This window comes from Camellia sinensis, unplaced genomic scaffold (genome assembly GCF_055761805.1).
Source record: "Camellia sinensis isolate YWXY unplaced genomic scaffold, ASM5576180v1 Unanchor4, whole genome shotgun sequence".
In the NCBI taxonomy this organism is placed as follows: domain Eukaryota; kingdom Viridiplantae; phylum Streptophyta; class Magnoliopsida; order Ericales; family Theaceae; genus Camellia; species Camellia sinensis.
In genome coordinates, this window is record NW_028129277.1 from 15354551 (window position 1) to 15426639 (window position 72089).

A 72089-nucleotide genomic window follows, 5' to 3' on the forward strand; every position below is an offset into this window, starting at 1 on the left:
ATGAGTTGTACTAGGCCAGATATAGCTTACTCGGTTAGCAGGCTTAGTAGATACACAAGTAATCCTGATGCTTCTCATTGGAAGGGCATTGTGTGGGTGTTAAGGTATTTACGCTACACTCGGGATTATGGGCTGCATTATACTCGATATCCAGTGGTGCTTGAAGGATATAGTGACGCGAATTGGATATCAGATATAAAGGACTCAAAGTCCACTAGTGGATATGTGTTCACTCTTGGTGGGGCAGCGGTGTCTTGGAAATCTTCCAAGCAAACGTGTATATCTAGATCAATGATGGAATCAGAGTTAACAGAAGAAGCAGAATGGCTTCGCCATTTCATTGAAGATATTCTACGTTGGTCTAAACTTGTGCCAGCTATTTGCATTCATTGTGATTGTCAATCTGCAATTGGTAGGGCACAGAGTAATATGTATAATGGAAAGTCTAGACATATCCGTCGTAGACATAATTCCATACGACAACTACTCTCGAATGGAGTTGTCTCTTTAGACTATGTAAAGTCTAAGGACAACATTGCGGATCTGCTAACCAAAGGGTTAAGTCGAGTGTTAGTCGAAACGTCGTCAAAAGGAATGGGGTTAAGGCCTTTGGAAGTTACCGGAATGGAAACCCAACCTAGTTGACTAGAGATCCCAAGATCTAGGTTCAATGGGACAACCTAATTGCGTGTAACGGTGGTATGTCACTAAGGAGGTTAAACCTCCAGCCATTCCTTCTATTAGTGATACCTGCAAGTGTGGAGGATAAGTTGAGCTTTTAATGACTCTTATGTGTTAAGTTGTTGAGCTAAGTATTGCAGGATACTTTAGTAGAGTCACCTATGTGAGTTTGAAGTGGGGCTGCTTCTAGAAGAATTGGGCAGGCCAAGATTCTTTGAAACCACTCGCTGAACCAGGCTAGTGTCTAGGGCCACACAAGGCACACCAGTGAGAACATAATGGTGGTAGGAGTAATTCCCGTGTGAGATCTATTGTCTCAGTTTACATAAACGGTAGAGCAGTTCAAGATGTCTTATTCACTGATCTGCCAGTAAACTCGATAGGTTTTCACTGGGAGAGGTTCAAAGCCAAAAGCTACCTTCTCTGATGTCGGGGTTAGTCCGTTGTACTCTCTCTCAGAGTCTTTATTGTTGAACGATGTCCGTTTGTTGAGTCATTCGGTCAATTTTTATTCATGTGGGGGATTGTTGGAAAAAATGATTTTTGGGGACTTTAATTTAATATTAAAGTGTGGTGACTTTAATTAAATATTAAAGTGGGTCCAAACCATTTTTTGTGTTGGGTCCAAGTGAGCCAAAAACCATTGGGTTTTGAATAAGAAATTGCTAAGAAATTGCTTCATGATGTTAGATTCATGAATAGGATTTTAAAGAGTATTTAAATCTTTTTTCTTGGCTAAAGGGTGTGAATCCTTTGGGCATCCATACTTTTCATTTTGTGGAAAGGGGCTATGGATGCTTGGTGTTTTAATGACTAGCCTTAAAGGCTGGAGGCTTTTCCTCTCTCCCCTATACATGTATAAATTGAGACCCTCCTGTCAAGTTTCAATATAGAAATTTTTGCTTCCATTTTACAAGTCAGTTTGCTTGATAGTTCCTATTGTGAGAGAGTGCTGCCATTGTTTTGTTCGCTAAGCTAGACAGATAGTGCTTCTGTCGTAGCTGATTTTGACCATCGTATCCTGGGAGATAGACGCCGAGTTTCCCCAAGCACTCGACCCGTGAGGCGGCGAAATCTGTTTTAAGAAAACTGCTTCCGTACAGGCTTCGGTTTTGTCTCTTTACCCTTTATTGTTTTTTGTGTATTTTTGTTGAAATTTAGTTGTAATTATCAGCATATGTTCTTGGTATATAATTTGTTTTCTTCATAAATCTATTTATTTAATTTCACAATTTTGAACAACAGAAATCACTGCCTTTAATGACGAACTCTTGCATGCAACTTTTACGCTTGGTTTCCCCTTCTATAGAACTGAAAGAAAAATCATCATGGATTTGAAATTACTTTTTAATCAATTGGGTGATTTCAATGAGACTCGTTCTATTACCACCTTTTGGAATAATTGGTATATAATCTGCTGATTCTTTTTTTGCATTTGATAAGTATCCCTTCTCCTATTGTATATGTCATTTCTAGGTGTTATAATTTATAATTGTGCATTAGATTGGGCTATTGGCCGACCCCATTTGATGGGACTTAGGGCTTGGTTTGGTTTGGTTTGGTTTATCAGATTGGGCTATTGCATTTGCAGCTTGTTCTCTTCTTTACTAAGAAAATTCCTTGCTTTTTGTGCAATAGCAGGGACAGACATTATTTGAATATTGAATTTATTAAGAAGTATATGTTACAAATATTGGTTGTTTTGTACTTTCTGGTACCAAGAGAATTAGTATACTATTTTTTTTTTTTGCCGAAGATGACACAATAATGAGTGGAAAGATCAATTCAAATTTTGCGAGATATACGGTTACTCTTTGGTGAAAATGCAATTGATATCTATGATCGTGCATGTACTGAAGGAAACAACTCCAGCTGATACCATATGGAGCATGGCCTAGAAGTAGCCCCTGTTGTCCCTTTAAATATAGTTGAAAATAGTGAGTCTTAATTTGCTGCATGCTCGTCTATTGCAATTTGAAGAAATGAGACTAAATTCTGCGGGGTAATTATAAATATTCAATGTTTTTTTGGGGGGTGGGAATCTGTCTTATTGATCTTGTTTGTTTCATGTCATCTTCAGTTTGTGAGAATTACGGTTGCAAATGAACTGAGCGGTTCATGAACAGGCTCGGCTCGGCTCGTTTAGTAAACGAGACAAGCCGAGCTCAAGGTCGAATAAGCTCGGTACGTTTGTCTTTATTTAAATTAAATAATAAATATATTATTTATATATTAAATAATATAAATAATATTTTTTATTTAAATAATATAAGTAATATTAAAAAAATCTCATTGAGCTGAGCTCGAATTTCATTAATATTATCGAGTCGAGTCGATTTGAGCTCAAGTCTAGTTACCTATCAAGGCGAGCTCGAGCTCAATAAACAAGCTCGATAAGCAAACGAGCCAAGCTAGAGCTCAATAAAGCTCGGCTCGGCTCGGCTTGTTTGCAGCCTTAGTGAGAATTCCCTTAACACTAACTCGACCTATTTATAAAAGTGTTAACCTGATTATGACTTGCATGCCATGATTAATGTGCACATCCTATTTGTTACGTACTAAGAAGCATGGACACTTCTAAAAATGTGACGTATCCGTGTCGTGTCCGTGTCGGATACTGACACTCTTTGGACACTCTTAGGACACATGTCCAACACTCTTCAAAATGTGTTCTATTTTTAAAGACCCGGACACTCTTTGGACACTTGGAGAACACACGTGTCTGTTGCTTAAACACACGTGTCTATCAATTAGACACATGTGAAACTAATAATAAGTTTGAACAAAATAACTTAAGACACAATAATAAAACAAAAATCATATAAATTTATAGGAATTAGTGTTGCATTACATTTTTTTATTATCTTTAAATGATATATTCATATATATAACATATAATAAATATATAAAATTATATATTTCATGCGTGTCCCCTGCGTGTCGTGTTCTACATTTTTTGAAAAATAACGTGTCGGCGTGTCCGTGTCGTGTCACGTGTCTGTATCCATGCTTCTTAGGTTATGTATACATGTTTAATCCATTAACAAGAATAAACACATATATTCATCAACATCTACAATGACTATATGATATCCATAAAAACAACTCAAAAATTCATGAGTAATCCACAAAAGTAGAAGTAAAATCTCACAAATAGTCAAATAGATAAAAGTCTCAATCAACACAATTAGCTAAATTAGTATCCAAAACCAGTATGACTTCCAATAATAAAAAGTAAAAACCCAAAAAAAACTAACACAAAAAATTAACTCATAATTGACTCCAAGAACTTGTACACTAGCACCTTCAAACGGGTTAGACATCAAATTCAAGTTATGTAGGTTTGACACTAACCCAATTTGTTTTTTTTTTTTTTTTTTTTTTTTTTTTTTTTTTTTTTTTTTTTTGGGTGTGCACGCTATTGTATTGTGTCACTTTTGAGGTTCATGTTTCATGAGTAACCCACAAAAGTAGAAGTTGAAATAATCTCACAAATAGTCAAATAGATAAAAAGTCTCAATCATCACAATCTATAAAGCATGGACACGGCATATTTCATGTCGTGGCAGTGTCTGACACGGGGACACGTCGGGTGGCGTGTCCCTTTAATTTAATTATTTTTTTGCAGGGGACACGATGGAGACACGGCGGAGACACGCGTGTCCACCAAATCTGGACACGCGTGTCCAAATCTGGACACAGAGAGCAAAAAAGAAGAGTAAAGGAGAAGAGTAAAGGTCTTGAAACAAACCTGGACTTCGATCCAGTCCAGTCGACTCGCCAGCGACCTCCATCCCCTTCGACTTTGACGATCCAGTCGCCCTTCGACTTCGACGAGCTCTCTCTCTCACCTTCTCTCCCTCGCGATTGCGATCGCGATCGATCGCTTCTTCCTCTCTCTCTCTCAGTTGCGTCTTTATCTTCTTTAATCTGCTGGATTCATATATGTATATATTATATAGCTATTATTATAATCTGCTGGATTCATATATATATATATATATATAATATAACTATTATTATTATAATATAATAATAACTGAAAGTATTATTATTATAATAGTTATAAAGGATGCCACCAGTTATTATTATATAACTATTATATTATATATACTTATACATATTAATAAAAATAAATAAACATGTATATAAAATAAAATAAAAAAATTAATTAGAACATATTACTTAAAAAATATAATAAATGAATAAAATAATTAATATGTATTAAAATAAAAATATTTATAAAAAAATTAAAAAATCTGCCGTGTCCCCTGCTGTGTCCGTGTCCCCATTTTTTAAAAATTGATGTGTCCCATGTCCGTGCCCGTGTCTGTGTGCGTGTCCGTGTCCGTGCTTCATAGATCACAATTAGCCAAATCAGTATTCCAAACCAGTATGACTTTCAATAATAAAAAGTAAAATCATAAAAAAAAACTAACACAAAAAATTAACGCATAACTGACTTCAAGAACTGCTACAATAGCACCTTCAAACGGGTTAGACATGTCAAATTCGAGTTATGTAGGTTTGACACTAACCCAATTTGCTTTTATTTTTTGGGTGTGTGCTCTATCGTATTGTGTCACTTTTGAGGTTCATGCTGTTAGCTAGTCAACCCTAACTGGCCAAATTTGTATCTGGTTCATGTAGTGTCAAAAATTCCAACCTGAGTTTTTTTCATGTCCAACATAAATTCTGTGCAAAGTGAAAGCATATGTCCAAGTAAGTTCATTTGTTGCAAACCAACAAATCAGAGGTGCCCTATTTGCTTGTATTTGATGGAATTTAAGTTCTTTCCAATATTGTTAATTGATGGTTTCTACTCTCAGGCCTCATTTGAGAACATACTATTTTAGTAACTTTTTGGTTTTTTTTTTGTTAAAATATGAGGTAAAAAAAATTAGTATGTTTGGAATGACTTTTTAATTTTTTACGAAAAGATGTGCAAAAAGTAGAGAGACAGTAGAATTTTTGACTTTTTAGTATAATTCATTGACTTTTTAATTTTTTTAGTGACTTTTTGACTTCTAAGTAAAACAGTGAGTTACCAAATGAGGCCAGTAAACAATGAAGGTTTCTTTTAGTTTTTTGATTTCGTTTATGGTTGATTTTTTTATGCTAATTGATTTGTGTTGTCTTCTTCTTAACTTCAGGGATGGTTGAGAATGAAGCTCAGTACAAACCAGATAAAGAAATTTCCAAAAATGCTTGCCGTTGATTGTGAGATGGTTCTCTTTGAAAATGGCACTGAAGCTCTGGTGAGGGTTTGTGCTGTTGGGCGCAATCTACAGGTACTGTTTGAGTTTGTTTTCAAATTTTTGTGCAGCATGACTTCGTAATACCTCCCTCTCACCTCACGCATAGAAACACAGGTGCAAAAGAATTACCTATGTTGCAACTAGTTTGACAATTTTAGACATCTCAGAGGTCTCAATTGAACAATTTTCTTTTCACTTCCCAAGTTGATGTTGTGTTTTGGAATTTGGAGTTTTTCAGGTCAAACTTAACGAACTTGTAAATCCGAATAAAGCAGTTGCAGACTATAGGAGTGAAAGTACTGGGCTCAGTGCAGAAGATTTGGATGGAGTTACTTGTTCATTGGCTAATGTACAGGCAATATGTGGTTAGTTTTGAAGTAAATTGCAAACAGCACAGCCAAAAATATAATTAGGTAAAAGTTTAATATATAAATAACTAAAAATCATCTGAAATATAAAATAACTAAATGAATAAAAGTTAGTTGGCATTTGAATGTCTTTCTCTCTGGTGAATTTATAGGAATCAATGAAGAAGCTTTTACGGGATGGAAAAACAATATTAATTGGCCACAGTTTGAACAATGATCTAAAAGGTAAGCTAAGTTGTATGATTAAATATTAATTTTCCTTATAAATATTTCTATTTGCATGACAGTTGAAATAAGTATTATTCTTCGTTAATATAGTTATCCCATGTATTTGTTTGCCATTGGCTACTAGCTGTCAGCTGATTTTAATTTCTTACATCTGTTTTTGGAATTGCACATTTGTGATTTGAATCGTATGATTCAATACAATTTAGGAGGTGATCGATAAAAACAGGTTGCATGAATTGTAAATCTCGATGAATCGTAACTAAATCACTGAATAGATCAATTCATTGAATTCGATTTTTGGCCCCTTTTTGTTTTGTTTTTTTTGCTGGAAAAGGGTTCGAAACAATCTTTTTAAGGTCTTTAGGGTTATTATATTCCATCCTTTGTCTCTCTCTCCCTCCCTCTCTCAAAGACTCAAATCCTGGGGAAGAAAAACTCTTTTTCCTTTCTCTACTATAATCTACGCTTAGTTAACTTTATTCAATTTTTTGCACTTACGAAAGGAATATTTTGAAGGCGTTAATTGAGTATTTTTACAAAGTTTGAAGATTTGGAAAATTGAGTTATTGTTGCTGCGAAATTTAGAGTTTGGGTTTGTTTGCTTTCTTTATTTAAAATAATTGATGAAAAATATATAAAAGGGAAAAGAAAAGGTTGTGATCTTACATGGGACCATTGTACCAATGATCCCACTTACCGTCATAGAAGCATCTTACCTATTAGAGCCTTTTTCATTGATTTATGTCTAAATTTTTCATATATATAATATATTTTTAATATCTAATGCAACAGATATATTTTTCTATGTAAATTAGAAATTATGACCAAATATTTATGATTCACTTCTTGATTTGACTCACAATTCTGAAAAAGACAATTTCGATTTACTATTTGACAACTATTCTTACACCAAGTTTGTGCTATTTACTACCGATAGCTTTGAATATTATTTTCTCGATTTTTTACTTACAGCTCTAAAGTTGGATTATGGAAGAGTGATTGACACCTCTTTGATCTTCAAACACGGGGATGAGGCTAATTTCAGAAGACCTTCTTTGAATGACCTGTGCAAGGCAAGTTGTTAATCATGCACACATGTATGTCTCTTTGTGCATGTGGTATTGCTGTCATATTTGTTTTTATTTTACAAACTTGTCAAACCTATCATTTACATCTGGCCAGTCTTTCTCTCTCTGTGCACATGCCTCTTACAAACGTACTGTGGCAATTGTTTTTTGCAACCTATTTAAGTACCAAATTCCATGAATAATTTTCTAGGCATTGTTAAAGTCCAACATTCTTTTTGTATTTTTATTCACAATTCCATTTTTTTTTTTGGATTTGTCATTTTTTTGCCTGGATGGGTTGGTCTCTTCAGAACACCAGTGGACTATTCTCTATATTTCCTTGTTTACTATCTCATTGGTTCATCATTACATTAGTGTTCGTAGATGCTGCAATTTCTGCATGCCCTTAGTTGGCTAGTAGCTATGTAGATCAGTATGCAAATTCAATTAATATTACATGTTTATGGTGTGTGAAGAATTTTAAGCAACTCCAAACGTTTGCTAAGTGGCATGTTTGAATAGAGAGAAGAAAGAAGATGGCAACCAGTGGGCATCCATGGGGATTGGGCAAAGAGTACGAGGGGCAGTCCAGTAAGCTTTGACTTGGAGGATGGCAACCAGTGGTCCGCAGACATGGAGGTCGAGGAGGTGGGGCTAAGAGGGAGAAAAATATATATTCTGTATTTCTAGACAACATACCAGTATCTATGGGGGCACAAGGGCTATTTAAGATCTTCTCAAACTATGGAGTTGTGTTGGATTCGTATATTCCAAACAAGAAAAGAAGATCTACAGGATCTCGATTCGGGTTTATCAGGTATGATTGTCCGGTAGCAGCGAATATGGCTCTGCAAAAAGCAAATGGACTTTGGTGTGACGATAAAGCATTAAAAGTTAAAATGGCTGAGTATCAGAAGGAATATGATAAAAGGGCAAGAAAGGCACTTCCAGTGCAACAGTGGAGGAGAAGCGAAGGTAATCAATCTGCAAATGTCGCCTATCAAAGGAATAAGTCCTACACTAATGTGGTCAGAGGCAGGGTTCTTCAATCCAGTTCAGTTCGCACTATGAAGGTTCAGAGAGGAGGGAATAGATGGCTGTCTGAAAGTGCAGTAGCAAGGGTAAAAATTCATCTCTCGGCTGCTGATCTGAAGGATGAAATACGCAGACGTGGGTATGGTGATATCAAAGTTCAAATAGGAGGTGGTAAGCAAATAATCCTATCCTTTCAATCAGTGGAAACTATGAGGGAGAATTTATTGCTAATGCAGGAATGGCTTAATGATTGGTGTGATTCGGTAGAGGAGTGGGAAGAAGGCATGGTCTTTGAACAGGTGAGGCAGGTGTGGATCAGTTGCTATGGGCTGCCATTGATCCTGTGGAATAATAACACTTTTTGCAACATTGGTCGAGAATGGGGTGAAGTTCTTGAAATGGATGAGGACACAATTAATCTGTCAACTTTCCACTACGGGAAAGTAAAGATAGAGACACGATGTATGGACACCATTAATCACACAATCAACCTGGAGTGTAATGGTGTATTTTATCCAGTAAGGATTTGTGAGGAACAAACAATAGTTTCAAAAATAGTGAAAGAACAGTGCATCTGTCAATCCTTTATGAGGAATAATGAAGTTAGTTCCAGCTTTGAGGAAGTAAAAAACACTGTTGTAGATAGAGGTAGCAGACAGGAGGAAGAAGATGATGATGTGGCAGTACATGTGGGTGTTGAGGTGGCTAAGGGTTGTGTATTGGCAAAAGGGGATAGGCAGATACCCTATGTTTGCAGTAATGACATGGACGAGGAAACTAGATTGAGGGAGCTCTCGGTGGTGGAGTCGTCAGAATTGATGATGGGTGGGTTAGAGGAAGGCGCTGAATGTAAGGATGGTTCTGTCAGGAGACTCTGTCTAGGGGAGCCAGAGGGAGGTGGCGCACGCAAGGAGGATAGCTGTAGAGGTGATGATGAGGTTTTCAAATCTGGTTTTATAAAAATTTTAAGTGGGCCTGTTGGGCTACAGCAGGGGATTAATTTAGAGGTGGATTTAAATAGGGCCCACTTGGAGTCAAGCAAGAAGGGGTCGGCCCAATGGGCTGAAAACTCAAGTAATTGGGCTAATCATAGACTTCACTCTATAACTAAGCAGGTTAACAGGGTGGAGCAGCCCAAAGCATTGCAAAATAAGGTGAACTCAGCCCCTATCCATAGGAATAAGCTAAAGGAGATAGGAGAGGCAAGCGGAAGATAGAAAACTCTGAAGCAGTGGAAGCACAAAGAGGGAAAGAGATTTCTAAAGTCTACAATGAATTTACGAAAAGGGGCAGTTTTCAGATCTGTAGTAGCTGCTCTTTCACTATCCTTGGCTAGCAAGTCTAGTAGAGGATGTCTATGGATATCAGAGGCAGAAGCATCAATTCAAATTGGAAAAGTCTTGGGGGTAGACTGTGATGGAAATGAGGGGGAGGTGATGAGTAAGCTAGAGGAATTGGAGGCCACGAATAAAAGAAAAGAGGTGAGAAGGGGAGGTGAAGAAAATTGAGCAGTGAGGCTCTAGGAGTTTTGAGGGGTAAACAATTTTTGTTATGAAGATACAATCATGGAATGTTAGAGGCCTTGGAAGACCGGAGAAAAGGAGAAAGATCAGAAGTAGTTTGGCAAAGAGGCAAATTAGCTTAGTGATGATACAAGAAACAAAGAGATCAAGCATCACAACCGAAGTAGTAAAATCCATCTGGCATGAAAACCATTTTGAGTATATGGCAGTAGATGCGGAAGGCAGAGTAGGTGGGTTGCTCTGTGTATGGAATCCAATGGTGTTTCAAGTACATGAGTGCTGTGGCAACTGGAATTTCATCCTAATGTCAGGTACTTTGTTTTCCTTGTTTAATTGTGTGATTGTTAATGTCTATGGTCCAACAGATGTGGCCAAAAGGCAAGAAGTTTATAGCGATCTCGGTTGTCCCTCTACTATTCTGTTGTGTTCCGAACTTGGTTCCGTGAATTTGGTAGTTCTATCTATCTTGTTGTCGTCCTTTGATTCCGCTTGATTGAGTTTTAGGATGTTTTGGGCAGGGTTATTACAGGTTGGTTAGGCCTTGGTTTCAATTTCTTGTTGCCCAGTTTTTAGGCGGTCCGCTCGAGCGGGGATTGCACACTCCCAGTTTTTCGTGTCCCTGCAAAACTTCTGCAGATGTGATTTTTACGCTCGAGCGGGTTTCTTTACGCTCGAGCGGCGGCGCTCGAGCGGGTACTATGGCGCTCGAGCGGGTAGTACCTTTTCGATGTAAGTTCTGGGAGGGGGAAATCTACGCTCGAGCGGATTGGTTTTCGCGCTCGAGCGAATGTGCTTTATTCTTGTGTCTTGGCGCTCGAGCGGACCTAGTTTTTGTTCTTGACGCTCGAGCGTTGTGTTTTCTGCTCGAGCGGGAATGTCGTATATCAGTTGGCTGTGGGACAGTTTTAAATCACTTTTTCTCATTCTTTCTCTCTCTTACTTTTCCGAAAAAGCCATTTGAGAGCTCCTCTCTCTAAAACCTTAACTTCTCTCTAAGTATTGATCTAGCTAGGGTGCTCTCCTCACCTTTGGCCTTTACAAAAGAGTTGTTGATCGTCGAGGGCTATCTTTTGATCCGAGAAACTCGTGGTTTGGAGCAAGTTCGTTTTCATCATCTTCTTCGTTGGGTGTCATCTTTTGAGGTAGGGGTTCCTACTCACTCTTATGGTCTTTGACCTAGATTTTTAGTTGTTTTGATAGAGTGTTGAACTTGGGAAATTTTGGGACTTAGGGTTTCAAAATGTGTAAAAAGGGTTTTGTGATTTTGGGTTCATAACTTGTATTTTGGGTTTCAAAGTGATGATGTAGTTGTTGGTTGGTGATATTGGAACCTTCGGGTTAATATCTAGAGTTGGGGGTACAAGCCCTAATTTGTTGTTTAAAATTAATTGGTATAATTAATTTGGGAAAATTGTGAACTTACGGAATTGAGTTGGAAATAATGAAATTGGCTCGTTATGTTGTGAAATGATGGAGTTGGATTTATAAATCGCTCGCTTTTGACAACATTGATATTTTATCTGTTTGAACTTTTATTATCTATTTAGAAATAATTGCTTGGGCTACCGGTGGAAGGTAGTTTTGATTGTTGTAGACAATGCATGATGATTAGGAAAACTAAAACTAATCAATTGGATATGTCATAGAGTATGACGGTTGATAGAATACATTAACGTTATGTATTGATTGATTACGTATATGACCTTTGTGTGTATATGTTGTGTGTGTGGAAGGAGATAGGGGATGTACTCCACGATTTAGGGGAAGATAGGGGATGAACCTCTAAACCGGATGTTGTTTGGGAGGAGATAGGGGATGGAGTCCACTGATACAGCTCATATGCTTGTCAGCTCGTATGCTTATCTTTGGAAGTGTTGATACAGCTCATATCCTTGTCACTGGATGTGTTGATATAGCTAATATGCATATCTGTTGAAATGTGGATACAACTTGTATGCTTATCTGTTGAGATGTTGATACAAATAATATGTTTATCGGTTGTAAAATGGGAAATGTTTAATATGAGTCATTGTCTCATATAAGTGGTTGGCCATGTTCTGAGCCATTGATGTAAATTGTGAAATTGATAAGAAATGAAATCTGAAATGAAACTTGAACATAGCGATCATGAAGTGGAAATGGATTATGAATTGGTTTATGAAAGATGAACATTTATCAATTGCTAATGTCTTAGTCATTGCTCATACTGTGTTTAGCATATCTCTACTGGGCATTGGCTCACCCTTTATGGGACATTATTTTCAGATGCAGGTAGTATGCCACCTCCAAGAACATAGCTTGGATGATGATGAGAGTTGAAGACTCTTTCTTTTGTTTATTTTGATGTATTACATGTAAATTCAAGCCAAGGGCTTAATATGTATTGAGTTAGTACTCTTCTTTTTTGTAACCAAGCGTTAACTTGGAAAGCTGTAAGCCCTTAGGGCATTTGCTTTTGTTGTTAACATGTAATAAAATTGTAAGAATTACTCTGATGAATAGAAATGGTTGATTTCTTTTGTATCAATGCATGTCTAAAATGTTGGTTTAATGTTATTATTTTGAGGGCGTTACAACTTGGTATCAGAGCGTACCGGGTTCGAATGCTTTGGGTACGTGGGAAGTGATTAGGATCACAATGGGTTTGTCTCGCTTGATAGAGACTTAGATGTAGTGTCATATTCTATGTGCTTAATTGATAACATGCTTATGTGACTATATGGGTATGGGATTTAGTTTCTAGGATGTTGATTGGATCCTTGAGTTTCTGTGAGTCTTGTTGGAAAGGCACTTGATCAATGCTGTTTCTAACCGAAACTCTAGTAACGCCTCGGGACTATCATTATCCGGAAATGAAATTCGTAAGTGCTTATGTGTTTATATGCTTACGTGGAGTGAATTACAGTTGTCCATGCATTAGGACGCGAGTGTTATAGCTTCGGCACATTTGTGAATGTGCTAATAGTCTTGGTTACCTTTATTAGGATGTCAGGATGAGGGCGTGGTAGGCGTGGCAGGCGTGGTAGGCAGGAGGTACCTGTACCGGATGACGTTCCGGCAATGCAGGAGGGTGTTGGTCAGGCCAACGTGGCCGAGCTAGCGGGTCAGCAGGCTATGGGCGCCTTGGCCCGAGAGATAGCGGGAGCTTTGGGTATTCTCAGAGCTGAGAATCAGGTTGCTGAGGCAGGATCTTCTTTCTTGAAGAGGGAATTCTTCCGGTCTAACCCGGACGAGTTTGTTGGGGATCCGAAGGAGCCACTTAAGGCTGACGAGTGGTTGGAACAAATGGAGAAGACGTTCGAGATGCTGGGCATCGAGGACGGGGCTTTGAAGGTGACCCTGGCATCCTTCTAGCTGAAGGGAGATGCGGGTCAATGGTGGAAGTACGAGAAGGGCAGTGTTGGTGGTGCATGGGAGGCGTTTGTGACTGCTTTCCAGGAGAAGTTTTTATCTTCAGCTGCGAGGGAGAAGATGAGGGAGCAGTTTTTCCAGCTTAGACAGCAAGGCTTGTCAGTGGCCGAGTTTGAGGCTACTTTTACTAGTCTGTCCAGGTTTGCACCTGAACTGGTGGCGTCCGAGGAACGCCGTTGCTTTGAGTTTGAGCGGAAGTTGAGTCGAGGCCTCAAGTTGAGGGTTGGTGGATCTTTCATCCGGGAGTATAGGCGTTTGGTGGATGCGATAGCTCATATGGAGCTCATGATGCAGGAGGAGGATGAGGGGTAGAAAGGCTCCAAGAAGGGCCAAGATGGTCAGGGTGATGGCAGGAGACAGAGGGGTTCTCACCCTCAACAGTCTCAGGGCGGTGTGGCTAGATCGACCTTTCCAGTACCGAGTACGGGCTCTGGGAGAGGTAGTCAGGGAGGCTTGACTTGTTTTGCGTGTGGCCAGCTGGGTTACAAGTCTTCGGTTTGCCCGCAGAAGGGAGGGGGTCAGCGAGCTGCTTCTTCTTCAGCTAGACCTCAGGGCCAGAGTCAGGGCAGGGGCCAACCTTTGTCTTGCTATCAGTGTGGTCAGCCTGGGCACCTGAAGAGGTATTGCCCGCAGTTGAGTGCTACTTCAGGAGCGTCTGGTTCTAGACAGACACAGGGATTTCAGCCAACTCAGTCTGTGCAGGCCTCGAGGGCCAATCCGGGAGCAGGTGGATCAGGGGCCTACAGGGCCCGTGTATGCTATTACCGCGCAGGATCTAGTACCAGCTCCATCAGTAGTGAGAGGTACTTTTCTGTTTTGCAACTCGGTTGCTAGTGTGTTGATTGATACGGGTGCATCTCATTCTTTTGTGTCTGCTGCATTTGCATCTGTTTTGTAATTGGAGTTGGCGCAGTTAGCATCTCCTATATGTGTAGTATCGCCTATTGGTGGTGAGTTGATCTTGAAACAAGGTGTTAGAGGTTGTGATATAGAGGTCGCCGACCATAGTCTTCCTTTTCCTTTTGTTGTCATGCCTATGAAGGGTTTTGATGTTATTTTGGGTATGGACTGGCTATCATCATACCGGGCTGTTATTGATTGTTACTGCCAGAGGGTCACGGTTTGTACCTTAAGCGGGGAGTGTTTCCATTTCTTGGGGAATCGGGTTGGTAGTGTGTTGCCACTGATGTATGATCCGCGAGGGCGGAGTGAGCTTAGTGGTCTGCTTGCTAGCTTTTTGAGTGGTGAGTGTGATGAGACCCAAATTGTATTGCCGAGGGTGGTTTGTGAGTATTCGGACGTTTTTCCCGAGGATCTCGTTAGTTTGCCACCTCACCGAGAGATAGAGTTCTCTATTGATTTAGTGCCCGGCACAGCGCCGATTTCTATGGCACCTTATCGTTTTGCCCCAGTCGAGTTGAGTGAGTTGAAGATTCAGCTCCAGGAATTGCTAGATAAGGGTTTTGTTCGCCCCAGTGTTTTGCCGTGGGGAGCACCGGCCCTCTTTGCTAAAAAGAAAGATGGTGCCTTGAGATTGTGTATAGACTACCGGAAGTTGAATCGAGCTACGGTCAAGAATAAGTACCCTATGCCCCGTATTGATGATCTGTTTGACCAATTGAAGGGTTCTCATTGTTTCTCTAAGATAGACTTGAGATCGGGTTACCACCAGTTGAGGGTCAGGGAGGAGGATATTCCTAAGACGGCATTCCGTACGCGGTATGGCCATTATGAGTTTCTGGTGATGCCATTCGGGCTTACCAATGCACCGGCAGTCTTTATGGACTTGATGAACCGGATCTTTCGGGAATTTTTGGATTGATTTGTAGTCGTTTTCGTGGACGACATTCTTATCTATTCGCCTTCTGAGGATGAGCACGAGGAACACTTGAGAGTGGTGCTTGAGTTGCTTAGAGCCCATAGGCTATATGCCAAACTTGGGAAGTGTGAGTTCTGGCTAGGAGGTGAAATTCTTAGGCCATGTGGTATCCGGGCAAGGGGTGTCTGTTGATACATCCAAGGTAGAGGCAGTGCAAGATTGGGCATAGCCTAAGAGTGTGTTTGAGATCCGCAGTTTTCTGGGATTAGCTGGGTATTACCGTCGGTTTGTGAAGGATTTCTCCAGGCTAGCTTCGCCATTGACTAGATTGACGCGGAAAGGGGTTAAGTTTGTGTGGAGTGAGACTCGCGAAAAGTCGTTCCAAGAGTTGAAGGTTAGATTGACCACCGCTCCGGTTTTGATTATTCCGGAGAGAGGGTTGGGTTATGCGGTTTATTGTGATGCCTCACGAGAGGGTTTGGGTTGTGTGTTGATGCAAGAGGGGAAAGTGGTAGCTTATGGCTCACGTCAGTTGAAAATACACGAGAAGAATTACCCTACACACGACCTAGAGTTAGCAGCAGTGATTTTTGCCTTGAAGATTTGGAGGCACTACCTTTATGGTGAGAGGTTCGAGGTGTTCTCGGACCACAAGAGTTTGAAGTACCTGTTTACACAGAGAGACTTGAATTTGAGGCAGAGGAGATGGATGGAGTTCATTGAGGACTATGATTTTGAGTTGCACTATCACCCGGGAAAGGCCAATGTTGTGGCTGATGCCCTTAGTAGGAAATCCATTAGTGATGTAGCTTGTAAAGCCATCCGGGAATGGGAGATGTTGGGTGCGCTTGGCAAGTTTGATTTGCTTCTGGACGAATCTGTTGAGGCTGCGGCCTTGTTTTCTGTTGTCGCGCAGCCTACACTTGTTACTCGAGTGTTAGAGGCACATAGAGGTGACCTTGAGGTAGAATCCCTCCGAGAGAAGATCTCAAATGGGAAAGTTGAGAAGGGTTTGACGGTGTATCCCGACCTGAGTGTGAGATACCGAGACCGTTTGTTTGTGCCGGAGTCTTGTCGAGAGGAAGTACTCCGAGAGTTCCATCATTCTCGCCTTGCGGTGCATCCGGGAGGCACTAAGATGTATCGAGATTTGGGTAGCCAGTTTTGGTGGCGAGGTATGAAGAGAGATGTGGCTGTTTTCGTATCGAAGTGCCTTATTTGCCAGCAAGTGAAGGCCGAGCATCAGAGGCCAGCGGGTTTGTTGCAACCCTTGCCTATTGCCGAGTGGAAGTGGAGCATGTCACTATGGACTTCGTTGTAGGTCTTCCGAGGACTCAGCGGGGTAGTGATGCTATTTGGGTGGTTGTAGACCGGTTGACTAAGTCGGCGCACTTCATTCCTATGCGTGTGAGAGATTCGGTAGATCATCTCGCCGACTTGTATATTCGGGACATAGTGAGATTGCACGGGGTCCCGGTGACGATCGTCTCCGATAGAGATCCTCGTTTTACTGCTAGGTTGTGGCAGAGCTTGCAGAGTGCCTTGGGCACTAAGTTGACCTTTAGTACGGCTTATCATCCTCAGACTGACAGGCAGTCCGAGCGTACTATTCAGATCCTTGAGGATATGCTTCGAGGTTGTGTCCTTGACTTTAGTGGGATGTGGGAAAGGCACTTACCCTTGGTGGAGTTTGCCTACAACAACAGTTTTCAGTCTAGCATTGGTATGGCACCATTTGAGGCCTTGTACGGCCGACCGTGTAGGTCTCCAGTGTGTTGGGCCGAGGTGGGTGATGCACCTTTGTTGGGTCCGGAGTTGGTTAGGGAGACGACGGAGAAAGTTGAACTTATCCGTAGGAGGCTTGTTACAGCCCAGAGTCGCCAAAAGAGTTATGCCGACCGTAGGAGGAGGCCTTTGGCGTTTGAGGTAGGTGATCATGTCTTCTTGAAAATATCACCTAGGCGAGGTTTGATGAGGTTCAGGAAGAGTGGGAAGTTATCCCCTCGGTTTATTGGTCCCTTTGAGATCCTCCAGAGGATTGGGGAAGTGGCTTATCGTTTGGCGTTGCCGCCGCAGTTGTCCGGAGTGCATGACGTGTTTCATGTGAGTATGCTTCGGAAGTATGAACCGGATCCATCCCACGTATTGGATTGGACCGACTTGGAGGTAGAAGAGGATGCCTCGTATGAGGAGAGACCGGTTCGGGTCTTGGATAGGCGGGATCAAGTCCTGTGTGGCAAGACCATTCCTTTGGTGAAAGTTTTGTGGAAGCATCACGGAGTGGAGGAAGCCACTTGGGAACGTGAGTTGGAAGTCCGCGAGAAATATCCGGACTTGTTTGTTGATGTGTGACCATGTAATGGAATTTTTGTATTATTGTTGAACGTTAAGAGCATTGTATGTGTCTTACGTTGTAAAACATTGTGAGTGTTTTGGTTAATGGAAGTTTGTTTTAACATTGTGTATGTTAAGTATATTGTGGAAATGCAAGCATGATGATAATGTTGCATGTGTTATGGAATTATGGAAAATGAGTTGAAATTGCTAAATTTCAAAAGAATGCATGTTGATAATGCAGGTTGTTGTGAATAATGTGTATTGCCTCTTGAAAAGAGATGGGATTGACCGGTAACGGGTCGGGTTGTTTAATATTATGTTGTAATATTGTTGAGAATGGAGAAAACCTGTTTTTGAAAAACTAGTGTTTAATTTCGGGGACGAAATTCTTTAAGGGGGGGAGGTTATAGTGATCCCAGTTGTCCCTCTACTATTCTGTCGTGTTCCGGACTTGGTTCCGTGAAGTTGGTAGTTGTATCTATCATGTTGTCGTCCTTTGATTTTGCTTGATTGAGTTTTAGGATGTTTTGGGTAGGGTTGTTACAGGTTGGTTAGGCCTTGGTTTCAATTCCTTGTTGCCCAGTTTTTAGGCGGTCCGCTCGAGCGGGTCTTCTTGCGCTCGAGCGGGGATTGCACACTCCCAGTTTTTCGTGTCCCTGCAAAACTTCTGCAGATGTGATTTTTATGCTCAAGCAGGTTTCTTTACGCTCGAGCGGCGGCGCTCGAGCGGGTACTATGGCGCTCGAGCGGGTAGTACCTTTTCAGTGTAAGTTCTGGGAGGGGGAAATCTACGCTTGAGCGGACTGGTTTTCGCGCTCGAGCGGATGTGCTTTATTCTTGTGTCTTGGCGCTCGAGCGGGGCTTTTTGCGCTCGAGCGTTGTGTTTTCCGCTCGAGCCGCTCGAGCGGGAATGTCGTATATCAGTTGGCTGTGGGACAGTTTTAAATCACTTTTTCTCATTCTTTTTCTCTCTTACTTTTCCGAAAAAGCCATTTGAGAGCTCCTCTCTCTAAAACCTTAACTTCTCTCTAAGTATTGATCTAGCTAGGGTGTTTTCCTCACCTTTGGCCTTTACAAAAGAGTTGTTGATCGTCGAGGGCTATCTTTTGATCCGAGAAACTCGTGGTTTGGAGCAAGTTCGTTTTCATCATCTTCTTCGTTGGGTGTCATCTTTTGAGGTAGGGGTTCCTACTCACTCTTATGGTCTTTGACCTAGATTTTTAGTTGTTTTGATAGACTGTTGAACTTGGGAAATTTTGGGACTTAGGGTTTCAAAATGTGTAAAAAGGGTTTTGTGATTTTGGGCTCATAACTTGTATTTTGGGTTTCAAAGTGATGATGTAGTTGTTGGTTGGTGATATTGGAACCTTCGGGTTAATATCTAGAGTTGGGGGTACAAGCCCTAATTTGTTGTTTAAAATTAATTGGTATAATTAATTTGGGAAAATTGTGAACATACGGAATTGAGTTGGAAATAATGAAATTGGCTCATTATGTTGTGAAATGATGGAGTTGGATTTATAAATCGCTCGCTTTTGACAACATTGATATTTTATCTGTTTGAACTTTTATTATCTATTTAGAAATAATTGCTTGGGCTACCGGTGGAAGGTAGTTTTGATTGTTGTAGACAATGCATGATGATTAGGAAAACTAAAACTAATCAATTGGATATGTCATAGAGTATGACGGTTGATAGAATACATTAACGTTATGTATTGATTGATTGCGTATATGACCTTTGTGTATATATGTTGTGTGTGTGGGAGGAGATAGGGGATGTACTTCACGGTTTAGGGGAAGATAGGGGATGAACCTCTAAACCGGATGTTGTTTGGGAGGAGATAGGGTATGGAGTCCACTGATACAGCTCATATGCTTGTCAGATAATGTGTTGATACAGCTCGTATGCTTATCTTTGGAAGTATTGATACAGCTCATATGCTTGTCACTGGATGTGTTGATATAGCTAGCATGCATATCTGTTGAAATATGGATACAGCTTGTATGCTTATCTGTTGAGATGTTGATACAAATAATATGTTTATCTGTTGTAAAATGGGAAATGTTTAATATGAGTCATTGTCTCATATAAGTGGTTGGCCAGGTTCTGAGCGATTGATGTAAATTGTGAAATTGACAAGAAATGAAAACTGAAATGAAACTTGAACATAGCGATCATGAAGTGGAAATGGATTATGAATTGGTTTATGAAAGATGAACATTTATCAATTGCTAATGTCTTAGTCATTGCTCATACTGTGTTTAGCATATCTTTACTGGGCGTTGGCTCACCTTGTATGGGACATTATTTTCAGGTGCAGGTAGTATGCCACCCCCAAGAACATAGCTTGGATGATGATGAGAGTTGAAGACTCTTTCTTTTGTTTATTTCGATGTATTACATGTAAATTCAAGCCAAGGGCTTAATATGTATTGAGTTAGTACTCTTCTTTTTTGTAATCAAGCGTTAACTTGGAAAACTGTAAGCCCTTAGGGCATTTGCTTTTGTTATTAACATGTAATACAGTTGTAAGAATTACTCTGATGAATAGAAATGGTCGATTTCTTTTGTATCAATGCATGTCTAAAATGTTGGTTTAATGTTATTATTTTGAGGGCGTTACAAAGTTTGGGCAAATTTTGCTTGCTTGAAGGCTTCTTTCTTGGGGCCATGGTGTATAGGGGGTGATTTCAACGAAATAAGGAATACTAACAAACGAATTGGGTGCTCTAGAAGAGACCGAGGAATGAGGGACTTTAACTCTATGGTAGAACAGCTAGAATTGATTGACCTACCAATGCTTGGGAGGAAATTTACCTGGTGCAATTCACAAACACGTGAGAAATGGAGTAGAATTGACAGATTTCTCCTTAATTATGAGTGGCTCCAGAATTTCAATTTTAAGTTGTGGGGTCTACCTAGGTTGGTATCTGATCATTGTCCTAAAATATTGATGGAGGGTGATAGGGATTGGAGTCCTAGACCGTTTAGATTTCTGAATGCCTAGGCCAGCCATCCCAATTTTGTAGCTTTAGTGAAGCAAACATGGTCAGAATCTTAAGTGGAAGGGTGGGCTGGTTACAGATGTCTCATGAAGTTCAAAGCCTTGAAACAAAAATTGAAAGTGTGGAACACTGCTGTGTTTGGTAAGGTTGATTCTCAGCTTAAGGTAGTTGAGGAGAAAGCCCATGCCATTGAATTAATTGCAGAAGAAAGAGCTCTTCTAGGCAATGAACAAGCTAGAAGTCAGGAATTAATGGGTGAAATCTGGAGGTTAAACAAACTGCTGGAACGGATCTGGTTGTAAAGATCTAGAATCAAGTGGGCCACACAAGGGGATAGGAATACAAGGTATTTTCATATAATGGCATGTAGCAGAAACAACAGAAACCCTTTGTGCTCTATTCAGGTGAATGACTCAATGGTAGAGGAGCCTCTGGCAGTCAGGCATGAGGTGAAGATGCACTTCAGGAACCATTTTTCTGAATATTGGGCTGTTAGGCCTAAACTGACTGGCCAATTTAAAAACATAGGCGGTAGTCAAGCAATGGATCTGTTGGAAGCAGAGTTTACTGAGGAGGAAGTGAGGCATGTTATTAAGAGCTGTGCAGGCAACAAAGCACCTGGGCCTGATGGTTTCAATTTGAATTTCTTTAAGAAATGTTGGGGAATAGTCAAATATGAGGTAATGCATTTCTTTGGTGAGTTCCATCAGAATGCCAATCTGGTTAGCAGTTTAAATAGCTTGTTCATTGCGCTAATACCCAAAGTGGAGAGCCCATCAAGCTTGAATGACTATAGGCCCTGTCACGACCCAAACCCGTCCCCTAAAAGTTTGGTCCATGACCGGCCTGTACATAGGCCTCAAAACAGAATTTTAGAATAATATTTAACCACATACGGGCCTTAAGCAGAAGCAATATCAATAAAAGACAACATCCATTGAGCTTGTGCATACATGATGGTTTAATTGGATTCAAGCATTTAAATACATTCCCATAGTTATATATACAATCACAGAATTTATATAGATCTCACAAACACTTATATAAGACTTAATAATTTATATGACTCCCAACACAAATTAAGGTCTCCATACGGAGACATACCCCAAGTGACTTGGCGGACAGGCGAACCTCAGTACCACTCTAGTGTCAATCCCCGATGGCTCACCTACATAAATATACATAATGACGGGGTGAGCAAGGCTCAGTGAATAATAGTAGTGTAAGGAGGTTAATTAAATAAGCAAAACCTTAGATAAATTAAATAGACAGATACCAAACTATACACAGATCTTATCCATCTATATTTCAATGCGGTCTCAGGCTCACATGTAATGCAGACTGGCTTCAAGCCCATATGTAACACAGATCGGCCTCAGGCCCATGCAGAGTACAAAACGGCCTTAGGCCCAACAAATTATACAGAACGGCCTCAGGCCTAACAGATCTTACAGATCGGCCTTGGGCCCATATATCAACAGATTGGCCTCTGGCCCAGATATTAACAGATTGGCCTTTGGCCCAGATATTAATAGACAGAACGATTCTAGAGACAAAGATATCATAGTTCCATATTACACATACATTCCATTTGTTCATCATGAATCAATACAGTTAACTTGCAGATAACATAATGTTAATATTAACTATTAACAGTAAGCAAAACGTACTACTACAGTACTACTATAGTACTACTACTCAATAGTGCACACAGATTTTCCCATGGTTTATTATAAGTCAACATAGTTGTCTCGCGAATAACAGAACATTAATAATAACGATTAACAGAACGCAAATGTATCACTACATTAATAGGGACAGAACAATTCACATCATAACGGCCTCGGGCCCACGTCTATTACTAGCGACAGAACGACCTTAAGTCCATATCAACGCCATTATTCACTCATATCCATTAATTTGATCAAAGCATAATATCAATGGAATAGGCCATTCACAAATAACAATACATAAATCATAAACATAGGAGGTAAGTGAAACAAATCGTTCCACTATTATTACTCACAGTGATCAGCTCCCGGTAATAATGGGACGATGTCCTTGTCTGGACCTACAACACAATGCACATAGCATTATAAGAACATACCTGATTCCTTACTTTACTCTTTAATCAGTTATTCATATCGGTACTAAACTCATTAGTCTTTAATAAGTCATAATCCATGTCACAGAAGATAGGAGGAATCGATAGAAAAATGGTTCACACGAAGAAACGGTACAAACCGGTAAACAGAAAGTGAACAGTCGTCATTAATTTGGGCATAACTATTTCTGTATTTAGAATTTGGGAGTGAGACCACCACCATTAGAAACTAGACTTCGGGGGCTTGATTTTAGGCTCAAGAATCACTCAAAACGGAGTTCAGATGCAAAAGATATGCTTGTTCAAAGTTGGTTGAGCAGAGCTGTCCCCCGCACATGTGGGAAACAAGGCCGCACGCGTGGGAATGGGGCCGCGCGTGCGGGACGACGTGCTTTTTTAGCAGATTCAACTTTGGTTTTGGGCATAGACTGCCGCACGTGCAGGAAGACCTGCCGCACATGCGGCTCTGGACAAATTTTCAGTCTGAAAATGGCTCTTTTTGCTCAAACACTTGGTTTTTTCCCATTTTTAAGCTTTGTTCTTAACATAAATCACTCAAAAACATGTAAAATTATCTCATAACATGATAAACTAACATCAATCAAGTGTAATTCCATTTTGAACAAATCAATCCTTGCCTCAAAAATAGAAATTCAAGTCTCATCTTCTATATAATCAAACTTCTATAATATATACCCCAAAATCATACAAATACCTCTTACACATGGTTGATCTTCACACCAAAACTTGGTATTCCATGTGTCATTCTTAAGATTGAACCCAATTCAAGCAAATTTAAGGAAATCAAGGTTCAATTCCTTGAGTTTAACTCATTTCATTCATAACCCAACACAGTTGTTCATTTACATATTATTTTTTCCAAGTCAATCCTTGATTTCATGTAGTAGATGAATTATTTACAAAGATAATAGTTGAAGCCACATACCTTAACTCAATTCCTTGTTTCTTTCCTTTAATCTCTTCAATTTTCCAAGCTTCCATGGATAATCTTCTTTCCCTCTCTTCTTTCTCTTTCACGGTTCTCTCTCTTTTCCTTAGATATTTTGTTTGACTTCAAAATGATAAGCTCCCAACTCACATGGCCTATCCATATATGTATACATCACACACTTAAGCTTTTCACAATAAGGAGGGCCAAACATGCCCTTACGAATCGCTCAAAATCAAATTTCAATTAAACTTTCCAGATGACTCTAAAAATTATGCTGATCATAAATATGTCCTCTATTCTGATTTCTGAAGCCTCTAAGGCCTTCAATTTACAGTACAAAGTTAACCACCCAAACGTGCGTTAACGAGTCAGACGAATTAACTTTCCAATTAATTTTCCCAATTAGTTCTAAAAATTCCCATTAACATATCCAAATACTCAATTTTAATTTCTGAACCCATAAAGGCCGATACTTTCAATTTTAAAGCCGTAATTCAACAAATAATTCCCCAATTCGAACAAATATCATTAAATTAAAATGCATTAACTCACAAGAGCATAAAGGTAATTTCTGATACGGATTTTGGGGTCATTACAGGCCCATTAGTCTTGTTGGCTCCCCGTACAAAATTTTGGCTAAAGTCTTGGCAAATAGGATGAAGCAAGTAATGCCAAGGATTATTAGTGAGACTCAATCAGCATTTGTGGGAGGAAGGAACATTCTGGATTGGATCCTTATTGCTAATGAGTTAGTGGATGGGTGGAGAAAATCGAATAAGAAAGGTTGGGTGTTGAAACTAGACTTTGAGAAGGCTTATGATTCCGTTAATTGGGATTTCTTGTTCAATATGTGCTCTAATTTCGGATTTGGGGAAAGATGGGTGAAATGGATGAAAATTTGTGTAACATCCACAAAAGTGTCAGTTCTAGTGAATGGCTCACCTACCGAGGAGTTTTGTCCACAGCGAGGGCTCCGACAAGGTGATCCATTGTCCTCTTTTCTTTTCAATATAGTTGCCGAGGGTTTGAATATCTTGTTTGATAGAGCCAAGGAAATCGGTCTAATCAAAGGTATTGTCATTGGTAATCATGGGGTTAAAGTAATGCATCTGCAATTCGCTGATGATACAATATTGTTCTGTGAAGCTGAATGGGTGGAAGTGGTGACTATTAAAAGAATACTCCGGTGTTTTGAACTAATATCAGGGCTGAAAATTAATTATAATAAGAGTGTGATCGTTGGTATTGGCGTCGATGAAGAGTTGATGCAAGCTTTTGCTTCTCGATTAAATTGTACACACCAAAATCTGCCTCTAAAGTACCTTGGTCTACCTCTCGGAGCTAATCCTGGCAGGAAGAGTACTTGGAAGCCAGTCTTGGATAGATTCAAAAAGAAATTACCTACATGGAAGAGAAGGTTGCTTTCGTTTGCGGGGGAGACTGACTTTAATTAAGCCAGTTTTGAGTAATTTACCCCTTTACTATTTGTCATTGTTCAAAATGCCAGTGGGAGTGGCAAAAGAAATAGACAGAATCCAAGCAAATTTCTTAGGGGGGGGGGATCCGATCTTAGAAGGAAAGTGCATATGGTTAGTTGGGAAGTCATTACCAGGAGCAAGAATTTGGATGGATTGGGTATTAGAAGGTCCACAGATATGAATATTTGCCTACTGTTGAAATGGCGGTGGAGGTTTGGGGTAGAACACCAAACTCTGTGGAAGGATGTTATTTGTTCAAAATATGGTATGGGTGGTGGTAGCTGGCTGCCAAACATGGCAGGAAATTTTAGAGCTTCAAAATTTGGTCTGATATAATTTGTGCAGTTAGAACTTAGCATGAGGTGTACAACTACTATCTTGAAAATACCATAATCCAGTTGGGGAATGGTAGGAGAGCTCAATTCTGGTAAGGCAAATGGATGGGCGAGGTGTGTCTTAAGACTGAATTTCCCAGATTATTTTCTCTGTCCACTAATAAGTATGGAACAATTTCTGATTTTAATAATAGAGGAGGAGAGACTCAGGAGTAGAGTTTGGAATTTAGGAGGCCTCTGCTGGCGTGGGATAAGGAGGAGGTAGGTAGGTTATATACCTTCTTAAGGTCTGCACCAGCCATTAGAGCCACCAGATTAGATGTTTGGCTGTGGAAGGCTGATCTATCTGGGGTGTTCTCGGTCGCATTAGTGTATAAAAGCTGTGAAGTACTCTTGGGACCTGTTAGGACAATGGCAATGGAAGTCTCGAACAATTGTGCTCTACCCAAAGTAAAATTCTTTGGGTGGTTGGCTTGGAGAGGCAGGGTGAAAACAACAAGTTTCTTGCAGAGAATAGGGATATTAGAAGTGAATGCAGATGTGGGATGTGTCTTCTGTCAAGTTGAGGAGGAAACAGCTCAACATATCTTGCTATGTTGCCCTTTTGTTTAGCTATTGTGGTCTCATATTATGAAATGGTGGGGTGTGCATCGGGTTATACCCAACTCTGTGGAAGCGTTGCTCCAGTGGTGGTCTTTTTGTAGGATGAAAAAGAAGGAGAAGCTGATATGGAAAGTCATACCTCTGGCTATCTGTTGGTCTACATGGAAGCATAGAAATGAATGCGTCTTTAATGGTTCTCGGCCAAATCTGGAAGATTTATGTGAGATTGTCAAAGCTAGAATAGCTTTGTGGGTTAAGGCATCCCCAGCCAAAGTGGATTTTTATATTAATGATGTAGTCTTTAACTTGCAGCAGGTCCAGTTCTGTATTAGGAATGGGAGTTGATTCTGCAGCAGTTATCTGTGCTGGTCTACTGGTGTAGTTTATTGGCTGCAAGTAATCTGCTGGCGTAGTTTATTGAGTTTAGTTCTCTGGGTGTTCCTGCTGGAGTGTGTCTCTGCCTGGTTAGTTTGGGCGCTGTTTTGTGCTAGTTTTGTATAGGAAGAGGAGGGCTACAAGTCTTGGTGATTGATTTGGTGGACTGCTCTGGTGGTTCCCATAGTGCTAGTTGATGAGGAGTGTTTTTGGTACATTGGCCCATAACTGGTATGATGGTGCTAGTCTGAATTTGCTGATAGGTCTGTGTTTTGGATTCTGGTGTCTTGTTTCCTCATCGGTGGATTGCTAATCTGTCATGTTGACTGCCATGGTGATGTTGGGTTGTTATGTTGGGCTGCTTTGTTGGGCTGGTGTATGGTCATGGTCTGAATTGTTATAGCAACTGCTAGATTGTGCTCTTGTTATAGGGAAGGCTATCAGTTTTGTGCCTTCTATGCTCATATGTTGATTGCTGAACTGATAAGGTGATTGCCAAGGTGACTGCCAGTCTAAAACTGATCTGCTTTGTGTTTGCTGTGCTAAAACTGATCTGGAGGTCTGGATAAAATCTGGTGGTCTGCATCAGAGGAGTGGTTAGGTGTATTGTTTGTCTTCACCTGCTGGTTTTGCTTGTTGGTTCTGTTTTTGGTTGATTGGCAGTGTTTGTTAGGCGAAGTCCAGGCCAACAGAGGTTTAATGCTTGTTTGTCATGTGTGTTTGTGTATTGGAAAACAATGGTGTGCATCATAATGGAGGAGACATTGAGTATGATGGTGTTTGCAGTTGTGCTCATGTCTGCCTAGATGAAGTTTGATGTTGGGCTCAGCGGTGCAGTACTCAGTTTTAGCTATAGAGATTAACTCAGATGAAGGTGCTGCAGTTGTGCTGTTGCAGCCCAGCTGCTGCAGTTGTGCTGGCTTGAATACTAAGGTCTTATATTGCCTTACATGCCTGGGATTGCTATGCTCTTAGGTGCTAGCAATGGTAGGATGGCTGTGTTGGTTAGTTTGGGTTGGTCTGTCTCAGAGGAGTGTCCGAGTTTTGCTGTGTTGGTTGGTTGGTTGGTTTGTCTTTTCGTTGGTCTCTCACCAACTCTGTGGGTGCTAGCAAATGATAGGATGAGCTTTTTGGTGCTAATCTAGTTGGGATGATTTAGCTCATTGTGATGCTATTGCACTTTCTTTTTTCTTCATTGATGTAATTTTCCTTGTACGTTGTACTTGTTTATTTCATCAATAAAGTTTCTTTTTTGCTGATAAAAAAAAATGTAGATCAGTATGCATAGTTGAATTGTTCTGTCAATTGTTTCACAGGTTGTGTTGGGATATGAAGTCAGGAAGAAGGGTGCTCCCCACAATTGTCTAGATGATGCAACTGCTGCAATGAAACTAGTTCTGGCCAAGATAGAGTCTGGATTTGACAATGCTGTACCGCTGGTTCGTGAGGGTGTGAGTTTCGAAATTTAAGTCCTGCTTGCTTCCAAACGAATATAAGAATGTCAATTCATTGCATCTTTGACCTTGTAGGTGCCTGAGATCAAAAAGACAAAGCTACTTCTCCATAGGATACCAGTCAATGTGCCCGGTGAAGAATTACATAAAATTATTCCTGGAGACTTTACAATTGAGATCAGGGTCAGAATATCTATAACCGTTGTTTTAATTTATTGTTTGGATGAGCTTGATTAGTGGAACCCGGTAATACGTATTCCATGCATGTTACCTTGCCCATATGTTGGGACTATTGTTTATGTTCCTGCAAAGACCTCAGTACTATGCATTAGAAATTGATCCTGGGATTAGGATATCTGTTGACTGGGAAATATTGTTGACCTTTTGCGAGATTTTCATTGCAATGAACTGCACAATGATAGCATTGGGTCTATACTAAGGTTGTGTTGGCTAGGTGAATCAACCTTTCCTCATAATCGAGAAGCGGAATTAGCACTTGGGTAACTTGAGAGATTCTTCTTATTTACCTTTCTGCATAAGCTGATTTAAGTAGAAGTTCCATGTATAAATTGGAGCAAACATGCAAGAATAATTTAAGCTAAAAGTTACCTGTTTTAAGCTGTACCAAACAGCTACATTGAACTACTTAAAGATTTTCATTTAATGTTTAGGGGCTTTGATAGTTTGCCCCTAAAAAGATGCTCAAAAGTGTAGTTGCCCCCCCAAAATATTTATTTGAACAATTTGTTCTTTGAAAATGTTTAAAACTACAATTGGCCCTCTAAAACTTCCCTTAGTTAGGGGGACATTACTACAGTTGATTTAAATTTAGTGGCAATTTGCTTCAATTAATCATTTAGGGGGTCAATTGCACCTTGAACATTTTCCAGGGACAATTTGCTCAAATTGATCTTTTGAGAGACCGAATCACACTTGAGCATACAGTTGTTAAAAGCTCTTAATTTAATTTAATTTTTTTGCGGCATCATTATGTGAACTGACAAGAAATTGACAATGTAAGAATAATTCTCAAGGAAGAGATCTTTCTTGCTCGAAGGGTGGCCCATATCCTACAAATATTTGAAAAAATAGATGGTGGGCCAGCAACTTTTGCACTGACCATAACTTAACTTAGACGAACAATAATATTTGTTCGATACATCATGAAACGTGTCATAAGGTAATTGCTTATGCAAAATGTGAATATTGAGCTTGAAGGGAAAGGTCGATTTTGTTTTTGGATAAACATCCAATTAAGTGCTTTTAATGATGTTATGAACTTATGACAGCATAAGGTAATGTATGCAACACAATGACACACACACACACACTCTCTCTCTCTCTCTCTCTCTCTCTCTCTCTCTCTCTCTCTCTCTCTTAATATTAAAATTTAAGTATATTGTAGGCTCTTTTTTTCCCTGTTCATTATTGAAAGGCTGACGTGGTGAATGATTTGGTGGCAGCCCAACAAAAAGGCTAGAGGAAAGAAGTATTTTGCCTTTGCCAATTTTAAGAATCAAGAAGAGGCAGATCAAGCATTTGAAAATATCGATGGATACCGAGAAAAGGTATTTCCCGGATGAGAATTTCTCTATATCTTGCACAACTTCTACTATCTGGAAAAGGTGGCCCGTGTACGTAGCTATATGTATATCCTTACTTTCCCTTGAAAGCAACAACTGAAGCTAACCCTGATGTCACATAGCTTTGCTAGTTTAGCGTTAAAACTTCATCTCATCTCTAACACAAACGTATTCTTCTTTGTTTAGGTGTGAAAACCTAATACTCCTGTAACTAGTGCCTTTGGCCTGTAATTCATTAGTGCCATCTCTATACAACATTTTCTTGTGGTTTTTATTGATAAACTATCTCATGCATAGGAATTAAATTTTGAATTTTGTTGATGCCTTGTGTTAGGACTCGTATGGACTACCACATAAATGTGTTTCATTCCAATATGATTCTGGATCGATTGATAGCTTTTGTGTTCGTAAAATGACAAGTGGGGATGTTCTTGGCCAAGTTTCATCGAGGAAAAGATCATTCCAAGTTGAGGAGACCACCACAGGCGAGTCCAAGAAGTTGAAGTCATGTTAGGAAGCTGGAGAGCAGACTAAGGCAGGGTCAAACCTTTGTGATGGTCACTTGAAGGAGATTGAAAGACTGAAGTAAGAACTGAGACAGAGGGATGAGGAAATCTCTGACTTGAACAAGATCATAGTTGCTCTTACAAGGAAACAAGGACTTTTCTCTACAGTGTTGGATGCTTAAAAGAGTGCCTTTTAATTGTTGGCATTTTTGGCGGTTGGCAGGTGAGTTTGGCGGGAGAGTAACCCAGGGATGGTGATTATGACTCTGCTGCTGAATTTTAAATGAGATTCGGAGGGATAAAATGTAGTGGTTGTGGTTGGATGTGCTTGCATTGGTGGCATGGCATCATTTTGGGTACGACTTTACTGCTTGTGTTTGGAATTTTTGGTGCTGATGGAACCAAAGGGTCTTTGCTACTAACACTCCGTGCCAAGAAGCATGCCATTAACTATTTCATATTTTTTTATTTTTTATTTTTGGTGAACTCTCTATTTGTTTGAACTATGGGGATTCCGTCTAGTATAGAATAGCAGTATGAACTGATAGTCCTAGTGTTAGGATGTACTGTTTAATTATTTTGATGATTATGGAAACTTCTAGAATTTTCTGGCAGCTTGTTCAAGTCATGGTTAATTGCCCATCGTTCTGCTCGTGTTTTAACAAATGGTTATGCGATAAGTCCAGTGGATAAATATTTGGAGACCTTAATTTGTGTCATTCATCATTTTGTGTTGATCTTATCCTTCCAGCAAGATTGAACGGTAATGACATCAGTGTTTTTTCAGTTCTTATGTTATTATGAGTTGTATGAGAAAATTAATTTTCTTGCAAATTTCATTTTCCTACAAAACAAATTTAGATTTTTTTATTTTTATTTATTTTTTTTTTCATCTTAATCGAGCTAACATAGTAGTACAAGCAGCAGAAGCCTCTGAGTTTTCACTACAGAACTTTCAGAACAAATTTTTAATACAGTGAAATAGTTGGGTGTAGGGTCAAACTGTTATGATCTATGCTAACTTGCAAAGGAGAGAGTCAATGTGACCAAAAAATATAAACGAATTCAATAGATTCAATGAAAATACTTTCCCACCTAAAGCAGGAAGAAAAAAGAAACAAAAGTGAAAAATTGTTTCCCAATTGTTCAACTACGAGAGTTTGGAACACAAATGTACTCACCAGATGAATCTCAATGGTACTTCACTCTTCCAAAATCTTCATCATCTCCAAAAGTAAAAACAGAAGCATCAGCTGCAATTGCTTTGATGTTGTCACTCATCCTTCCCGACTCCAATCTTCCAGCCCCATCAATTTTTGCTTCATTGGTCACATTACTCTGCCTGGACTCCTTGCTGAGTGACAGAGCTGTCATTTGATGATCCACTCTTGGGCCAGATTCAAGATGTGCAGGAGGTCCAGCTCCAGAGTCTGCTCGAGCTTGACTACTCTTTGAAGACACGGTTTCCTCTCCATCACTGTCAGAGAATACATCATCATCAATGTCTTGGTTTTCAGAAACATTACTTTGATCGGGAGTAGTGGCCACTCCATCACTTGACGAAGGAGAATTTCCCACTCTTCCGTCAGATCCTTTGCTCGGCTATTCAGCTTTTTTCTTTATTGGAATAGAACTGTCGTAGTCTATCATTACGATTTCAAGCTGGAATCCCGGGGAAGGAATTTTCGTTTGCAAAACACAATCAGTGAACCTCGGATCTGAGTGAATAAAAGCTAAAATGCAAGTGACAAGAGGGAGAAAAGATCTAATGTTAATACGTCTACTTCTCTCACATTTTAACAATACATATAAAGAAGAAAAAACTTCACAGATATGTTGTGGAAAATATCATAATGGATCATGAACTGAAAGTGTCACAACATGAAGGGTGCACTATTTACCTTGTCAAACCCATCAAGATCCAAATCGTATATCACAATTCTATTTTCCATCATTGTTGTATTCAACCAACTGAAAGAATAAAAATTAAAAAGAAAAAATGAATGAATGAAATGTAAAATCTACATTCCTAGTAGAAATTGAGGCCTTGGAGAACCTAATGGTTTGCATATTAATTTCTTCTAACAAAGAGAGCGATATTCATAGTGACACTTGAAATGACTAGGGAAAATCTGCATGCTCATTCATTGGTGGACAAAGTTGATAAATGAACCTAAAGATTTATCTTTCCTTGGCATTCTAGGCATATCTGGATCGAAATTATATGCTATTTATGGTTAAGAATGCAAGTAACGGAAACAAAAGAAGAAAGAAGGTCTAGAGACCAGTAAAATCTCCGTGACAGTCATGAAAATGGAGCTTGAAATCCCCACTCAACTCTGTCAGACCAGGTTCCCTTGGTAGAGCAAAGACCACAATCCCTTTTTTTTGGTGCACGGATCCAAAAATCTTCCGGCTGCAAAAATGAAACATATGAATAAGTTGGGACACATGAGCAAACAAAATGATACATTACTACAAAGATATTAACAAATGAATCCAAAAATTCACTCACTATGAAAAAAAAATGGAATTGAAAGAATATTTACCATTAGATCCTTCGTTTTTGGATGTTTTTTCGTTGAGAATAGAATTCCTGTATAGTAGTGAAAATGTGCATGTATGAGATAGCCACATAGGAAAAGAAGAAGAAGAAAAAGAAGTGAAATAGTAAAAATGGCATATTGTGAATAGCCTTTTTAACAGTGACATCAGAGTTCAAATTTCTTAAGTAGACTTTTAGTTTATTTTTAGTTTATTTTTAGTAAAAATCCAAAAAGAAAAACAAACAAACACATCAAAACTAGAATGACAACTAAACTCGGATTTTAAGCCAATGAAACTCTTATTTCAAAGATAAATCTCATCTCACCTTCAGGCTTAACAACAACAAATCATGCATTCACAAGACAACTTTGAAAAAGTGACATATAAAATAAGAGAAAAGTTAGGGATCATGAAATTTTTTTCATGAAAATGATGGCAAAGCGTAGGTACATAAAACGGTCTAGGCTTCAAAAAGTTCCCCAATAAATAGTCAAACTCAGCCTTTCAGGACATAGCCAACAAAAAAAGTGCATTAGTTTCAAAGCTGTCTCTAATTCATTAGCCTAAAATATCTCTCCCTAAATCCTAGTGTGGACTCCAAGTTGAATAAAAAATAATTCCAGTTCTTTATTTATTTATTAAATAAATAATAAATAACTGAACTCTCTTTCGTCTCCATATATTGATCTACCATGTCACCCCCATGCTTGAACATAACTACGTACAAATCAAGTGCTTAGGGAAAGACAAGAGCAAAAAACAGTAGTAAAAAGCTCTTGAAAACAAATATGTAAACAACAATTGCGAAATAAATTATGACAACTTGTTGGATTGTAGCCAAAGCAACACAAAGGCACCCAAAGTGAAATTTGCCAACTGATAATGAACCTATAAAATAAATGTAAGACTAATTATTTCTTTAGATTCAAATGTCAATGGCACTTGGGAAGAAAAGAATGAGTAGGAAGGGGTGTCATGGATTACCGTTATGACCAGTTATAGTGATGGAAGGCCTAATCCAGTATGGGCAGTTGACGAGCCGAAATCCCCTAAGCATTCACCTACGAAGAGTAACTTTAGTACATTCTCAAAGATCAAAATGACATATTTAGGGAAAGATTATTAGAAGAGTACCTACGTCCAGGTTGATTTACACCATTGAAGTACGTTAAAAGGCGCTCAAAGTACTTTACATTTCTCTGGAAAAATAAAAAAATATGAGAAGTAATTAAAGAAATGTAATGTAATTACAAGATTCGATCAAAGTAGTTGACTAACAATTTGGCTTGGAAGAATTAGACTCTTTCCATCTAGGCATCATTTCTGGTTATAGTACTCAATGCACTCCTCAGCTATTGGGAAGAACTGTAGAAGGAATCAAAATAGGGTAATAACAATGTTATAAAAATGGTGACACATAGAACCACTACGAATAACAATTTTCCATCTAAACACAAAGAACAGCACTTCATGCTTTTGACTTCTAAATCTCACCTTAAGAAAGAGGAGGAGGCTAGAGATCATTAATCCTGTCCTTGCCATACCGACTTTACAATGAACAACTACAACATTCAGAATGTCCTTCTTTAACCATGTGTAAGCACTTTGACAAAACAGAGTTATGAGTTCAATCGGGGGGCAATTATGCACCAATATGAGGATCTAGTTTCCAATAATATGCAAAAATCTTCAATTTCATAAACATATATATATATATATATATATATATAAGAAGGGAATCAAACACTTCTTATGGAACTGGAAAACTTGATACAAATGCTTCCAAAAGAAATTTAATGTGCACTGCACGAGATAACAAGCTGCAACATAATCAGATCAGTATTCAAGACAATTCAGAACTTGGTCTGATTAGGAGCAATGAGACCAGCTTATTGATAATGAATAAAAAAAATGAAGCAACTAAGCATTGTTATTCAACACAATGGGCATGCTAAAAAGCTAAAATTTGGAGCTCTAGGATTAACCACTATTGATATTTAGTTAAGGCTACAATTAGTTTTGAATACAGTGAAAATGCTCAAAAGACAAATGATGGTGAAAATCGCACCTTCCCTTCAAATAATGAAGCATCATACAATCTCTCCGAACAAAGATTGTATACTTTGTATTTTCCCTACATATAAAAGGTTAATTGCAGATATCAGGAATTCCGAGTAAATAACAAATGATATATGCAGTGAAAACGAGCCCACAAACATCAAAAAGCGCATTCATTCGAATGGCATTTTCCACTGAAGATAGAAAGACGTATTGACCTTGACATCATGTAGCAGCAGGCTGAGGAAGTAGAAAGATCAAAAATACCAAATGCAATAAAACCACAGCTCCATCCAAGAAATTCAGGACCATATCCATAACAATATTATGAACTTGAGGAACACCCTTGGTCACAAACAGCCCTTCTATAATTGTCACAAGAATCCTAACCCAAAGTCAAATAATGTCAAAATGTACTACTTTCGAATTCAAATTTAGATGTTTACCTTATGATGAGTTTCAAAAAACTTGATCACTTCTTCCATGTGATTGCAATAGAAACCCCGCATCAAATTTCTAAGACAGTATTAATATAAATTTATATACTTGTCAATAATCAGATTTGTGGTAGCCGAATAAAAGCAGACGCAGATAAGCAGTGTATATTTTCCCAATCAGTGTATAGTATGCATACGGCCCCGCCCCTGATGTTTCAGATGCCGAATAAGTCGAGCAGGGGGCCGATTAAAAGTTGGAATACGGCATAATGGGGGGGTCGAGTGAATAAGTACATGACAGATCAAGAGCGGGCCCTACCTAGAAGACCAGGAGCGTATATAAATAGAAGAACGACGAACAAGAAGAGGTATGTGAGAATTAGTACGCTTAACTTAAGACACACGCAATCTAGAGAGCATACACTGACTTATCTGTTGGAGTGCTAATTCTGGCACCCCGACCGGAGTGTTCATTCTTTTTCAGGCTACAAGCTTAGGATCTCGAGCGTCCCATTGGATCCAAAGAGAATTTCCAAATTACCTTCCCCACAATTGGCGCTGTTTGTGGGAATACTCAATACGTTCATGGCAGGCATAACAGAAGACCCTCCGACAGTCACTGACGAGACCACACAGAGAGACAACCTCACTCCAACAAACATTCTTGGATCAGAGACTATCGTCGCAAGACGCACCTTGAACTTCGACTCACCCTCGACTTCAGCGCATGAGACAATACAAATGATCATGGAACAAGCAAAGCAAAATGAACAGAGGTTCGAGAACATGATCGCTGAGAACAAACGTCTCCGTCAGGATTTGGCCTTAGAAGTGGCGAAGTCCAAACAAGCTGTACACCAAGATCTGGAATGACCTCTGAGGGCAGGTGGTCGACGACCTCGAGCCTGACAACATGACACTGATAGCAACTCCGACTCATTATCCTCGGAGCCCAAGAAGAAGGGACGACCCGAAACTACCAGTTCCTCTGAAGAGAGTCCACGTATAAGGCATAAGCGAAGACAAAATGGTTCAGACGAAGAGGACCAGTACGATCCCTTTGTGCGTCGGATCGCAAAGGCAGTACTGCCCAAGAAGTTCAAAGCCCCGTCATTCAACTTGTACGACTGGAAATCAGACCCCATTGATCATATCCGTCATTATAAGCAAGCCATGACGCTGCATGCAGACGACGAGGCTCTCATGTGCAGAATATTTCCGAGCAATTTGGGGCCATTGGCCGTCAGATGGTATTATAAATTGGAGCTGGCGTCGATTAAGAGTTTCCATCAACTACAGAAATCCTTTCGGGCAAGATTTATCACCAACGAGGTCCACTGAAGCAAGCTGACTCTCTCTGGGCTATGCAGATCCAGCTGGGAGAAACTTTACGAGCGTATTCGGCGCGCTATTGGGAATGCTTTAATCTTGTCGATGATGCTTGCAATGACTCCATGGCCATTACTGCCTTTAAAATGGGTTTGCATCCTGATAGTGCTCTCCGCAGTTCCTTGACTAGAAGACCCCCCAAAACAGCCTGGTCGTTGATGAAGAAGGTTGAGGAATACTACAAAGTGGAAGATGACGCCTTACGGGTTAAAGCCGGAAACATGGCCAACAAGACGGCCCCTTCTGAAATTGCTCAGCCGTTAAATTCTGTACCACCATAGAGCCCTGAACCACAGCATCGGGCTAAACGAGACAAGAGACGGGATTCTCGCTGATCAAGTGACCAATGCTCCCACCGAGCAAATGAACAACTGCAAGTCGATAGCAGGCGCACAAGGCGCGCAGACAAGAAACATACGGAGTTGTCAGAGCCAATCAGCGCGGTTATGTCCAAAGTCCAACACCTTCCATTCTTCAAATGGCCGTCCAAAATGGTGGGACCTCCCGACACGAGAATACGGGATAGGCTGTGCAAGTATCACAAGGCTCATGGCCATGATACTGAGAGTTGTTATGCATTGAAGGATCACTTGGAGGAATTGGTACAAGATGGTTGGCTACAACAGTACGTCCGAAAAGGCAACTCAACCAAAGCAATAGCCTTAAGACAGGATTCACCTCCACTCGGCGTGATCCACATGATATACAGCCTGCCAATGTCATCCGTGGTACATACGATTCAGTCGAATCCCGACCCTTAAATCAATTCACTCAGCTAAACGGCCCCATGAAGCTGGGAGCATTGCTTTCGATGATTCAGATTTGGCCAGAGTGACACTTCCCCACATCGATCCCTTGGTAATCGAGTTACACATAAACTGATTCACCGTTGAGTGTGAACTCATTGATCCGGGGAGCACATCAGAAGTTATGTATTACAAGACATTCACCAAACTCGGCTTCTTCGAATCGGATCTTTCTCCGGCTCCTTATCCACTATTCGGCTTCAATGCCAATCCAGAATACCCGTTGGGAAAAATCACATTACCCGTTCGAGCGGGCTCCTGAACAGTGGATGTGGAATTCTTGGTCGTCAAGCTGCCATCGTCGTATAATCTCATCATGGGGTGAACTTGGTTGCATACTATGCAGGCCGTGCGAAGCACCTATCATCAGCTGTTACGCTTCCCGACAGAACGCGGCATTGAGCAAATCCGTGGCTCCCAAAAATCGGTACAGGCATGTTATCTCCTTGTTGGAAAGACGCCAAAGGAGTTGCAAGTGAATTCTATTAAGGTGCCGGATCAGGAAAGCCTCGACGATGTTGGGTGGCTCCCAAGTGAAAAGGCCACGGAAGCCCTAGATCGAGTTGAATTGGACGGAAACCCAGACAGGTTCTTCTTGGTCGGCGCCTCCCAGAATCAAGCCGACAGACAACAGCTAATTTCCTTCCTGCTTGGCAACCTTGATGTATTTGCGTGGACTCCATATGATATACCGGGTGTAGATCCGTCTGTTTCATAGCACCGTTTAAATGTTGACCCTAAATGCAAGCCGATTATTCAAAAAATCCGGCGGTCAGCCACAGAGCACACTACCGCCGTTGTTGAAGAGGTTGACCGGTTGCTTGACGCCGGGGCAATCAGGGAAGTGACCTACCCTACATGGCTCTCGAATACTGTGGTAGTGAAGAAGAAAAATGGGACTTGGCGAGTCTGCGTTGATTTCATGGACCTAAACAAAGCCTGCCCCAATGATTGTTTTCCTCTCCCCAAAATAGACCAACTTGTAGATGTGACGGCATGCCATCAGTGTATGAGCTTCTTCGATGCTTACAGAGGCTACCATTAAATTGCCATGCATCCGGAGGGCCAAGACAAAACTGCATTCCTCACCCCAAGAGGAACCTATTGTTATAAGGTTATGCCTTTTGGGCTGAAGAATGCAGGGGCAACTTACCAAAGACTAGTCACTACCATGTTCAAGGAGCAACTCGGCCACACTATGGAAGTGTACATTGACAATATGGTGGTCAAGTCCAAAGAAGAGAAAACTCATCTAGCCGATCTGGAAGAAACATTCGACATTTTACACAAATACAAAATGAAGCTGAACGCTTCCAAATGTGAGTTTGGGATCGACTCTGGCAAATTCTTGGGTTACATTGTCAACCACCAAGGAATCGAAGCCAACCTGAGGCAAATCACAACAATCTTGGAGCTCGGCTTCCCTCGTTCAGTGAAAGAGGTTCAAAAGTTGATGGGGATGGCCACCGCACTCAATAGGTTCATCAGTTGGTCCACAGATCGCTGCCGACAATTCTTTCATACACTACGGCAGGGAAAGGCTTTTGAATGGACCACCGAGTGTGAAGCCTCTTTCAACGGCCTCAAGACGTACCTCCGATCAGTTCCACTCTTGACAACACCTTCGGCAGGTGACCCGCTCATTTTGTATCTGGCAGTTTCCGACCGGGCTGTCAGTGCCATACTGATAAAGGAAAAGCTGGGGGAGCAACGACCAGTGTATTATGTGAGCAAGGCAATGGTTGACGCCGAAACACGCTACCTTTTGTTGGAAAAACTCATTCTGGCCCTTATCATGGAAGCAAGAAAGCTGATGCATTACTTTCAGGGGCATACCATCAGGGTACTAATGGACCACCCCCTCCGGTCGGTACTCCGTAGTGCAGAAGCATCAGGGCACGTTTCAAAGTGGGCTCTTGAACTCGGCCAGTACAATATTCAGTTTCTACCTAGAACCTCAATCAAGGGACAGGTGCTTGCCGACTTTGTGGCCGAATTCACTGGGGGTCATGCTGACTTCAAGTCTGATGAAATTCGACCTAAGCCGAACTGGAGAATTTATGTTAGGGACATTTGGCTGTTGATGGATCATCCAATCAACGGGGCAGTGGAGCTGGAGTAGTAATCATGGCTCGCGACGGCGTAATAATTGAGCAGGCTATCAAACTTGGCTTCGAAGCATCAAATAACGAGGCCGAATACAAAGCCCTTCCACTCGGTTTGCAAAATGCACATCTTCTGGGTGCTCGGCGTTTGCTTGTATTTTGCGATTCAAAACTGGTGATCAATCAGCTAAAGGGGGAGTACGCGGCCAAAAATGACCCTATGGCGACTTACATGAAAACGGCTAACTCCTTGCTGGCAAAATTTGTCCATCATGAATTGAATCAAATAACACGTGATCAGAACACACATGCAGATGCCCTGGCTTGCCTAGCCTCCGCCATTAACTCAGAGATTAAACGGACCATCGAAGTAGGTTTCATCCCAGAGCCGAGCATTGGCCCTATGGAGGAAGTCCATGTCAATGTCATAGAGTCAGGACCGAGTTGGATGGACCCCATTGCTATATTCCTGTCTTCCGAACAGCTCCCAGCGGACAAGAAAGAAGTGCACAAGCTGCGAAACAAAGCCCTGCGATACTACTTGGATCCGCAAGGAAAGCCTTATAAAAAATCCCTTTCTGGTCCATACCCGGAATGCGTGCATCCGGACAAAGTCGAAGAGCTTCTGACTAAAATACATGAAGGCAGTTGTGGCGCACATTCTGGCGGGCGCTCTTTGGTTCATTGAGCTGTGACATAAGGGTATTACTAGCCGACAATGAGAGCCGATACCGAGTGTTACGGGAAAAAGTGCGAACAATGCCAGAAGTTCTCTCCACTGATTCACCTGCCTGCTGAAGAGTTAAGCTCCATAACCAGCCCTTGGCCATTCGCTCAATGGGGACTTGACATCGTCGAACCGTTGCCTCGTGCCCCGGGTAACAAGCTATTTTTGATCGTTGCGACTGATTATTTCACGAAATAGGTAGAAATGGAGGTACTAACGCACATCTGAGATACCGACATAAAGAGTTTTGTATGGAGAAATATCATAACGCGGTTCGACATTCCCAGAGCACTCATATTAGACAACGGCACCCAGTTTGATTACGGAGTCTACCGGGAGCTTTGCAGCAAGTATGGTATTTGACCTACTTCTCCACCTCGGCTTATCCACAGAGTAATGGCCAAGCTGAAGCCTCCAATAAAACCATTTTAGACGGCATCAAAAAGAGGCTGGAGAAGGCGAAAGGCCGATGGGTTGAAGAACTGCCGAGTGTATTATGGGCTCATCATACAACACCGAGACAGTCCACCGGGAAAATGCCGTTTGCTTTGTGCTTCGGAACACAAGCAATTATCCCCATGGAGATCAGCCTCCCAACCTTGAAATCTAAAGTTTTTGATATGTGCCGAAACGATATGATGCTGGCTTTGGATTTGACTCTGATTGAAGAACGAAGAGACCGTGCCCTTGTTGCCATGGCACGGTACCAGCAGCAGCTTGCTAAGTCATATAACCAACGCGTTCAGCTACGCCGTTATGTACCAGGCAAATTGGTCCTAAAGAAAGTGCTTCCAGCTGCCAGGAAGCCGGCTGACGGAAAGTTAGGTACTAACTGGGACGACCCCTACCAGATCGACTCAATCGCGGGAACGGGGGCTTATCAGCTCAAAGACATGTTTGGCAGAAGTCTGCCACGGCCTTGGAATTCCACGCATTTATGTAAATTCTATCATTGACCCGACTTGTGGGGCACGATACTTGTTCTGAATGGTTCGCCATGTACATATTTCATTTTTGCAATGCAAAGTTTCTCGTTTTCTCATCGTGTAATTGAGTTCAAAAGCCTCCGGATTCGGAGCCCCATTGGTGCATGACACCTTTGGGCCGATTAAGCCTCCGGATTTGGAGCGGCCTTAGTGGATATCATGATTGGCCAAACTAAGTCTCCGAATTCGGAGCCCCATGGGTGCATGACACCTTTGGGCCGATTAAGCCTCCGGATTCGGAGCGCCCTTCGTGGATATCGCGATTGGCCAAGCTAAGTCTCCGAATTCGGAGCCCCATCCATGCATGACACTTTTGGGCCAATTAAGCCTTTAGGTTCGGAGCGCCCTTCGTGGATATCACGATTGGCCAAACCAAGTCTCCGGATTCGGAGCCCCATGGGTGCATTACACTTTTGGGCCGATTAAGCCTCCAGATTCGGAGTGCCCTTCGTGGATATCACGATTGGTCAAACTAAGTCTCTGGATTCGGAGCCCCATGGGTGCATGAAACCTTTGGGCCGATTAAACCTTCGGATTCGAAGCGCCCTTCGTGGATATCACGATTGACCAAGCTACGTCTCCGAATTCGGAGCCCCATTTGTGCATGACACTTTTGGGCCGATTAAGCCTCCGAGTTCGAAGCGCCTTTCGTGGATATCACGATTGGCCAAACTAAGTCACCGGATTCGGAGCCCCATGGGTGCATGATACTTTTGGGAGCCCCATCCATGCATGACACTTTTGGGCCGATTAAGCCTTCGGGTTCGGAGCGCCCTTCGTGGATATCACGATTGGCCAAACTAAGTCTCCAGATTCGGAGCCCCATGGATGCATGACACTTTTGGGCCGGTTAAGCCTCTGAAATTGGAATGCCCTTCATGGATATCACGATTGGCCAAACTAAGTCTTTGGATTCGGAGCCCCATGGGTGCATGACACCTTTGGGCCGATTAAGCCTCCGGTTTCGGAGCGCCATTCGTAGATATCGTGATTGGCCAAGCTAAGTCTCCGAATTCAGGGCCCCATCCGTGCATGACACTTTTGGGCCGAATAAGCCTCCGGGTTCGGAGCGCCCTTCGTGGATATCATGATTGGCCAAACTAAGTCTCCGGATTCGGAGCCCCATGGGTGCATGACACTTTTGGGCTGATTAAGCCTCTGGATTTGGAGCTCCCTTCGTGGATATCGCGATTGGCCAAGCTAAGTCTCCGAATTCGGAGCCCCATTCGTGTATGACACTTTTGGGCCGATTAAGCCTCTGGATTGGGAGCTCCCTCCGTGGACATCCCCATTGGCAAAGCTAAGTCTCCGAACTTGGAGACCCATTCGTGCATGACGCGTTTGGGCCGAATAAAACTCCAGATTCGGAACGCCCTTCGCGGATATCACGATTGGCCAAGACAAAAAGCCTTCGAACTCGGAGCCCTATTCGTACATAACACGTTTGGGCTGAATAAGACTTCGGATTCAGAGTGCCCTTCATGACGAAATTTAAAGCATACAAACATTCAAAAGGAAATGCTTCGTTAAGTTGACTCGGCAAAAGCCGTATATACAAGTTAAAGCATACAAACATTCAAAATGAAATGCTTAATTAAGTTGAGTTGGCGCAAACCATATAAACAAATTAAACACATGCAAGCATTCAAAACGAAGTTAGTTCTTAAATCAATTGATTTCACAAAGTGTATTAATACAAGTTGAAATACTCTAACATTTGAAACAGAGCGTCTTATTAATTTAGAAAATAAATACATAATTCGCACTTAATCTACATATGATCATTACAAGGTCTGCCTTTATTCGGCTGTTTCCTCATCATCACTCTTCTCAACTTCGAAAGCGAAAAAGGGGAAATCATCTTGCTGGTACAGCAGCGACGCCGAATTCACACTTGCTGCCTGGAGAGCCTCAGCTTCCTGAAGTGCCTTGATCCAACTGTGCTTAAATCCACGATTTTCACATCGGCAAACTTCCTCGGTGAGTTTCTCCTTGGTCTTCTCTATTCCGACCTTTCGGCCATCATGAAAGCCTTTTTCATTGGCCGTGGACCTCGCAGTCTCAATCGCAAACATGCTAGCTGTGTTCCGATCGGCAATGGCATGACTTATTAGCCTCTGGGTCACCCTCTCTTCCACAACCGAGTTAGGATGGCTGGCCGATTGAGACTCGGCAAACTTGATTTTCCTTAGTTCACGCTCGGCCTTCTCCGCGCGAGCTTCTAAGTTCTGAATGCGCTAATCTCTCTGTTCTATATCCTGCCGAGCGGCACAAAGACGCATGCTGATTCATAAGGGGTGTACAGCCCCTTCATCGCCCCATGAACGCCTTCACGAAACACTTCGAAATCCTACCGACCTACCATCGACTGCTGGACTTCGGGTGGAAAAATTTGTTGAGCGAACTCGACTGCCACATTTGGATCACGAACGATTGAATCCGCCTCTATCATTGGTCTATTCTCCACAATGATCGCAAAACTCAACGGGCATGGTGCCGCATCGGATTCCCTTCCAGAACGGGGTTGAGGAGATCTGCCCCGTGGCTGCTTGTCCCTCCTGGGTGACCTACTTCGACGATGAGGAGATTGGCGTCTCTCCCGATCCCTCGAAGTCCTACTTCCCGTGCGCATAGGTTCGCTACTTTGATTCATATCTCCTTCCAGCTCAGCTAATGTTCTCGCCTCTCCTCTACTGTAGAAGAAAAGTCTATTTGACATTCACACTTGTTTAACCTTCCTCAACGAACTGGACTGAATTTCTAACTCTGAGCATATAAATAGGATCTTCATGCACGATGTACACGCCCTATTTATTCCCTACGGGGGTAGCATCTCCAAGGTGATCTCATTAATATTAAAACCTTAATAGCCCGCCGCCGATTGAGTCATGTGCCCCAACCGCCCCATGAACATCTGTTATTCGGCATTCTAGTTCATGAACTAGTTGGGGCAAGGGCAAATTTACCAATAAAGTTGACTTAAGTGTCCCAGCTCCTACATGAATCGATTTATCAATACAATATTCATGAGTCCATTTTATTCGGCTTTCCAGTTCATGAACTAGCTGGGCAAGGGCAGATTCGTTAATCTAATCGGCATATTTTCCCCAGCCGCCCCATGAACCTCTGTTATTCGGCGTTCTAGTTCATGAACCAGTTGGGGCAAGGGCAGATTCGTCAATCGAGTCGGCTTAAGTGCCCCAGCCGCTCCATGAAATGATTTATCAGTACAATATTCATGAGTCCATTTTGTTCGGCTTTCCAGTTCATGAACCAAGTGGGCAAGGGCAGATTCATCAATCCAATCGGAGTATTTGCCCCAACCGCCCCATGAACCTCTGTTATTCGGCGTTCTAGTTCATGAACTAGCTGGGGCAAGGGCAGATTCGTCAATCGAGTTGGCTTAAGTGCCCCAGCCGTTCCATGAAACGATTTATCAGTACAATATTCATGAGTCCATTTTATTCAGCTTTCCAGTTCACGAACCAGCTGGGGTAAGGGCAGATTCATCAATCTAATCGGCTTATGTACCCCAGTCGCCCTATGAACTGATCTATCAGCACCTCATGAATTCATTTTTATAGAAATTCATCAATCAAATTCATTAATAAAATCGGCTAATAAGTTTGCCGTCTCACGTAGTCTTGACATTTTGTTCTAACTGTTGATTCTTTTAATTATGTACTCATATAACAAACAGTATAAGCAATAACTTGAGAGCATAGAAAATTTTCATTTATAAATTGGACGCTAACAGCAGACATTTTACACATGAAAATCGGTTGACATCCAAAAAAGATGAAAATCTACTAACAAAAAACATTGCATCTAAGATGCCTACCAAAAACGAAAATATGCCTTGATCATTCCTCAGGGTCAGACGCCAGCGGGTCAACGTCCACCTGCTCGTACGGAATCGGTTGTGCCAATGTCATATTCGCAGCAGCGAGGGTTTTGACCCAGCCGTGTTTGAAACCCTGATTCTCAAACTTCAGCACTTCATGTGCATAGCTTTCCAAGGCGGCCTCTTGCCCAGCTTGGAACGCTTTGGAAATCTCGGAGTCAGCCTTTTCCCTTGCCTTCTTTGATTCCTCCAAGTCGGCTTCCAGCTTTGTGATTGCCTCTTGGGCTAACTTAAGCGCCTCCTCGCCGGCCTTTGTCTTTTCCTCGATGGCAAGCCTTAATTGATCGAAATTTCTAGCTCGCTCGGCCTCCGAGTTGGCTCTGGAGCGTTCCACCGCCGCTTGCGCTGCCTCATAATCAGCCCTTTGAGAGACTGCCACAATCTTGTTCTGTTCATTTTCAATTTCAGCTTTCAATAGGCCGATCTGTTCTATGGCGTCGTGTTGACGGCGGCCCATCTCGGCTATCCTGCCCACCGCCTATAAAACAAAGAAACAGCTGACAAATAATTAGAAAAATATTTACAAACGTGCATGCGTGAAGACGGAAGATTGCAGATAACACAAGTAACGTACCGATATGGCCGACTGAGCGGCCAAAGCAATTAACATTAGATTTGGCTCCACTCGAAATACGGCTCTGTCGACCGGCAGGGATATCGAGGAGGCCATGCTCAAGACCACAGCCGGGTCCCTCAAAGCCGAGAAGTCTGAGGAAATCGACATATTTCTGACCCTTGGTTGAAACGTGAATGGAAGGACCAAATCCAACTCCTCAACTCGGGGCCGTTTATCGCTTTGGTCCTTTTCATGCTCGGCCTCTCGATCGGTGGGGCACTTTTCGCCCCTTTGATCACCTTCGTTGGCCTGCCCCACCTGCTCCATCTCGGCCATTTCAGGGTGAGCCGTCTCTTCGGTAGTAACCAGAGGAGTAGACTCAGCGACCATGGCCGGTGTAGACTCAGCGATTGCGGCAGGTGGAGTTTCCAATTGGACGGCCTCGGCCTCCGCCTGGCGGCCATCCTCACAGCGTTCTTCTTCCGCGCAAGTTGCGAAAGTGATTCCCCATCCATATCCTCTAGATAAGCGCTAGGAAGATCTCCTAAGTTTGTAAAAATGTCCTCAAAGACGTCCCCTCTGTCGATCGTGGATGGAGGGTCGAAAAAATTCAGCCCAGCCTCCTAAAACGCCGAATTGAAGGCTTTGTCTACCTCGGTTCCCGATTGGTACGGGTCCTCAGCGATCTGATCGACTACTTGTTCTTCTGCATGTTCCGAATCAGAGGCTTCTAAACCGATCTCCTTCAGACTTTTAAAGCTGGGGAAGATGAGGGCTGTAAGATGATCTTCGCCTCTTGGAACTAGAATATGGTCTGCTGCCGAAAACGTTGCGTAGCGTCGTCGGCCGAAACCAACACTTTCTTCAACTCATTGCCTGCGCAAACAAAACGGTTAGTACATGAAAGGAGAGCCGAATACACATGCAAAAATATAAGCAACTAGAATGAGCTATATGGCCACCTAGATCACCTTTTTGCCTTGGCACGGGATCTAGGCAATCTTCATCCTTGCCGAATTCCCAGTTACCTTGAACAACGACCATCACGTCATCAACACGCTTGCTAGAGCTGGCAAGCATGGTCACTAAATGATGATCGGTGTCCTTGGCCCTAAGAAAATAGTGTCCTAGACGGCCAGTGGACTTGGCTAAGACATAGCAATGCCGAATCGTAGGAATGCCTAAGTTAATCTTAAGACGACGGTTTAACTCTATGATCCCCATTATGATGCGAAAAAAATTCACGTTACGCTAGGAAGGGATTAGGCCCCAATGTCGAAAGACGACTCTCAAAAACGGATGAAGGGGAAAACGGATGTTGCCTTCAACAATTGATAGGAGAGGAAAGATGATTGTGCTCTTGTCGGTCCTCTGCATATTGGTGGTGATGGTTTCCACGAGTGACAGATGAAAGTCATCGGGGATGGAACAATGGCGTCGGAAGCCGAAAATTCGATCCGAAAAAAGGAGTGCTTTCAAATTTTTTGCCATTGTAGCCGGCCTAAGGATTATGCAAAACTAATAGTAAACGAGAAAATGGTATTGAGAGTGAAAGAGAAGAGAACTTACACGGAGCGGAAGGGATAATGAGAGACAAAAGAGAGTTGCGGAGGTCGCGAGGTGGAGGAGTTATACTAGAAGGCGAACAAAAAAATCTTGAGTATTCAAAGTATACATTCGAAGAGACAAAGTTTTAAACCACATTAAATGGAGGAAGTGTACGAAGAGGCGGGAACTTGTTATGATGACTAGAAAACATGTGCGTTCTGACACGCTTTGGAATGAGGTTAACTGCTGAATTTTTGACTTTTCAATATCGAAACCAAACACGCCGACTAAACAGAGTTAGTGGGGTGTTCGGGGGGCAATTGTGGTGGCCGAATAAAAGCAGACGCTGATAGGCAGTGTATATTTTCCCTATCAGTGTATAGTATGCATTCAGCCTCGCCCCTGACGTTTCAGATTCCGAATAAGTCGAGCAGGGGGCCGATTAAAAGTTGGAATACGGCATAATGGGGGGGCCGAGTGAATAAGTACATGACAGATCAAGAGCGGGCCCTACCTAGAAGACCGGGAGCGTATATAAATAGAAGAACGACGAACAAGAAGAGGTATGTGAGAATTAGTACGCTTAACTTAAGACACACGCAATCTAGAGAGCATACACTGACTTATCCATCGGAGTGGTAATTCCGACACCCCGACTGGAGTGTTCATTCTTTTTCAGGCTACAAACTGAGGATCTCGAGCGTCCCATTGGATCCAAAGAGTATTTCCAAATTAACTGTCCCACAAGATTGAATCTAACATGAGCCATATTGTTTGTTTACCTCAAGAAATTCAAAAAATCCAGAGCTTATATCACCAGCAGGAAATCCCATAGCAATTATATTCTCAGTTATATAAGTCATATCTAGATCAAATCCTCCTTCCTGAAAACCCGGGCATTATCATGTTGGATCTCATTAGTGACATCTTAATTGAAAAGGAGTTATATTAAGCAAAGAAGTAATATAGACCGTTGAGAAAATGCATGAAATGATTAACTTTAATGTTATAATGCTATTTGATTACACAAAAATGACGAAACATCATTAAAAAAACAAAGAACTTAAAATCTTCAAAATTGAAAAATTTGAAGTATGCCATAAAATTTGTGGACAGAATCAATCTGTGACATCTTAATACCCAAAAATGTAATGTATGAAGCCAACAACAATGAAAGATCACATCTATTTCTAAGCATATTAAATGGCCATCATGTCAAAAATATTGGCTTGTTGTAAAGCTAATATCTTTAAAATGCTTGTAGAGCTTTGCTTACTAAGGTCAAAATCTTAGCTTACTGTTGGTTAAAGATAACAAATTGTACTGTAGCTTAAGATGAGTAAATGCTACATTTACTTTAATTCTGTATTGAGAATTTTTAAAGTGTTGTCCAGTCTTGAGGTCAATTTAAACAAGTGTTCCATTGTAAGGATTAATTTTGCTCAAGATAGATCGTGTGGGCTTGCAGAGCTGTTGGGGTAATTCCATATTTACCTATCAAGTATCTAGCCAACCAAGATGGTGGAATGCGGGATGCTAGAGTTGTTTCATCACTTGAAAGGGTAATTTATTTTGACAGTCATATGCTGGCAAAGCAAGATTATTACTGACAATGACATGAGAAATTACTTCATTAGATACAATTTCAAAAAATATAATAGTTCTTTTGGGTTAAAGGATCACATATTTTTTTTTGTAACATTTCAGTTGGAAGTAGTTTTTCAATCAACTAATTTGTTTATAGATCAAAACAAGGTAAAGCCGACAGTAAGATCCAAGACAAGTTCCCATCATTATATATACATATATACACAAATAAAGATACAATTACCCATGTGAATAACACAAAATATTAAGCACGGATTACAGACAACTATTCGAACAAGGTGACTGGTGATGAATACCTAAACAGTTCATGGGCATATATGAAACAGGAAGAGTAATTTTATTAATAAAAAATCTTAATTGAAGCTCAAAAAAAATATTTTATAATCTCAGCACTCGTGTCATTAGTAAGCTACCCGATATCTCCTTTTGTTTTAAGAGACAATATGGTGTGCCTTAACTTGAACCGCTTTCACTGCACTAAGAGAGGAGTCAACAAAACCTTTCGTCAATGATTCTAAAACACTTGATTGTGCAGTTGTTGAGGTGCCTTCATCTCCCTCACTTTTTCCAGAAGCTTTTGCAGGTAAATGCAATCCCATACTATTGGCAAGATGAGCAAAGGTAGACTTCACAACATTTCCAGTCTGTGAATCCTCTTGCCCTGGCTGTGGAAGTTTAATATTTTTGGCCCAAGATGAAATGCTAGAAGTAGGTAGCCTAGAAGATGAGCCATCTGCAGAACTATCTTGCCCAGAGATAGCTAGAGCAGAAGCTTTATCACCAGAGGCTTTACCAGGATGCAGAGACGATGAATCAACAATTTCTGAATTCATTCTGCTAACAAAACATATGTGGTCTGAAAATTGGTCCAAATATGTCCAAATATGAGGCCCAATTAAATAGTAGGAAAACAGATCACTGTGCTCAAGTAGGAACTAGAAGTCCACTTGAAGTATAAATTAAAACTAAACATAGAAGAACCGCACATGTTATACCTGGTTCAGTAAAAATAAGAACTACATGTTTCATGTAGAAGATTATTTATGAGATCTGCATTGATCGCCATTACATAGAATGCAAGTTTAGTGGTTGATATTATTGCATGCCCCAAGTAACAAAATTATAGGTTGCCTTGTCCAAGACACACTGACACTAAAAGTATGTAGACATCTGTAGACACCCCATTTTTTACCGTCCTCAAGACTTGGACGTCACCGTTTGAACACTCGGTGATTATCCATGTTTGTGTTCATCTTGAGTTCCCGGAAGTCTTGGCTGCGTGCCTCGCCTCAGGATCTCTCAACCGGACTGTTCCGTGTTTGGCTTTGGCACCAAACACTTGTGTTTTCGCCTTGAAGGGCGGGGAATGGCTTGTTGGCCATCCCCACATTCCACCGGCCTTCCCCTAGCGTCACCGGCTGTTTGTGAGTGCCACCGGCCATGATTTCTTAAACTCAATGGCCGGTCGGCACTTTATTTGGCCAGCCGGCACTTTATTTTGTCGGCGACCCATTTTGCTGGCGGGTGTGACTCCTTTGCACCCTTGAGGCATGGTGCATGCCAGCTGTGCCAGCTGGAATGCACCATCACTCCTCCCCGTGCAGTTTTTGGCTGGTGTGAGCCTTTGAACCCCTTGGTTCCTTCTAGAAGGATGAACCCTTGGCTAAGCTTCTTGGAGAAGCTTGGCCAGCTGTTTTAGCTTCTCCAAGAAGCCTAGACTCCTTTGCACCCTTTGCCCCTTTCACTTGGCTTCTTGGAGAAGCCAAGAACCATTTGCTTAAGCTATATATAGAGCCCTCCTCCTCCATTGTAAAAGGTTGGGAGTTTTAAACCTAAAAACCAGAGCTTATATACGTATATCTGCTAGATATATCATCTCTCTCTATATTTCCCTCTCTCTCCTCCCTTAGTGTGCGTTTGGTAGCCCAAAAGTGTATTTTTACCTTACTTTTGCACTAATACACACACCATTACACCTTGCTCCGAGATTTAGAGGCTTTAAGGGTTGATTCTTGAGGTTTTGGACTGATTTTGATCAGTAGAAGGTGGCTGGATCATCTGTTCTTCAAAGTTTCTTCAAGGGTAATCACTTTGCTTTAGTTTCCCCAAACTTGCACTAGTTTTTTACCTGTCTTGCTTGCTGATTTAGGCTTTGTACATAACATAAAAAAAGCTTGTATTTTCATGCTTAAGAACTTTCATTAAGGGTGTTTTGTGGTTTGAGTTTAAACTCACCCTCTTAGGCATAATTTGGCCCTTTTGGTGCTTCCTTTGTGAGGCTTTGTTTGCTTGAGTGTCTTAGTCTTCTCACCACTGAAAACCAGTGGATTTTCAGTGGTGAGGAAGGTGGTTTGAAGTCTTGTATAGGGGAGGGACACCCCTCTCGCTTCATTGCCTCATTTCCTTGCGTTTTAGCTTAAAGGGCAACATGCATGCTTGATTGATTTTGGCCCTTTTTCAGAGGTTTTTGGGTGTCTCTAGGTCACATGTTATCTCTGTTTTTGGTCGGATTTGTGCCCTTTTGCATGCCTAACATACTTGTTTACATTCCTCTATTTGGTCTAGAAATGCATCTTGTGTTTAGGTCATGATTCTTGCATGTATTAGCCTAATTTCATGAAGGTATTGGCATTACTTTACCATGTTTAAGGCCTGTTGGCCATCTGTTTCAGTCATGCTTGCCATGTTTGGTGTCTTTTTTTGTGTTTTGGCTTGTAAGCCTTGAATATATTGGCCTCTAGCATGCATAGCTTAGACCATCCTCATGATTTGGCATCATTTAGGATCATATTTCAGCCCATAAATCATGTTTGTATGTCTGCATATGTGACCTCTTTCATGCTTTGAGGATGTGCCCTTTTATGCCTAGAAATGAGTTTTGGTGTATGCATCTCATTGGAGCCACTTAAGTTGCCATATCAGTGGGTTTGGAGTCCATTTTTGCATTCTAGGATTCTGTTTTTGCTTGTCTAATTCATGCCATGAATGGTTATGTTAGTGGAAGTAAAGTGCCCCCTTTTTGTGCCTTAGCCTTAGGTCCTTTGGCTTGCATGTTGGCATGAGTGTTTATCCACCATTTTGGACACTTTTGGCCACTATTTTGAGGTGGATTGAGGTCTGCCCCTTTATGGTTTAAGTCCACCATTACATGCTTGTCTCATGTTTGTTGCATGATTGCTTCATTAGGTGTTGTAATATGATGATCCTATTGCTCAAATCGTCCATGTTTGCATTGCATTTGCATCTTGCATTCCTAGCATTGCATACTTGCCATGGTAGATGCATGGCATTTGGCATGCCTTGCATCTCAATCTCATGTTGTATCTTTGAGTCATGTTTGCATAACATGCATTGCATTACTTGGTTTGGGGTGTCAAACCAAGTGTGGAGGTTAAGGAGCGTTCATACTTTAAGTGATGTAACGCGTCTTAACTCTCGGTCACCGGGGCCCTTGACTTCAACATGATAGGGTCTTGGTCCTCATTTGTGTGTTGCATGCATTTTTACATCAAATGGCAAGCTTGATCTCTTAGGCTATCATGCACAATTGATGGCTCGAGGATCGAGGGCTATGCTTCCCTGAGTTCAATACATGATGGGGAACACGACCATGCTCACATGTGCCTGAAATCCCATGCCATATACTGTCTGTCCTCTGTTGCTGTCAAAACTGTCTTCTGCAGGAAGTCTCTGCCGACCGGCAGTGTTCAGTGCCGACCGGCAATCCTTCCTGGGCCGATAGCTTCATAAACAGCTGATGGGTATTTTCAATGGCCGGTGGACATTTCCTGCAGCCGATGATGTTCCACAGTGTTTAAGGGACCTGTCCCAGAACTTTGGCATTTTTTCAAAGAAGCAGGGCAGTGTAAACAGAGGCGGCAGTGGTGTGGTACGGACCTTCCGGGCGAGACGGGTTCGAGCATGCATCATTCGCGCATCCCAAGGCGGGGGCTGTGGCCACCTTTCTTTTTTGTATTCATTCTGTTAATTAATTAGAAATTCTGTAATAATTTATGCGTTTATTATTCGGACTGTAATATTTATTTGGACCCTCCGAGTGAGGGCAATTATGTAATAAGTGTGCGTGAGTGTGTGTATGTCTTCCAACCCCACGTCTTTCTTCCCTTTTATTTACCTGCTTTGATGGTTAGTAATAGGACATGTTTAATTTAGCATACCTTATGTTATGCATGCGTGCATCATTCATCAGTATTGCATGCACCGGGCTCGACGCATCATGCTAACTACATTAGTATTTCGAATCTAACTTGAATACATGCTACTTGTGCATTTTCACATGCCATGTTTAGGTTAGCCGAGCCTATTCTAATTGCATCCTGTATGTGTTGCATTAGTCAATTTGACATGAACTAGGACCATGCATGTTGGCTAACTAGTTTATTGTTTTGGCTCGGAGTACTCGGTAAGCATTTACGTTTTAGCATATCTCATGCGTGTGAATGCTATCATGACAGCACGCTTACCATGTGGCTAGATGCTTATGTGATAAACTGTTTGAATGCCTGTGGGTGAAGGTTGGATTGTCTGAGTTGGAAACACTCGTTGAAATCCGTGTTTTAGCCTACTTGCGGGTAGCAAATTCCAAAACATTTTCCAAAAACAAGCGGATATACAATGCTTATTCCCAAATTAGGCAATCTAGTCTATACTTGTTTGCTGTGCGCATAACATAGTAATTCTAGGCTAATAACCGGTTTAAGAGCACATAACGTTTTCAAAACAGAATATCACGGTTAGTAGAGGCCGGTCTTCGGACCGGGCGAGAGGGGGTGCTCATAGCTGACCTTCCCCGATCATACCCAAGTTCCCGAGCTGAGGCAACTTTGGTGATGACGGATACGTGGCCTTTGGCACCGAGTCAGGGTTTCCTAAATTCCCCCATAAAAAATATTTAGGTGGCGACTCTGTATCTGGCAAAGCAGTCCATGTTTGGCACTTCTTTCAAAATCTGTTTTCTCAAAACGATTTGCCAGATTTGGACTCTTTGGTTCAGATTAAGAACCGTGACACAAATCGAGTCCGAACTGTAGTAGCGGGGCCCCACGCGGGCGCGTCTACAGTTTCTGGCGACTCTGCTGGGGATTTAGAGAGCTTGACTCGAACTCGTGATATCCTATTTTGATTCCATTTATGTGTCTCTTTGCATTGCATGTGCATTGGTGCGCCTAGGAACATAGTGTTTGCCATCTGCCATTCCTGAACGGTTTGCCAGAGGCTTGTCTTGTCAAGGCATGACCATAAGGCTGACCGGTTATAGGCTCTGACAGTATGGGAACACAAACCCCGATTTTACCAGGGCACCCTTTTCGACCATTCGACCTAGTGCATATTCGGATCCATAGTGACCATTCCAAGTTAGGACAGGCTGCTTACCCGATGTTAGGTTGTTTGAAAACTGCTGCGTGCATAGTGAAACCCTAGCTCCTGACAAAATAGGACAGGGAAACCTTACCCCAACATAGGGGTGTTTTGGCTCTCTTTACTTGCTATGTGCTTTTAGAGTGTATCTCTACAAGAACATACATATCAGTTTGCAAGATTGAGTATTAGACCTGAGGGCATCAGTATCAGTTTATGAGAATCAGTTATCTGCGGGTATCAGGTTCAGTTTTGGGAACAATGATTCTGGGGAATAGTGATCAGTGTCGAGGAACAGTGTGTTCGGCTTACCAACTGTGTATTATGAATACCCAACTGTGCGTTGTATGTGTTTATTTTACGCCGTTGTGCTGTCCGATTGTTTGTTTATTTACTGCTGTATTTATCTTTTTTTCTAGGTAGTTTAGCACCATTGCTTCCAACTCGGTAGATATCCCCCAAGCACTCTGGATTAGAGGTCGTCGGCTCCATCAATTTGAGGATCTGGTAGACGGACAACCGGTGTACCACTCTCTACCCCCGATTACTAGGCGGAGGATAGCTAGGCAGAGGGTGTCAGTTCAACAGTCAGTACATAGGGCTTTATCTACCCCACCTGTGTACAGTAGGGATCAGGATTCCGTTTCACCCACAGAAAGGGAACATACACCGATAATTCAGTCAGAACAGAACAGTATGGCTAGTTTAGAGGAGATGGTGCGCCAACTCCAAGAAAGCATGAAAGTGATGCAGTAGGATGCTGTCCGACAGGAAAAATTCGCCAAACAGCAGGCCACAGTCATGAATGAGCAAGCAGAGTTAATCGTGAGATTGCAGCAGCAAACTGGAGCATCCGCTTCACAGCAAGTCCCTCCCCCACTAAGGGTTCCGATACCCGAAGAAACACCGAATACCCGAAATGACCAAGAAGATACAGACATCCCAACGGGGCCAGCCCCGCCCTCGATTCTACCTCAACTATCCAAGGCACCCACTCCTATCAATCAACCGGATTCTCCCTTCGAGTCCGAGGTGGACCCCATGGCATTAAAAATGAGTAAGCTTGAAAAGCTGTTCAAGAAATCTCAAGGTGTGAAGTCCATTCCGGACATTGAGGATGGATACACCGATGCAGCCGTGACGCTGCCGGATCGGTTTAAGATGCCACAAATTGATCGTTTCGACGGATTCGGGGATACCATGGTGCACCTGCGACTGTTTTCAGACATCCTAAGGCCAATGGGCCTCACTAGACTACAGAAGCTGTCTTTATTTGGCCGGACCCTGTCGGGTGTAGCAGCCATATGGTATGCCAAATTGGAGGATGATGTCAAGAGAAGTTGGGACGAGATGGCTGAGGCCTTCATCTTGCAGTACTTATACAATACACAAATCGAGATTACGACTCGGGATCTCGAGACAACGAGGCAAGAACCCAAAGAGAGCTTCTCAGAATTCGTAACCAGATGGCAGGCTAAGGCTTCGATAATGACCTTAAGGCCCACGGACAAAGACCAGATTCGGATGATTGTGCGCAATCTTCAGCCGAAGTTAATGCAAAAGATGATTGTACTCCCTTTCCCTACCTTTTCTGATCTGCATGAAATGGGGGTGCAGATTGAGGATGCCTTAAAGCAAGGCTTGATTGATAATGATCGGGAGCAACCCCGCAGAACTTTCAATCGTAATACTAATGCAGGCCCGAGTGGTGCTACAACTACCAGGACCTCAGAAGTGAGTATGGTCACCACCAACCCTCCCCTGAGAACTATGGCTGCCGCACCATTCTCCGGTGCGTCCGGAAGCAACTCACAAACAGCCAAATACCCTCCCAAAAACACCAGAACCTTCGCTCCGCTTTATATGCCCTATCCAAAGCTTTGGGGGTTCTAATCAGAAAAGGGCATCTGAAGCCCCTAGAGCCGCGGCCCTTACCAGAAAGACTCCCCGCTGCCCACAATCCAGCCAAGTATTGTGCATTTCACCAGCAGCACGGTCATGATACCGATCTGTGCTTCCGATTACGTCATGAGATTCAAGATCTCATTGATAATGGGGTGATTTTACCTCCTGAGAAACCCAATGTTACTACAAATCCTCTCCCCACATATAACCAAGCTCCACCACCCAAAAGAATCAATTTCATCCATACTGGGGTCGTGTCCTACGATCTTAGTATTTATATCACACCTTCCTATCTGCCTAAGCCGGAGGTTTTCCTTCCCGATTGCACCGATTTGTGCATGATGGATGTCTCCATGACCCAACCCAAGCCAGCGGTGGTGACTACCGAGAGCAGGAAAGAGAAGATTCCAAAGGAGAAGGGGGTTGTTAAGCCAGAGTCTGCGGAATCTGGGAGTGATGTTGGGAATGCTTATAGTCCAAGTGACTACATTTCGCCAATAGGCCAGAATAGACCATATGTGGAATTTCCAGCAGGAGGAGAGCTGTGTGCAATCCAAGGGGACAATCCAGGACAGGGAACGGATGATCTAACGGCTGTGGAAGAGGACCTTGCCAAGTTCCAGTTTTACAGTAACCAAGATCCAGGAGACTCAGCCGTCAACTGGTTCGATTATGAGGAATCAGCAGAGGCTACGGGGTGGTTAGACGATCAACCAGACGTGGTAGGAGAGTTTCAGCCAGAACAAGGCCCGGCAGGGGCAAGAATGTCAGTAACAGCCGGAAGGGTCGAAGAACAGAGTACATCGCCGGAAAGCGCCGGTGTCAAGAATTTCGCTCGGGATTGGAGCATTTCGAATACGGGGATTATTGAACAGTCGGTTGCACTGACACAGTCAGAACAGGAAAGATTCGAAGATTCCGAGAGAATCAGGAAGGCAAAAGCCCACGTGGGGGTTGAGACCGCCGCAAGTACATAAATGGAGAATGCCGCGAGCATAGGAATAGAAGGTACTGCAAGTATCGAAACAGTCATGCCAGAACCGGACAGGTGCCTGTCAGCTGCAGATCGAATGTGGTGGGAGGACGATGATCTATGTCTTGCCCATACGGACGAGGATTGGAGGGGTAACCAACCAGATGATACCTGGTATATCGGCGAAGTCGATCACATGACTAGGAGTGGACGGTATTTCAAGCCTCCACACCTAGACCAACTAGAGGCGTCTGGAAAAGATAAGGAGGCAGAGAAGCAAAAAGAAAAGAAACTCGAGGATGCGGCCGTATTGAGACAATTGAAAAAGATACAAGCAGACATCTCCATCTGGGGGCTGCTTATGGCTTCTCGAGTACATAGATAGGCTGTCCTTTCAGCCATGGATAAAGCCAAGCTTTCTATAGACACCACGCCCGAACAACTGGTGGGCCTAGTTTTTTCAGGAGGGGCTACCCCGATGTTGACCTTTTCTGACAAAGAACTGCCACCTGAGGGTGCGAACCATAACAAGCCACTCTACATCTCTGTGGAGTGCAGAGATAAATGGATACCCGTGGTGCTTGTCGACACAGGGTCCGCCATCAACGTCTGCCCGGCAAGGACAGCCTATGCGATCGGTTTGAAAATCGCGGATTTTGTGCCAACGGCCCAGGTGATTCGGGCGTATGACAACACAAGCCGGGAAGTAATGGGAACAGTTAAGATTCAAACAAAGGTTGGGCCGGGACAACATGAGATAGATTTCCATGTCTTGGAGGTTCCTGCAACTTTCAACCTGCTTTTAGGGCGGCCGTGGCTGCATCAGGTAAAGGCAGTCTCCTCCACCCTACATCAAGTGGCGAAATACCCATATGGGAAGGGAGTAGCCATAGTTTTCGAAAATTCATCGATTCATCCGCCGCCGGAGGTATCTACGCCTGTTCTATAAATTGAGCACGGTATGGAAGATGTGTTCATATCGGGTTTTACCTTGGCTGAGGCTCGGGTTGTACAGGACATCATGGCTGCTAATGAAGGGGTATATGTCAGTGCTCAGGCAGTCTATCTCATGAACAAGCTCCAACACATCCCCGGGATGGGATTGGGCAAGAGCGGCCGAAAGGGCGTCGCAGCATTGGCCGAAGTGCCACACAACCCTCATACCTTTGGATTGGGTTATCTACCCACCAAAGAGGACTGGATGAGGAAAGGAAAGGAAATGGCCGGAAGAGCCAGAGCGAAGTAGATGGGGAAGCCTTTTGACTTAATGCACCAGCCCATTCAGGGTACCCTAGACGGACGCTTCGTCCGGGAGGGGGAGGACTTTCCGTTTTGTGGCTTCCCAGAACCATGGCTGAACGCGGAGAAGAAGCGCGTGCCAGGTTTTGAGATTTTCTTTGACCTACAGCTACCTGAGAATGACATCGCCGAAGGGCAAGTAGATCTGTCGGCTGAGACTGAACAGAGTAAGGAAGTGCAGTCTGAGGACGCTGAAAACGAAATGGGGGTAGCACTGGCATGTCTACTTTCAGACCCTCCGATCGAACAGAAGTGCTTGGGGGATAACTCCTCAGTATGCATGATCGGGAATGAAACGGCTGCGGGCCTACCGTCAACTATTTTGGTTGCATCCATCGCACCCTCTCTCGTCTGGCAATATGAAGAAGGTTTTTTTATCAAGCAGCACCGGGTCAGGTAGTGAGCCGGAATCTGATTCCACCGAGTCTTGTGAGTCGGAATCAGGTTCCAGCTCAACTGAGTCTGAGTCCGGTATTCCTGGGGGTGAAAACCCGGATGCCACAGTCCTGTCTAGGTCGTCATTTTCTTTCTCTTTTGAGTCTGTTGTAACAGAAGAATCGGATGGCTTGGAAGTATTTAATGAGAATGATGTGGATGTGGTTTCTGAGTATTTTTCTGTGCCTTTGATTTATTACTTAAATTAGGATTTTCAAAATTTTGATGAAAACGACGAGGAAGAAATTCCTCCGGTTTTGCAACGATTAATTGATCAAGAGCAGGAAAGATTTGTTAAACCCTTAATGGTTGAAATCACTACTATGAACGTTGGTACTGAGAAGGACCCACAGCTGGTCCAGATCGGGTCCACGTTGTCTTCGGAGGAACGCGAGCGCTTAGTCGCTTTATTAAAAGATTTCAAAGATGTTTTCGCGTGGTCCTACGAAGACATGCCTGGAATCGATCCTGAGATTGTATAGCACCGGATCCCTCTTCATCCTGAGGCCCGACCTGTCAAGCAGAAACTCAGAAGGATCCGCCCTGATTGGGCCATTAAGATCAAGGAAGAGGTCACCAAGCAAATCGATGCAGGCTTCCTCCTGGTATCCGAATACCCGACTTGGTTGGCCAACATTGTCCCAGTGCCGAAGAAGGATGGCAGAATTCGGGTATGTGTAGACTTCAGAGATTTGAACAGGGCCTGTCCGAAGGACGACTTTCCCTTGCCGCACATTGATAAATTGGTAGATTTCACGGCGGGGCATGCTTTGCTCTCGTTCATGGATGGCTTCTCAGGCTATAATCAGATAGTAATGGCACCCGAAGACCGGGAGAAGACTGCATTCACTACCCCGTGGGGTACATATTGCTACAGAGTGATGCCATTTGGGTTGAAGAATGCTGGAGCTACTTACCAACGGGCAGCGACCACAATACTGCATGATATGATCCACAAAGAGGTTGAGGTGTACGTGGACGACATGATTGTCAAGTCCAAAGAAAGAGAGGGCCACTACACCGCCTTACAAAAGTTCTTTCAAAGGATCAGAGAGTTTCGGCTGTGGCTGAATCCTCAAAAGTGTACATTCGGTGTTGCAGCAAAAAAAATGCTAGGGTTTCTGATTACACAAAGGGGCATCGAAGTCGACCCTTCCAAAATCAAGGCCATCTTAGAAATGCCACCACCAATGACTGAAAAGGAGGTGCGAGGCTTTCTAGGTAAAGTGCAATTCATAAGACGGTTTATCTCAAAACTAACCTTGACTTGTGAACCACTTTTTGGTCTCCTGAAGCAAGGAAAGAAATTCCAATGGGACGGCTGATGTCAAGTAGCTTTTGAACAAATCAAAGAATATTTACAGAACCCGCCCGTGTTGTCATCACCAGAACCGGGAAAATCGTTGATATTGTACCTTTCAGTAACGGAGACTACCATGGGCTGCATGCTCGCACAAGAGTCAGAGGACAAAGTGGAAAGGGCCATCTACTATCTGAGCAAGAAGATGCTGAATTATGAAACCCGCTACACTCCGCTGGAGAAGGCTTGTTTGGCCTTATATGGGCTACAGGAAGCTGCGGCACTACCTGTTAGCTCACTCTATAATGTTGGTTTCACGCTTAGATCCCATCAAATATCTTTTCAAGAAACCGGCACTTACGGGTAGGCTAGCTCGTTGGCTGCTGTTGCTTTCTGAATTTGATCTGAAGTATGTGATACGCAAGTCAGTAAAAGGAAGAGCAGTAGCGGAGTTCCTTGCCGACCACCCGGTTGAAGGGGATGAAGCGGTTGAGTACCTATTCCCAGATGAAGCCATCCTGCACATCGAAGATGAAACTTGGACGATGTACTTTGACGGAGCGTCAAACCAGTACGGGTATGGGATAGGAGTGTTGCTGATAGCGCCTGACGATTCCCGTATCCCCTTAGCATTCAAGCTCCGGTTCAAAGTCTCGAACAACGAAGCAGAGTATGAGGCATGTATTGCTGGCCTAGAAGCAGCCCTAGAACTAGGGGCAAGACGGTTGGACGTCATTGGGGACTCGAACCTTGTTGTATCTCAAGCAAAAGGAGACTGGAAAGTCAAAGAGGAAAAGATGATAATTTACCACCAGACCTTGGATTTGTTAATTCCTCGGTTTGAGAGACTAAAATTCATCCACCTAGTAAGAGAGAACAACAGGTTCGCAGATTCACCAGAAACTCTATCTTCCATGATAGACATCCCGTCCGGAGTCCGGATGCATCCAGTCATTATTGATCAGAAGTTTGTGCCGGCGTATGAATTAATCGTTGCCATAGACGAAGTCCAGGACGAAAACCCCTGGTATTGCGACATTTGGAACTTCTTGGAGAAGGAGGCGTATCCACTAGGGGCAAATGCCAAGGATAAAAGGGCAATCAGAAGAATGGCTGTTCAGTTCATCATCTGCGGGGGTAAGCTGTATAAGAGAGGTCATCTGGGAATGCATAAGCTCTGTGTAGAAGTTGAAGAGTCGAAGCGCCTGATGGAGGCCATCCACGGAGGAGAATGTGGGGCACATATGAATGGAGTAATGTTGGCCAGAAAGATCCTCAGACAGGGCTACTACTGGTCCACCATGGAAGAGGATTGTATCAGCTTTGTTCGGCGATGCCACAAATGCCAGATCCATGCAAACCGCATGAACATCCCGCCGTCAAAGCTGTACAACATGACGTCCCCATGGCCGTTTTCAGTTTGGGGAATCGATGTGATTGGGGCTGTTACCCCGAAGGGATCGAATGGGCATGAGTTTATCCTGGTAGCGATAGATTACTTTACGAAGTGGGTCGAGGCCCAATCTTATGCGGTGTTGAAGGCTTCACACGTCGCGAAGTTTATCAGAAACAACATCATCTGTCGCTACGGGGTCCCAAACGAGATAATTTCAGATAACGGTTCCCACTTCAAGAAGGAAGTGATAGACTTGTTGGAAAAATACAATGTGGCTTTTCATAAGTCATCCACATATCGGCCGCAGACCAATGGAGCGGTTGAGGCCGCCAACAAGAACATCAAGCATATACTGCAAAAGATGGTGGAAACCTACCGGGATTGGCCAGATAAGCTGCCGTTTGCTCTGTGGGGCTACAGGACTTCAATTAGAACTTCTACCGGAGCGACTCCATATTCATTAGTTTATGGGATGGAGGCCGTTCTACCTATCGAAATTGAGGTTCCGTCCTTACGAGTATTGGCTGAGTGTCAAATAGCCGAAGCAGATTGGCAGCAGAGCAGGTTCGAGGAACTCATGCTCTTTGATGAGAGAAGACTGAAAGCACTGTACCATGTTCAAAGTTATCAGCGCAGAATTGCCCGGGCTTTCAACAAGAAGGTTAAGTCCAGGAATCTAAAGGAAGGGGATTTGGTGCTCAAGGACAACCGAGCTCCCATCCACGACCCAAGGGGCAAGTTCAGACCTAATTGGACCGGCCCCTACATCATCAAAACTATCTGGTCAGGTGGAGCTGTGGTTCTGATGGACCTAGATGGCCTAGAATTCTCCCAACCGATCAACATGGACAAGTTGAAGAAATATTACCCTTAAGAGGCTCGCTAGGCCGAAAACCCGAAAGGGCGACCTAGGCAAAAGTTAGAGCATAAAAATTAGAAAATATAAAAACTGAGCTCGCAAGGCTGAAAACCCGCAAAGGGCGGCTTTAGCAAAAGTTAGAGCGCAAAAGGAGAGTAAAAATACCCGAGTGAACCTAAGCCTGAACTACGTAAGGCTTGATTCTCATCTTTGGGATACGTAGGCAGCTTCATCCTGAAGTTCAGCCATAACCCTTTTCCCCGATCAGCTTTGTCCATTTGATCATCTCGGTCATCTTTGTCTATTCAGCTTTCAAGGGTTCGGTTATGATCTCCAGTGCAGTGCTACTCAGACTAGGGGCAACTTTCCGTTGCCATGCAGTTCCGCAGTACTCTTCAGACTAGGGGCAACTTTCCAGTTACAGGGATCTGGGGTTGTGCATCTCAGTGACAGATCTCAAGAATGTCCAGTTCTGATCCATATCGAAAATGTTTTTGAAAAGTTTTAATAAGAGCCGACTTTGTTCAAATTAATCCTTTTACAGCTAAGACCATTTTGGACCAAAATGGAAAATTTTCAGTACCACAACCTTCAATTTCATTTATTTCAAAATAGAGTTCTCCTGCTCTTACATACAATCGAAGTTGCTTTTTATTACATTCATAAAGAAAACTTGAAAGTACTAATAAAGCAATAAATCCGGGGCATAGTCAAGTCAGGTGCTCCTGTGCCCCCTCCCAGAGCTGGTCGAAGCCTCTGATGCCAAGCTGGGCCCAATCTGTGCCTCTTCATTGAGCCAATCCACGCATTCGTCAGACAAAGTATAACTGAAAGTGGGAGCAGGGGCCAGGAGTTCTCTCGTCCTCCACGCAATGGCCTGCCGAGCAAGCTGTGCGCCTCGGGCTGGAAATGCAGCAGGATACTCTATCCCCTTTGGCGGGCAGGTCTGATCATGGCCGAATTGGCGTCGAATCCGAAATGGGAAGTAGAATACACAGTGAGTGAGGCCAATCAATTGAATCCCAGTCTGCCGAGACATGTTGTAACTCATTGCCGGAAGGCTCAACCAAGGACACCGCCAAGCAATACGGTCTGCGGACAACCGACACATCCAAGCGAACCACCATCCCTCATCAAGGACATTGACTAGACGGTGCCGGAAGAAGTAGCCACGAGCTGAATATGCTGGGCAAGAGTCCACAACCTGCAGTTTGTCCATCAACCATACCTGGGAAGGGATGAAAAATGAGAGAATAAAGAATAGAGAGATGTACGAGGAGAGAAAAGTGAGAATATGGCTTTGTGAGAAAAGACTGAGCTTGAGGGCCGAGTGATGTGAGCAATGCATATGTGAGATTGGGTGGGAAACATTACCTGTAGTAGTAGTGGGCTCCCTGCTAATCTGGTCGTCTCATGACGATAAAAGGCGTCTAAGCCGATCAACGTCTCGGCCAGAGTCATGGCAATACAGCTCTTGCCTTCCTTCAAGCCTTGGGCAACCTCGGTCAGCCGGACACTAGACCCTCCGGAGCCTGAGACAAATAGAAAATGAGATAGTAGGCACAAACAGAGGGCATGTCGGCAGAAGCCTTGCCAGTGATGGTTGTTGCGATCACCAACATCAGAAAACCGATCGATCAAACTCGGAATGTCCAGCATCCCGTCACAAATCAGAGACCGAGGGTCACGCATGCTGAGTCCACACATTCGCCCTAAGGATTGGGCATGGCCAAAATTAAGTTAGGGCAGGAGCTCCTCGTCGCGCTCGGATTCCATTAAGGCTCGGAAATCTTCAAAGGTAGGACATATCTCTTGCCCAGCGAAGCTAAAGACATATGTCACCGGATTCCAAAACCTTGCCGTGGCATGGAGAAACGGAAGGTGCAATGGGGTACGACCCAGAGTGAATAGTGCGTTTATGCCGAAACCCCGGAAATTCAACTTTTCCGAGCCATCCAAGCTAGCAATCCAAGCTGTGAGATTTTGAACAAGAAACTCTTCCATTAGAGCAAATCAGTGTGGAATTGAGAAAAACTACGAAGCTGAGGTCTTTTGTAGGAGATAAGGTTGGGTGGAGGACAGGTGTCAACATTCTGCTGATTCCTTCCTTCATGGCCGGCCGGCCAAATATTCTGCCGACCGGCCATTACGTTTTTCCGACCGAACAAATTTCTGGCCGATGGCAATTTCTTGTGGCCGATGGCCTCTACCCCTGGCCGATGGGCTTCCTCCTTGTTCCCTGAGTTGTCTATGCTAAGAATTGGAGAAGTCCACCACCTCCAATCCCCCCGGTGATCGATTCTTGCGGAGTCACACCTGTCTGCTTATCAAGTTATTGTGCATTTGCTTATCGAGTTGTACTTCACTCTCCTTAATTCTTTGATTTGTTTATCGAGTTGTACTCACACTTGTTGGGTTATATCATGCCTTTGTTTTGCTTATCGAGTTGTAAGTCGGTTCACTACCTGATTATTACGATGCAAATACTCGGTGTTCAAAATAAGTTCAATTTCGTTCACATTGTGGTGTGATACCTTGCGATGCGATGCATAGAAAGTTTACAAATGCAACATCTTTTGAACAAAATGGTTGTTTCATTCCCGTCACGTGCTTTGAAAAATGCGTAATTTTGAGAAAGAATAAAACCTGCCCGAGGCAGTGCAATGTGCTTAAACTACCAGTAAAAAGGAAGGTAAAACATAGAATGACAGGTAGCAAAGTGTCAGAATTGATACCAGTAAAACTCCCCTTACGGTCAACGCGCCTTCCGCGCCTTTGTTCGGGTTAACTACATGGCTTGGCACCTTCATTACTTGAGACCATGCGAGGAAGCACACTTTTGAAACATGGACCTTCGAGTTGACCTCAGGCCACAAACTTCTGCAAACGATGCTCGATACGTACGAAGAACGTCCCTTCCCGTATCCTTTTCATGTCTTGAGGATTCCCACAAATCGTTTCAATTATGCTGTGTTACAGTATTTTACATCCCTGCATTATGAATGATATGTTTTCGCTCACATGTGTTCAAGTTTCTCATTATACACTTTGCTTGCGTAGACCGCATGTCAATTTCATTACTTGCGTAGACCGCATGACTGTTCAATTTCATTACTTGCGTAGATCGCATGTTTTGCTTGTGTAGACCGCATGTTGGCATTCAATTTCATTACCTGCGTAGACCGCATGTCCTGCTTGCGTAGACCGCATGTTGGCATTCAATTTCATTACCTGCGTAGACCGCATGTTTTGCTTGCATAGACCGCATGTTGGCATTCAATTTCATTACCTGCGTAGACCGCATGTCCTGCTTGCGTAGACCGCATGTTGGCATTTAATTTCATTACCTGCGTAGACCGCATGTCCTACTTGCGTAGACCGCATGTTTGTAATCAATTTCATTACCTGCGTAGACCGCATGTCCTGCTTGCGTAGACCGCATGTTTGTAATCAATTTCATTACTTGCGTAGACCGCATGTTTTGGCTTGCGTAGACCGCATGATTGTTCGATTTCATTACTTGCGTAGACTGCATGTTTTGCTTGCGTAGACCGCATGTTTATTCAATTTCATTACTTGCGTAGACCGCATGTTTTGTTTGCGTACACCGCATGGTTGTTCAAATTCATTACTTGCGTAGACCGCATGTTTTGCTTTCGTAGACCGCATGTTTCTGCAATTTCATTACTTGCGTAGACCGCATGTTTTGCTTGCGTAGACCGCATGTTTATTCAATTTCATTACTTGCATAGACCGCATGTTTTGCTTGCGTAGACCGCATGTTTATTCAATTTCATTACTTGTGTAGACCGCATGTTTTGCTTGCGTAGACCGCATGATTGTTCAATTTCATTACTTGCGTAGACCGCATGTTTTGCTTGCGTAGACTGCACGTTCATTCAATTTCATTACCTGCGTAGACCGTAAGTTTTACTTGCGTAGACTGCATGTTGGCATTCAATTTCATTACCTGCGTAGACCGCATGTCCTGCTTGCGTAGGCCGCATGTTTGTAATCAATTTCATTGCTTGTGTAGACCGCATCCTTGTAATCAATTTCGTTGCCCGCGTAGACCGCGCGCTCCACTTATATATCTGTGTCTTCACAGCATTGTTATGTTTCCCATTCGCTTTGCGTTGTCACGCATTTCAAGCACACTATTATGCATGTTGCTAACGATATCATACCTGTTAAGTTTGTTTTCTTTGCAGACACGATATTGTATGTACGGTTCATTCGAGGTGGGTGCAACCAGACGAGCCGCACAGGTATTTATATCCTCTGAGTGAGACGTATCGAGAATTGCTTAATTCTCTTACATCCTTTCTGCATTGTAGTGTAGTTTGGTGTATGCTAGCTTAAAACCGTCGCATGTATGCTTCGTTACAGCTTTCTTTGCATGATCATAAGTTATGTCCCGCTCTGTACATTGTCTTGCATCTTGACCCTGCCTTTGGGCGCATACCTTGTTTGCCTTGCATGTTTGTCTGAGTCTTCGGCCTTGTCAAAAATGGGTCGTCTCTAGGCTTTGACATTCACTCCCGTCATTGTTATGACTTTCGAGTTCTGTCAAAGAGGGGCAACTGTAGACACCCCATTTTTGACCGTCCTCAAGACTTGGACGTCACCGTTTGAACACTCGGTGATTATCCATGTTTGTGTTCGTCTTGAGTTCCCGGAAGTCTTGGCTGCGTGCCTCGCCTCAGGATCTCTCGACCGGACTATTCCGTGTTTGGCTTTGGCACCAAACACTTGTGTTTTTGCCTTGAAAGGCGGGGAATGGCTTGTTGGCCATCCCCTCATTCCACCGGCCTTCCCCTAGCGTCACTGGCTGTTTGTGAGTGCCATCGGCCATGATTTCTTAAACTCAATGGCCGGTCGGCACTGTATTTGGCCGGCCGGCACTTTATTTTGCTGGCGACCCATTTTGCTGGCCAGTGTGACTCCTTTGCACCCTTGAGGCATGGTGCATACCAGCTGTGCCAGCTGGAATGCACCATCACTCCTCCCCGTGCAGTTTTTGGCTGGTGTGAGCCTTTGAACCCCTTGGTTCCTTCTAGAAGGATGAACCCTTGGCTAAGCTTCTTGGAGAAGCTTGGCCAGCTGTTTTAGCTTCTCCAAGAAGCCTAGACTCCTTTGCACCCTTTGCCCCTTTCACTTGGCTTCTTGGAGAAGCCAAGAACCATTTGCTTAGGCTATATATAGAGCCCTCCTCCTCCATTGTAAAAGGTTGGGAGTTTTAAACCTAAAAACCAGAGCTTATATACATATATCTGCTAGATATATCATCTCTCTCTATATTTCCCTCTCTCTCCTCCCTTAGTGTGTGTTTGGTAGCCCAAAAGTGCATTTTTACCTTACTTTTGCACTAATACACACACCATTACACCTTGCTCCGAGATTGAGAGGCTTTGAGGGTTGATTCTTGAGGTTTTGGACTGATTTTGATCAGTAGAAGGTGGCTGGGTCATCTGTTCTTCAAAGTTTCTTCAAGGGTAATCACTTTGCTTTAGTTTCCCTAAACTTGCACTAGTTTTTTTACCTGTCTTGCTTGTTGATTTAGGCTTTGTACATAACATAAAAAAAAGCTTATATTTTCATGCTTAAGAACTTTCATTAAGGGTGTTTTGTGGTTTGAGTTTAAACTCACCCTCTTAGGCATAATTTGGCCCTTTTGGTGCTTCCTTTGTGAGGCTTTGTTTACTTGAGTGTCTTAGTCTTCTCACCACTGAAAACCAGTGGATTTTCAGTGGTGAGGAAGGTGGTTTGAAGTCTTGTATAGGGGAGGGACACCCCTCTCGCTTCATTGCCTCATTTCCTTGCGTTTTAGCTTAAAGGGCAACATGCATGCTTGATTGATTTTGGCCCTTTTTCAGAGGTTTTTGGGTGGCTCTAGGTCACATGTTATCTCTGTTTTTGGTCGGATTTGTGCCCTTTTGCATGCCTAACATACTTGCTTTACATTCCTCTATTTGGCCTAGAAATGCATCTTGTGTTTAGGTCATGATTCTTGCATGTATTAGCCTAATTTCATGAAGGTATTGGCATTACTTTACCATGTTTAAGGCCTGTTGGCCATCTGTTTCAGTCATGCTTGCCATGTTTGGTGTCTTTTTTTGTGTTTTGGCTTGTAAGCCTTGAATATATTGGCCTCTAGCATGCGTAGCTTAGACCATCCTCATGATTTGGCATCATTTAGGATCATATTTCAGCCCATAAATCATGTTTGTATGTCTGCATATGTGACCTCTTTCATGCTTTGAGGATGTGCCCTTTTATGCCTAGAAATGAGTTTTGGTGTATGCATCTCATTGGAACCACTTAAGCTGCCATATCAGTGGGTTTGGAGTCCATTTTTGCATGCTAGGATTCTGTTTTTGCTTGTCTAATTCATGCCATGAATGGTCATGTTAGTGGAAGTAAAGTGCCCCCTTTTTATGCCTTAGCCTTAGGTCCTTTGGCTTGCATGTTGGCATGAGTGTTTATCCACCATTTTGGACACTTTTGGCCACTGTTTTGAGGTGGATTGAGGTCTGCCCTTTTATGGTTTAAGTCCACCATTACATGCTTGTCTCATGTTTGTTGCATGATTGCTTCATTAGGTGTTGTAATATGATGATCCTATTGCTCAAATCGTCCATGTTTGCATTGCATTTGCATCTTGCATGCCTAGCATTGCATACTTGCCATGGTAGATGCATGGCATTTGGCATGCCTTGCATCTCAATCTCATGTTGTATCTTTGAGTCATGTTTGCATAACATGCATTGCATTACTTGGTTTGGAGTGTCAAACCAAGTGTGGGGGTTAAGGAGCGTTCATACTTTAAGTGATGTAACGCGTCTTAACTCTCGATCACCGGGGCCCTTGACTTCAACATGATAGGGTCTTGGTCCTCATTTGTATGTTGCATGCATTTTTACATCAAATAGCAAGCTTGATCTCTTATGCTATCATGCACAATTGATGGCTCGAGGATCGAGGGCTATGCTTCCCTGAGTTCAATACATGATAGGGAACACGACCATGCTCACATGTGCCTGAAATCCCATGCCATATACTGTCTGTCCTCTATTGCTGTCAAAACTGTCTTCTGCAGGAAGTCTCTGCCGACCAGCAGTGTTCAGTGCCGACCGGCAATCCTTCCTGGGCCGATAGCTTCATAAAGAGCCGATGGGTATTTTCAATGGCCGGTGGACATTTCCTTCAGCTGATGATGTTCCACAGTGTTTAAGGGACCTGTCCCAGAACTTTGGCATTTTTTCAGAGAAACAGGGCTGTGTAAACAGAGGCGGCAGTGGTATGGTACGGACCTTCCGGGCGAGACGGGTTCGAGCATGCATCATTCGCGCATCCCAAGGCGGGGGCTGTGGCCACCTTTCTTTTTTGCATTTATTTTGTTAATTAATTAGAAATTCTGTAATAATTTATGCGTTTACTATTTGGACTGTAATATTTACTTGGACCCTCCAAGTGAGGGCAATTATGTAATAAGTGTGCGTGAGTGTGCGTATGTCTTCCAACCCCACGTCTTTCTTCCTTTTTATTTACCTGCTTTGATGGTTAGTAATAGGACATGTTTAATTTAGCATACCTTATGTTATGCATGCATGCATCATTCATCAGTATTGCATGCACCGGGCTTGGCGCATCATTCTAACTGCATTAGTTTTCGAATCTAACTTGAATACATGCTACTTGTGCATTTTCACATGCCATGTTTAGGTTAGCCGAGCCTATTCTAATTGCATCCTGTATGTGTTGCATTAGTCAATTTGACATGAACTAGGACCATGCATTTTGGCTAACTAGTTTATTGTTTTGGCTCGGAGTACTCGGTAAGCATTTATGCTTTAGCATATCTCATGCGTGTGAATGCTATCATGACAGCGTGCTTACCATGTGGCTAGATGCTTATTTGATAAACTGTGTGAATGCTTGTGGGTGAAGGTTGGATTGTCTGAGTTGGAAACACTCGTTGAAATCCGTGTTTTAGCCTACTTGCGGGTAGCAAATTCCAAAACATTTTCCAAAAATAAGCGGATATACAATGCTTATTCCCAAATTAGGCAATCTAGTCTTTACTTGTTTGCTGTGCGCATAACATAGTAATTCTAGGCTAATAACCGGTTTAAGAGCACATAACGTTTTCAAAACAGAATATCACGGTTAGTAGAGGCCGGTCTTCGGACCGGGCGAGAGGGGGTGCTCATAGCTGACCTTCCCCGATCGTACCCAAGTTCCCGAGCCGAGGCAACTTTGGTGATGATGGACACGTGGCCTTTGGCACCGAGTCAGGGTTTCCTAAATTCCCCCATAAAAAATATTTAGGTGGCGACTTTGTATCTGGCAAAGCAGTCCATGTTTGGCACTTCTTTCAAAATCTGTTTTCTCAAAACGATTTTCCAGATTTGGACTCTTTGGTTCAGATTAAGAACCGTGACACAAATCGAGTCCGAACTGTAGTAGCGGGCCCCACGCGGGCGCGTCTACAACATCCAAACATGTCCTATTATTTTTAAATTTTTGTAGAACTGGACATGTTTTGGACACTTGGGGGCCATATGTGTTCACCACTTGAGCGCACATAAACCACATTGCAAGTTTGAAGAAAATATCTTGCAAAGTTGTGATTTACTTATTAAATAAAAACAATGTGAATTTATACCATCCCTCCTTATTTGTACTTTTAAATTTAAGAATTCTAAAGCCCGAACCTTCCAATCATACTTCTTTTTTAATACGTAGAATATGGAAAATGATTTCTTACTATATATTGTGATATAATAGGATGCAAATGTATTTGTAATGTTAAAAGCTGAAAAAAACAATAGTTATTTTATGACTTTTCCCTTCCCTTCGTAAATCCCCCTCAAATCTATGATCCAAACACAATCGTTAAAAAAAGTTTCCATTTCAATGTGTACATATTATTGGAAAATGAGTCTTACAATTTTTGTATAATTATGTTGGGCTCTCTTAATTTTTTTTTTTAATTCATATAACACCTGGTACTATTTTTATCAAAAATTTGTTAATCATATTATTGAAAAAATTATGTTGTCATATATTGTACACTAAAATGTATATTTTATCTTTGGATCCAGTGTCACTGTGTAGACACCCCATTTTTGACCGACCTTAAGACTCAGACGTCATCGATTGAGTGCTCGGTGATTGTGCATGTTTGAGCTCATTTCGAGTTTACGGAGTTTTTGGCTGAGAGCCTTGCCTCCGGGCCTTTGAACTCTTTGTGCATTGGCTCGGTTTGTGGACCGAACCTTGTTTTCTCTTCCTTGGAGGGAGGGAGAGGTCTTGTAGACCATCCTTTTGTGGTTGTAGACCACTTTTCCCGCTTGGAGACTAGTTTCCAGTTTTCGGAGCCTTCGGCCGCGCGCCTCGTCTCGGGACCGCTTAACGTTCTCCGTTTGGTTTGGTTTTCGAACCATGCCTTGTTGCCTTGGCCTAGAGGGCCACTGTGGTCTGGGGGACCACTTTTGGTGCCCATAGACTAGTTTTTGAGGCTCTCGGCTACGCGCCTTGCCTCCCGGACTCTTGTCTTGCATCCTTTTTGGTTTGTTTTTCGTATAAACCTTGTTTTCCTTGTTTGGAAGGTGGTATGTCACGCCCTAAACCCGCCCCTAAAAGTTCGGGCATGACCCCTACAGAAACGGACACTTAACCTGATATACATATCATATGGGGCCAGAACAGAAGCATTTAATATAATAAAATAACACAGAAAA

The 72089-nt window shown here is 42.6% G+C and overlaps 2 long non-coding RNA genes and 1 pseudogene across 3 annotated transcripts in view; 2 read left to right on the forward strand and 1 right to left on the reverse strand.

The window, feature by feature from the left end:
- LOC145816685 (uncharacterized) overlaps window positions 1-6592 on the forward strand; it is a 12186-nt gene extending 5594 nt beyond the window's left edge. The window contains exons 1-3 of one of the 2 annotated variants that reach the window (XR_014358767.1): window positions 1932-2086; window positions 5835-5972; window positions 6178-6592. This is a non-coding gene — a long non-coding RNA (uncharacterized LOC145816685). Of the gene's footprint in view, window positions 1-1931; window positions 2087-5834; window positions 5973-6177 lie in introns of those variants that run through there. The other variant, XR_014358766.1, reaches the window with a different exon arrangement.
- Window positions 6593-28112: 21520 nt separating this feature from the next.
- LOC145816686 (uncharacterized) lies at window positions 28113-30750 on the forward strand. The gene is made up of 3 exons (XR_014358768.1): window positions 28113-28220; window positions 29501-29605; window positions 29955-30750. It is a non-coding gene; the product is annotated as an uncharacterized LOC145816686 (long non-coding RNA).
- Window positions 30751-31317: 567 nt separating this feature from the next.
- LOC114309986 (phosphatidylinositol 3,4,5-trisphosphate 3-phosphatase and protein-tyrosine-phosphatase PTEN2A-like) lies at window positions 31318-49630 on the reverse strand (annotated as a pseudogene).
- Window positions 49631-72089: the final 22459 nt, after the last annotated feature.